Here is a 68,784-nt window from a genome sequence, read left to right as displayed (position 1 = left end):
CCACAAAAAATATGTTCACAGAAGTTCATCCTAAAGACTCAATCCTCATAGTTTCTCAGAACCTTCAATATCCTTCTTCTCTGGTTTCTTCAGTCTTTCTTCCCTTTTCTCATATATATCCTACTTATCCCTCCTTATGTTCATCTGTGCTCCAAACCAGAGATATAGGGGGGCAAAAGAACTTAATAATGAAATCTCCAAAATAAATAAATAAATAAATAAACAAAATTATGCCAAGCACCTCCAGGCCAGGATGAAGAAAGGCACAAGAGAGACTCCTTTATCGCACCCTTAGGAGCATGAGAATCTTAATAAACAATGGTAATAGAAAACTGACCTATACAAAGAACTGGCCCTTCTTTGCCCTGAGCTGCTCAGGGGTCAAAAATGAAAATACCAAACAGGAAAGACTTAGGAGAGTTGTGGATGGAGGGAATATATAATTAAGTGCAAGCTACTATCTTCAGAAAAGCTCCAGAGAAGAGGGTGGGCTGGCAACAGCAGCAGAAGCCTCTGAAGAACCCTCTGGAATACTGGCATTCCCTTTGCTAGAGAGACACAGGGCACTACATGTCCCACTTGCTCCTTTTCTCTGACTGGAGTGCCTTCCCCCTTCTCTGACTGGTGAGTTTCCAAGGAGTCTTCAAAATCCAATCCAAACTACACCCATTTGATGATGACTTCCTTAGCAGAAGCTTTCCCTGGGCAGAGTACACTCCTTTGTTGTCTGAGCTCTCACAACTCTAAGAGCAAGCGAAGAGAGGGATGAGATAAGTGGCCCTACTGCTAAGTCCACCCACAAGTCTACCTGCTGGTCAGGAGCTCTCCAATCTCTGTGTCCTTGTGCCTCATTTAGTGCCTGGCACATAGTAGGGGATTGATCACTATGTGCGAGAAGGGAGAAGAGAAAAGAAAGAAGGAAGAAAAGGAAAGAAAAGAAAAAAGGAAAGGAAGAAAGAGCACGGTGGAGGAAGGGAGAAAGGAAGCATCTGACTTAACTCTGCCTGGCCAAAAAAAGGGAAATGAATCTTAAAAACTCTAGAGGAAAGAGAAAGAAAGGGGGGAAACCACTTTTCTGAGTCCTCTTTGTCTCTCACTTTTCCTCTCTTCCACCTCCTCTCACAACTTAGGACCTCATACCGCAACTGTCCTGTTGTCACTCCTGATCCCTGAACTCACCCCGAGGGAAAGAAAGAAGCCAGTCAGCCTTCTGACTTTTTCCATCACACCCCTCAAACCTCATCCCATCCCTTTCCCACTATGGACACCTGGCTCCTTTGCCTGGGCCTCCTCCTCTTCCCCACACGCAGCACTCCCGCCTCCTCTCCTGGGCAACTCAGGCCCCCGTGCAGCACCAGGTCGCCAGGTAGGGACAAGGACTTCTGCCAAGAGGCTCTTAGGGGCAGCCTGCAGGGTTGGGCTGAGCAAATACTGGACTGAGCCTGCAAGTTACCTGAGAAACAATATTGCCAAGAGGGCTTAGGTGTCCCGGGGATTGGAGAGTAGAAAGGAGCAAGTCCTGAAAAAAGGGAAGAGCATGACAATTACAGTCCTTTTCCCCACACTCCTCATACTCTTTCAGGGGTGGCCTTTCCACGTTTTTCATTTTGATCCATGGGTCAGAATCAGCATTTTGCTGACTGTCCTCTCGTGGCCCCTAAACACTGACTACTGGAACTTCTTAACTGTCTTCCCCGCTAGATACGCTTGCCCCACCCACAATCGTGTCAGGGTCCCTAAAGCTTGTAGAGCTGCTCCTGGGCCTCCTCACCTTATCCAGGCATTCCGCTGCCTCCCCCTCTCCAACAGCCTTTTTCCAGGAGTTCTGGAGCTACCTTTTGCTCAACGGAGATCATATATACAAAAGCGGTTTGTGAGTTATGAAACACTGTGCTAGAATAAAATGCTATCATGAATAAAGCCTTCTCCTTCTCCCCCATCATCTGTGTCCTTCTCTCATGATATTTCTGATCCCTTCCTCCACCTCCTCAGCCCCTGCTGCTCCCCACTCACCCAGCAGGTTTGGTTTGGTGCCGCGTGGGAACCAAAGTTATGTGCTGCACAGTGGGCAGCTCCAGGATGCAGGCCGGCATCTCAGCCCGAGGCCTCGGCAGAGTTCCCAGGCAGAGCCAGCGGCCCAGGCCAGGGCAGTAAGCATGGATAAGGTGGGAGAGGGCATAAGTACGGTGGCTGTAGCCCCCCAGCACCAGGAGCTCCCCCTGCAGAGCTGCACCTGCAGCCCCCACATGGGGGGAGGGCAAAGGTGCCAGATGAGTCCAGCTATCAGTCCTTGGCTCATAGGCCTCAAAGCTCAGTAGGTCCCCCGTCTTGCCTAGCCCACCTGCTACATACAGCCGGCCCCCTAGAGCGGCCATGACATGGCCAGCCCGAGGTATGCCCATAGGGCTCAGAAGTGTCCCTGGCTGCTCCAACTTGGGGTCATAGTGCAGCAAGGAGGACAGGTATTGGCCAGCACGGCCGCAGCCACCGCTCACGTACAGTCGGCCCTCCAAAACAGCAGCTGCGTGGGCAAAGCATGGTGCTGGCAGGGCAGGAGCTGGCCTGAAGGAGAACAGGGCACCTGATCAGGCAAAAATCCTCTTCGGCTTCCCTTCCAAACCCCCTAGTCTCTCCCTGAAGTCTAGAAACAGCCCCTTCCCTGCTCACCTCCAGACATTGAGCTCGGGGTTATACGCCTCCACAGAGTCAAGAGCAACATCACCGTTCCGGCCGCCCAGGGCATAGAGTAGTCCATCCAGTGCCACCAGGGGAAAAAAGCTCCGAGCCTGGCACAAAGGCGCCATCTCCTCCCAGTCCTCTTGACTGGGGTCCCACCTGGACACAGTGGAATGAGAGGTGAGAGTAGTGACCCCAGGACTCTGCAGTTGGCTGGGCCAACAACTTCCCTCAGCTGCCCACCCTGAGGACTGCTCTTCAATGGGGCCCATACCTGAGAGTCGAAGCCAGGGTGTTGGCGTGACTGTAGAAATCCTGTCCCCCACACACATAGAGTTCACTTCCTGCCAGGCTCGCAGCCCCGTGCCGGAAACGCCCCGGGGCAGGCAGGGCAGGGAGCCGTCCCCACTCCACAGTTCGAACCAGTCCTGTACCGCAGCAGAAGGCCCGGGCCCACCACACTCCTCGGGATGGCTGTCTTCTGGCCATGTCTGATCGGAGCCCATCCCCGCCAATCACTACCAGGGCCTGGTCAGGCTCCCTCCGCCTCACTTGACCCGGAACTGCAGCCTCCACCAGGAGCTGATGCAGCAAGTCAGGGGGCAGGGCTGGAGGCAGCCCAGCTGCCCGTACCCTCCGCAGCTCCCTGGTGGACATGCGGCCAAAGCGAACACATCGAAGCAGGGCCTTGGCCTCTGACTCCTGGGTCTCAGGGTTGGCAGCTAACCAATGCCACGCGGCCATGAAGGCCTCAAACTCCTCTTGCACATGTAGTTCATCGCTATCCAGGAGCTCGGCCAGGCAGGCAGACGATAAAGAAGGGAAAGTGGGGCACAAAGCCACAGCAGGCAGGTGGGTGAGGAGGTAGTGACGGGCTTTGCTCCAGAGCCTCTCTAATCCAGGGGCTTCAGCTATGGGGAACAGGGCCAGGCAGCGTGCGGGGCTGAGGCCCCGGGCCAAGGCTCTCTGGCACAGAGCAAGGCAAGAAGAGCTCTGGTACTGCAGAGCAGCCTGGGCAGCTCTCAGTAGTCCTGGCCACCTTGCCCGCACGGCACCAGAGTAGGCGAAAGAGACGAGGAGTCTCAGGTCCTGGGCAGAGATGGTATGCAGAGACACCTCTGTGCCCTGGGATTCCCTCATCCCACTCAGGAGCATGGCGCCAAAGAACTCACTGCCACAGGCCAGGGCTGCTCGGTGCACTGCAAGAAGAAGCAGAGGGGAATCCAGAGTGTTGCAAATTGCCAGGCATGATCCCAGCTTCACACCCCCAAGTTGGGCCCACCACCCAAGGCCACAGGCCAAACTGTGGTGCAAAAGAATACCATGGGGTGCTTGTTAAAATGCAGGATTCAGGGACCCACCGCCAAAGATTCCGACTCAGTAGGTCTTGATGGAGACCCTAGAAATTTGTATCTTTACATTTTCAAGCACCCTGCATGATTCTCGTGTTAGTGGCCTAAAGACACTGTGATTAACATTGCTTTAGTTTTTTGTTTTCTTTTTTAATCTAGGTCAATTAGAAAAAGAGCCTTGATGGATCAAGTTGAGCAGATGCTATAGACAGCATTTGCTAAAAGGGGGCAAAAAACAAACTGCAAAGACCAATGTGTAATTTATATAAGTTTGTATTGTGAACAAAATAAAGTTTTTTCCTTTGCCGTCGTAAAAGCCACTAGCTTCAGTCATTCTGTTAGTCCAGTTTTAATTAGAAAAAGGTACCACACTCAGGAATGGCTGTGACCTAACCTCCTCTAACTGCCATCTCCTACTTAAGGTTTCCCAGGTACAGCTTTTCTCTGCACACCTCCCGCCCATGTCAGTACAATTCATGGAATCATGACATTTTAAACTGGAAGGCTTCGAAATCATCCAGTTCAGTTGCTCCTTTTAAGAGAAGGAAACTGAGTCCTACAGAAAGGAAGTGACTTATTTTCTATCCCACAGATAAGAAGATCTGAGCTAATCTCACCACCCAATGGCAATGGTGTCAGGCTGCAAGGAGCGTACTCGGGTATCCATATCCGTCCTGTCTGCATGGCCCCCATAACACCGAAACGATCCGGTTAACCAAAGCTACTAAATCATTAAACTCATATGCTTCCTAATGCAACTCAATTTAAGATATTTGGCATTCGGCATGGAGTATTCTGACCAAAATATTTAACCTAAATCTAATCAAAGCTCTAGCTCTCAATTCAAATTTATAGGAAATTAAGAGACTAAGGGAACAAGCTAAAACCATGATGAAAAACACATACACATCTAGAAAATGGAGCATTCTATAAGCTAACTAATCTTGTTTTTTCAACCAAGTCAAGTCATCACAAAAGTAAAGGAAGCATAAGAGATGTGTATCTGAACACAGTATAATCCTCAAGTGGGTCCTAGGTTGAATGAACCAGCTCTAAAAGACATTTTTTGGACCAGTGGGAAAATTTCAACGTGGACTAGATAATACTAAGGAATTATTGTTCACTTCATTAGACACAAGGAAGGTATTATGGTAATGTCCTCTTTTAAAGAGACACAGACCCAAGTATTTATCAGAAAAATGTCAGATTTACTTTAAACTTCAGTGATAAATAAAGAGATGAAACAAATATCATAAAAATGTTAACTGTTAAGGGGCATCTGGGTGGCTCAGTGGGTTAAAGCCTCTGCCTTCAGCTCAGGTCATGATCCCGGGGTCCTAGGATCGAGTCCCGCAGAGGGCTCTCTGCTCAGCAGGGAGCCTGCTTCCCTCTCTCTCTCTCTGCCTGCCTCTATGCCTACTTGTGATCTCTGTCTGTCAAATAAATAAATAAAATCTTTTTAGAAAAATGTTAACTATTAAGTCTGGGAGACGGGTGTTCAAGTGTTCATATTAATATTTTCTTAATTTGCTATGTGTTTGAAATGCTTCATAAGAAAAAAGAGGGAAATGCTATTGGAAGTCCTCTCAGGCAGGTAACAGGGCCGAACTCCCAGGAAAGCTTACAAACCTCCAGCTGCTCTGACCAACTGTGACACATTGGCCTCTCTCAAAGGACAGGTGATGTTGATGTGGCTTTCCACTATCTTTTAAGCAGTCACTAGTGCCTCAGTGCTTCCTGAGAAGTGATTATCAGTGACAGCTTTCAAATACATATTGCCTGAGAAAATCTGCATTCCTCAAGGCAGGTAAGCCTTTTCAGTTCCCATATAGTCAACCAACCTGTAGCTCAGGGCCACAGGGAAAGGGTCATGGCCACTTGTATTCTCCCTCCTATTCATCATTATTCCCTAGAATTTTAAATGACAGGTTTCCACCATTAAGTTGGAATGTTTCTTAGGGAAATGAAGGCAGGGATAGAAGTATGTTTAAATTCCAAACCCTAGAGAAAACTTTATAACTATGAAATTATAAATCCCCCCTCCAGTTACTACTATCAGAAATGATAACAAGCACACAGAGACCTCCTGTGGATTGAATCTCCCCCCATCCAAATCATATGTTGAAGCCATAGGCCCCAGTGTGGTGATATTTGTAGGTGGGGCCTTTGGCAGGTAATTAGGTATGGGAGTGGAACCCTCATGAGTGGGATTACTACCCTTATAAGAATAGACATTATCGAGATAACCTCTCCCTCCACCAGGTGGGGATACAGTGAGAAGGTGGCCCTCTGCAAACCTGGAAGAGAGCCCTAACCAGAATGTGACCATAAGGGCACCCTGATCTTGGACTTCCAGGCTCCAGAACTGTAAGAAATAAAGTTCTGTTGTCAAGCCACCCAGTCTATGGTATTCTTTTTTTTTTAAGATTTTTTTATTTATTATGTATTTGACAGACAGAGGTCACAAGTAGGCAGAGAGGCAGGCAGAGAGAGAGAGGAGGAAGCAGGTTCCCTGCAGAGCAGAGAGCCCAAAGTGGGGCTCGATCCCAGGACCCTGGGATCATGACCTGAGCCAAAGGCAGTGGCTTTAACCCACTGAGCCACCCAGGTGCCCCCTATGGTATTCTTGTTAAAGCAGTCCAAGCTAAAACCGGATGGTTTTTCCTCTGGGAGTCACAGAAGCACTTTGGGTTCCAGTCATTCCAGTGAGCAGTAACTTTGTGATTTTGGACCTGTCTTGAAGTCTGGTCTCTTTATCAGTAAGGTATAAAAGCTAAACTAGATAATCTCTGAATCAATACCTTTTAATTTTAAATTTGTATGTGCCTGCATTCTAACTCCCATTTGTCAGATCCTATGTGTCTTTGGTTTGGTTGCACAGGAGGGAATGCGTGGCCTAGTGAAAGCAGACTGGGCTATTGAATATCAGCTAATATCCTTGTTCTCACCAGTTATCATCTCTTAGTTTACCACTTTCCCCCTGCACCTAGGGATAATGATACCTACTTCACTAGTTTAAAGCAAGAATGAAAAGAGAAGATGTGTGTAAAAATTCCTGGACCCCTGTAGAATCTGAATAATACTCAATTTATTTAACCGTCCTTAGCTTTCCTTGTGATGAACACAGTTAACTTCAAAGTGCCATGTCCTGGTAGTCTTAAGATTGTGGAAAAACAAAACCAGATCTTGTTGTTAGCTGTAGGACTCCTATCTACCATGGTGTCAAGCACACTTAGGTGAGAGGACACACAGTGAGTTTTCCCACCATATTCCTCTGGCTTTCCTGTGTCCAAAATAGAAGATGTCAAGAAGGGCCTTTGGTTAATCCCTGTTTGAGTCAATCACTTTCTGCTTGTTCTCCTGGCTTAGACTATACTCCTAATACCAGCCAGCTGGCTGGAAATCCCTTGTTACTGGGCACAGGGAAAGCCACACATTGAAGGGTCATCTTAAATCTGTCAGTGCTCCCAGGAAAACAACTCAGCTGCGCATGCCTCACTCTCAGTGGGTCAGGAAAGGCACCAAAGGCCACCCCCAGGGAAATTCTGACTGCAGCAGGGATCAAAACCACTGTGGTAGGGATCAAACCACCCACAGCTTGCACACACATATTTGCACCTGCAGTAATATAATGCCACCCAGGTCCTCACCTCGCAGCCGACAGCCACCCGCCTCCAGCTCCAGGTCACACCCGACACCTTCTTTGTATAGGAGCTCAATACTGCGCAGGTTCTCCCTCAGCTCCTCCACCCGGCTGGGCGGCTTTCCGTCTTCCCTGGCGCTTCCAGCCCCTTCGCATCTCCACTGGGCCGAGGTCTTCACCCGGGGTGCTCCCAGAGCCTCCGCCACGACCAGCACATCCTCCCCCGGGGCAGGGCCCAGGAACCCCTCATAGGCAAAGGTCAGCACGGCCTCCCAGGCCCTGGCGGTCACGTCGAGGCTGAGGGGCGGTTGTGGACCTCTGCCGCCCAGCAGCCTGTCCCGGAAGAGGCTGCTAATCGCAGCCAAGATTACCCGATGCACCCCGTATACTCGCCCCTCAACGGACACCTCTTCGTCCAGCAACAACCTCTGCTCCCGAAGCCGCTGTGCCTCCGCGAAAAACTGGCTCGGGTGTTCCTCGCTGCGCAGTCCCTCCGGCTCCGCCGAGTCGTCTTCGTCTTCAGTCTCTTCCTCCTCTTCTTCCTCTAGGGACAAGGCTGGAGATGGAAGGTTCCCCGGGGCCAAAGGCCTGGGGACCGTCTCTTCCAGAGGAAAGGGGGGCAAACCGGGATCCTCATCCGGGGAAGGAGGCCAGGAAGAGGTTTTCCGGTCGGGTAAAGGGAGGCCGAGGAGGTCCTTCTGGGCGGGAAGAGAGACGCTCCCGGGGTCGGAGGGATGATGTGCGGAGTCCGAGACGCTCATGGTTCGGTTGCTGTTTTGCCGCAGGTGAACGGAGGGAAGAGAGGAGAGGTTCAGAGCTGGATCCAGAGAGGCCGGAGGAACCCCTGCCTCCGGCCCGGCAACATGACAGTCCCTCTCCCTACTTCAAACCCCACTCCCCACCCCCAATCCCAAGGCTCGAGCCCCTAGGCTATGCTGCCCAACTCTGGGATTCACCAAGCGCAGCGAAGCATGCAAGGAGCCTGTGTACGGATTCAGTACCCGCAGCGTATCCCACCCGGCTTGCCCCCAGCCCATCCCAATAGTCACCCTCCCGAGAAACCAGCGTTCCTCCTGCCTCTCACTTGAACCTTCTTAGCTTCGGACCGTGTGGCAAAGGGAACTTGCCCCGCAACCGGGTCAATGGCCCCACCCGACTAATTATAGCCCGTGCTGGCGGGCTTGGGGACTGGGCTCCCGGCGCCCGAACTCTGACATCCAATCCCCTGGGGCTCGTCCCGAGATGACCTCCTCCCTTCCACCTGGAGGTCACGTCCTTGCGCTGAGAGAGGCAAATTCAGAAGCCAAGGATGATGCGGGGATGGGGGAGTGAGCCAGGCTATAAAGACTGCGTTCACCGGACGGGTCCGGGGCGGGGAGGGGGAGGTCTGCGCAGACCCGCGAGAGCATGGGACCAGAAAATCGAAGGACGTGTTTGGGGTCAGTTCTAGGGTTTGGCTGTTGGTTTTCCTGTGCACGATAAAGCTGAGATTCTGGAGGGAACAGTACGGACGTGAAATGCACACAAAACCAGGCTGGATCCACCCAGGGCAGAGGCGAAGGGGAGGGAGTCAGGGATACCTACCACCGGTGATCCACCCCGCAGCTTGGGATTTCCTCCCTGTCCAGAAGTGGGGTCAGTGGTGAGAAAGAGAAGCCCAACCCTGTGTGTTCAGAGAGTCAGGGTGAGTCTAATCCTCACCTAGATCCCTGGGATGAGGACCCAACAGTGGAAGGTGGGGTGATCTCTGCTGCTGGGGGGGAACCAATGTTCTGGGGGGCCATGAGCATTTTCACTGGGGTGGGACACCAACAGCTGCTCCCTCTATCCTGGATAACACCTCTTTCTTACTCTGAGACCCCATAAATCTGGGGGTTTGCCACAGTTCTAGGTATCTTTATGGGAAAGAAATTTAGGGAATAGGACAGCAATGCCTCTTCTCTCCCCTCTCCCTGGAAGATAGGATGGGGGTTTGGGGCGTGGCTGCTGGGGTGGATTTGCTGACCAATAAAAAGATTGGTCCAGGTTGACTCAGCCAGGGAGCAAAGCATGATTGTTCCTCACACTGCTGTGACAGGGTGGCTTTCACATCAGGGAGGGGTGAGACCAGACTTGTTCCTCTTTCCTCTCCTCTCTGGTGGCACTATTTCCTATTTCAAGAACCCTGGGTCCAGCACTTGGCGGTTCCATCTGGATCACCTTCGCTTTGGCTAACAAGTCATGGCTATGAACAAGGCAGTTTTCACAGAGATCTTTTCAAACCTGCTCCAGGTAATGTTCATCCCCTTCTTTGATATGCCCTTTTCCCAAATCTGCTGACCACCAGCCTGCACTTTTTGTGACTCCAGCCTGAATCAGGTGGAGGCATCAAATCAGTCAATAAAGTCTCTGCCCTTCTGGGAGCATGGGTGTAGCTACCTAACACAGATCTGGAAAATGAGTTAGTGTTGGTGGGCCTGGTGACCCTGACGGTCCTTCTGTGCTTGGCAATGAGCAGTGTGGAGTGGAGGTCTAAGGCAGTGGCCAGGGAGTCAAGGTGAGGGTAAGAGTAACTGAGGGGATGACTGTAAGAGCTGGACAGATCGGGAAAGGGCCAAATGTGGGGAGATGTGGAAGTGTGTGTGTGTGTGTGTGTGTGTGTGTGTGAGAGAGAGAGAGAGAGAGAGAGAGAGCGTGTAGCTGGCAGAGCAGATTCTCAGGGACCCAACCTGAAACTGGGCAGATTTGCTGGAACAGACTCCATATGCCAACTCTTTCAGGGAAAAATAAGGATATATTCTAGGGATCTGCTAGGATGAGCACTAGACAAGACTACCAGATGAGAAATGCCATTTCCAGCTCCCAGATAGTCACAATCTTGAGATCCACCCTTCTAGTAAGGGAAGGGACACTTTGCGATTTGAGGCAAGAAGGAAAAGGACACCCATTTAGCCAGACTCCTTTATGGGAAGAGGCCGATGGGAAACGGAACTTAAGAGGATGGGAGAAGAGAGTGAGGAGGTGAGAGTTCTTCCTTCCCTTCCACTCACTTCTCCTTTTTTTTTTTTTTTTAAACACCCATGGTATTCCTCCAAACAATCTTCCTGATCCCCCTCTCTTTTAAAAAAATATTTATTTATTTGACATTGAAAGAAAGCACAAGCAGGGGCTATGGGAGGATAGACTCCCCTGCTGGAAGTCAGAGGAGCAGACTCCCCTGCTGGTCCCAGGACCCTGGGTTAAGTAGACGCATAATCAACTGAGCCACCTAGGCCCCCCAGCCCCCCACCCAAATCCTCTCTTTCATCAACTATCTGCTAGAGCATTCCTCCCCACAAACCCCACCTGACCAGCCACTTTCTTCTTTGGGTGCCCAGGTGAGACGACAGGAAGCTGGCTGAGAAATGTATTAAAGGGAATGCACGCCTCAAAATGTCACCTCCCCTCAGAGCAGGGCACCTCATTAGCCCACATCTCCCCAGAAAAGACTCCATGAGTTCTGATGCTGTGTGTCATTTGCAAGTTGGCCATCAGAATACTAAGTCCTATAGGTCCCTGGGCTGACTAATTTACAATCTTGCCTTATTTGTCCCAGCCTAAGTCACTGACAGTAAACTGGATACAGGTGTTATCTTGACTGAATGAAGGGAAGCCGGGAGTTGCCCCCTCCAAAACCCAGTTTTTCTCTGTTCTTTTACATAAATAGCATTTTCTTAGAAAATATGGTTCCACAGTGGTGAGGTCCAGAGGGCAGTTTCTTTGGCATGTTCTCTGTCTTTTTCTCTTTGGCCACTGGGGTACTCTCCAGCATCTCTGGAGACCTCAAGGTGAGAACCACACCAAGGTATGGAGCATACTCACCATCTACCCCTTCTCTCACCACTGTTGTTTCCAGGACCCTGTGACAGCTATCTTTGCCATCATGTGGACACACTTTCCTACCTGGGGATCTCTGCCACAAGCAGTAAGGCCCTCCGCTCCAGCCTTCTGGACAGAATGACCTGGAGCCCTGCTTTCTGCCTCTGAGGGCTGAGGGTATAAGTGATGAAATGAGCAAGAGACTTCATGAATCACATTAAAAGTAGTTTATGTGCAGGTAGCCCCTCACTTTCCTTCACCATTTCTTCCCATCCCTCATTTCACTAAAAAATTGTGTAGTGGTCTTTGATTATCAAATTTGGTATTCCCGGGGCATCTGGGTAGCTCAGTCGGTTGATTGTCTGCCTTCAGCTTGGGTCTTGATCCCAGGCTTCTGGGATCAAGCCCTTTGTGGGACTCCCTGCTCAGCGGAGAGCCTGCTTCTCCCTCTACCCACCCCCCTCCTTGTATGCTCTCTCCCTCTCTCTCAAATAAATATATAAAAAAAAATTTTTTTTTAAAGAAAATAAAATTTGGTATTCTCCCCACCCCAGCACCTTCAAATAAACTTCCACTCCCCCTTTTGGCACTGATGATACCTAGATAGTCCTACTGCTCTGTGATGTGGTTCTCTCCCCACAAAGGAATGTCTGTTCCCAGGCTCATTTCCAGGCTCCTGTATGACTGGAGAAGCTCCAGGAAATAGGACCGATGTGGGTGTGCGGATGGGAGCTGCCTGGGGCCAGAATACCAGTATGGCTAGGATTTCCAGTTAGGCAGAGCAAGGGTCCTGCCTGTATGCGCTCTCTAATCACCACCAGGTGAGTGAACCTAAGGAGAAGATGAGAGAGAGAAACTTTATTTAGTCCATTGCCTGCCAGAGTAGATGCTCAAAAACCAAGAATGACCTAAGGGGATTTATGTGAGCGGGGTAAAACCTTCAAAGATAGTATAAAATTTAGTATGTCCAGCAACTTCTGGGAAAGCTAGGTGAAGATATGAAGGGAATGCACTGCATTTGCAATGCACTGATTTCTGCCTCTGCCTGCCCTTCTCCTCAGGCATGAGCATGGATGGTGTCTGTCTCTGTCCCCCTCATGACTGCACATAATCTTCAATGCTCTTCTGTCCTCTGCCCTGTCCTGCTTTGTTTCAACCCCTGAAGTCTTCCAGGTTAGTTGTTATCTTACCAAGAATCTTGGCGGAAAAAGGAGAAAATGTAGGTAGAGTCTAGGGCCATCCTAAGAGCATAATTTTTGGAGGATGAGGAGTACAAGAGGGCTCCATCTCAGCAACCAGTAGTTAGATGACAGTGTAGGGAGGTGGAGATGATTGTGGTTGGCCGGTGTTTAAGAGATGTCCAAGCTCGTATAGAAAAATTCAATGTCTGTATATCAAGGCAAAGTTTAGGGAGAATAACTCTCTTCCATCTGCTTCCCATCTTCCCATCCCTCATTTACCAGGTGTCTCACTGCACTCTAATCCCATCCTTTCTTCCCCTTAAGACCCCTAAGCTCCCTCAACTCTTTCTTCTTTGCTCACTCCCTCCTACCTCTCGAGAGAAGGGAGCAATCATTCTCCCTCTTCCTGGGACTGTTCCCCAGTGATTGCCGTGCCCTCTTAGAGTAGCTCTGCCAGAATAAACTATACCCAATCATCAGCTTTTTGGGAAAGGCTAGGGCAGGACCCATGAACTATGTGAGGCATCTGTTCACATTCCTTATTGCTGTATTTATTCTTATTGGTGAGTACTCCTCCCCCACCCCCACCCGGGCCTTCATTAATCACCTTTCCTGGGGCACCTGGGTGGCTCAGTGGGTTAAAGCCTCTGCCTTCAGCTCAGGTCATGATCCCAGGGTCCTGGGATTGAGCCCCACATCAGGCTCTCTGCTTAGCAGAGAGCCTGCTTCCTCCCCTCTCTCTCTCTGCCTGCCTCTCTGCCTACTTGTGATCTCTATCTCTCTGTCAAATAAATAAATAAATAAATTCTTTTAAAAAATAAATCACCTTTCCCCTCCTGCCCCTCACTGCCCTACCTCTGACTTTTAGGGCTTGGCCCTGACACGCCTCTTTTCTTTATCTCTAGTCCTGAAAGTGGAAAAAAGCATCTGCTAACTCGGTGGTGGTGTGCATGGAAGTTGGGGTGACAAGTAGGGAACAGAGTGTGAGGGAAGGAAGCCAGAATTTGCTGTCCTTGTCTCTCTAAACCTCAAATCCATGATTCATTTGCAGACTGACCTCCTGACCTTTCATCTCTCCCAAAACCGATCTGAACATCACCCTCATCATCTCCAACTTTTCTTCTGCTCCTATGTCCTTGTCAACTTTGTCTCCACGCCTCCCTTAGGTGGTTGCCTGGTTAGTATGGGCACTTGTTATCACAGGGTCAGGCCCTGGGTTAGGAGGACCCGGGAGAGTTGGAGGAGCATCCCTGGGGTACAAGAGTGGGTGGCACTGAGGTTTGGACAAAGGATAGGTGGCATTTACTCTCCCCTGAAATCTGGTGCCCTTCCATCCCTGGCTCTCCCTCCTGGGTTCTGCTTCGCCTGCTCATGTTCCTTCTCACTTGGTGGGCAGTACTCATTGCTATGTTGCTTATCCTTCTGCTCCTGCTCTATACATTCTACAAGAAACCTGGTAAGTCAGCAGGCTGGTAAGGGGATGAGGAAGTGAGATACAGCAAAAGGTTGACACCCATAAGAAATCCAGAACTACCAACAGTAACTCATTTCCTCTCCTGCCTGAGAAACGAGGCCCCACCTCTAGTCATTCTGCAACACATCTTCCTCAGCAGATGTGAACTGAAGCTCTTCGATCCAGGTGGGCACCTATCACATGGCTCTGTCCTATTCAGTAAGCTTGAACAGGGTGCAGGACCATGTCAAGAACTTCTGGTGAGCGAGTCTCTAGACCAGGGGTTGAACACTGGTGGCCTCTGGACTGAAGCTTACCTGTACAAGTTTAGTTCAGATCATACAGAATTTACAATTTTTAAAACTAATTGCCAATATTTAACATGCATCCGGTAGTTTGGGGCCTCCATCCCATGGGACACACTCAGCTGGAGCCAAGTAGTTGCTGCCCAAAGGACAGGGCAGGTATTCCTATGTTTGTCACAGTTCTCACCTGGTCCACTTTAGTCTTTGCTATTATATGTCTGAATCTTACAGGCTTTTGAGTTTCCAATTGCTGCTCTAGCCATAAAAGGAAACCAGCTTTCCCAAATCCAGGAGGGGCAGGGTAGACAGAGTAGGCCTCCTTGAGGAAGGATGCTCCCTGGCAAAGCAAACACCACAGGAATCAGGGTTCCCAGCTTCCTTCATTGCGCTGTGAGATGGAGAAGCCTAATATTTTTGGTTTCTCCCTAAAATCCTTTCTAAAATCCCCCAGTGGGTGGGGAGGAGCTGATCTCTGTTCCTTGCTGAATCTGGGGTTTCTTTTTTCTGCAGCTGAAAACCTTTTGAAGACATCGTGGCCTTATACCAGAGAAGCAGAAGCAGAAGAACCACGATGGGGGAATCCTGAAACGTACTTCTTTCAATATTCCTGTTCTTTCAGGCCACACCTCTGAGCAGGACTTACAGGTGAATCAGAGTAGGTATACAGCAACAGGGCCAGCAAGTAGGGAAACCGTCTGAGAGTAGGAACTGACCACGGTGCTCACCTGTCCTCTGCTTTCTTCCTAATTGTGTAGTCTGAGTGGCATGTATCTTCAGGAAGTCCTACAATAGTCCCAGGATGCAGCCCTCATAGTCATGAGTTTGGCGAAATTCCAAACCACAGAACAAAGACCCCCAGGGGTAGAGTTAGTCTCAAGGCTGGGTGAGCTGAGGAACAGGTTCCCTTTCTCACACTGCCTTCTATAACAGGAGCCTACCTCTGATCCTTTAGTCAGCCTGCCCTGGGGCCCTATATATGGCTCAGTTTGATGCTGTCCAGGGGCCTGACAATCCCCCAGTGTCTTCACTTGTGGAAATCAGCAGCACACACTGACCCTGTACTGCCAGTAAGAGACTCGGGAGAGACTGAGCTAGGAGAAGTCCACAATTTGGGACTCAAGGAGCCATGATTTTAGTCTCTTGGTTTTACAAACTGTGAGGCTATCTTAAGAAGCCTCAGCCAAGAGCCCAAGCTCCCTAAAGAAGTCTCCTACTAAGCAGAACCAGCTGGGTCAATAGGGCTAAAAAAGGTCCCCCTCTGAGATCTATTCCATCCCACAATATTAATAAAAACTTACAATACCCGAGGCTAATATGCATGATTCCCATTTACCAAATTAACTCCCCACACCTAGAGAGACAGAGATCATTCTTGTTCTCAAATATATTCATGGAGAGGAATTTACCTTTCTACCTGTATCCCAAACACTCTGTCTTCCACCTCAAAATTTCTGATTATAAATGTCCATGTCTCAGTGTATTTTCAACCCATTTATGGGTCGCTCCTTGTCAATGAAAAAAAGTGTTTATCAGCACTTTCTACTTAGTATGTAACCAGAAACTTACTCTTTTCCCAAGTGCATATAATCCCAATTTGTTTTATCTTTTGGCCCAAGTCTTACTTGATAGTCTTTGATTATCTCTGGTTTACCTCCACATCAACTTACTCATTCATTCAGTAAATGCTAACTGAATGCCCCCCTATTCTAAGTACTGGGAGATTACACGGCAATGAATAAAACAAGATAAAAATCCCTTCATCTCATGGAGTTCCTATCCTAATGGGAAGAGTCAAACAACAAACACAGATAAAACTATTAGATTAGGGGCGCCTGGGAGGCTCAATGGGTTAAGCCTCTGCCTTTAGCTCAGGCCATGGTCTCAGGGTGCTGGGATTGAGCCCCGCATGGGCTCTCTGCTCAGCGGGGAGCCTGCTTCCCTCTCTCTCTCTGCCTGCCTCTCTGCCTACTTGTGATGTCTGTCAAATAAATAAATAAAATCTTTAAAAAAAACCTATTAGACTAGAAGGTGATAAGTGCTATGAAGAGAAATAAAACAGGGAAGAGGGCTAAAAAGTGCTGGAGGAGTTAATTTTAAGTAGGATTGTCAGAAAGTCCTCACTAAAGAAAGAAAAAACATAGAGCAAAGACATAAAGATTTTGAGACTAATGGAACAAGCTCTAGCTTAGGAAGAGCTCTCGAGCAGAGGGAGCAACAAGAATGAAGACCCTGAGGGCACGTGCACCTGAACATTTATAGCAGCCATGTCCACAATAGCCAAACTATGGAAAAAACCTAGATGTCCATCAACAGATGAATGGATAAAGAAGATGTGATATATATACACAATGGAATACTATGCAGCCATCAAAAGAAATGAACTCTTAGCATTTGCAACAATGTGGATGAACTAGAGGGTATTATGCTGAGTGAAATAAGTCAATCAGAGAAAGACAATTATTTTTTTTAACAACTTTTATTTTTAAGATTTTATTTATTTATTTGACAGACAGAGATCACAAGTAGGCAGAGAGGCAGGCAGAGGAGGAGGAAGCAGGCTCCCTGCTGAGCAGAGAGCCCAATTTGGGGCTCAATCCCAGGACCCTGGGATCATGACCTGAGCCGAAGGCAGAGGCTTTAACCCACTGAGCCACCCAGGCGCCCCGAGAAAGACAATTATCTTATGATCTCCCTGATATGAGGAATTTGCGAGGCAAAGTGGGGGGTTTAGGGGTAGAGAAGGAAAAAATGAAACAAGATGGGATCAGGAGGGAGACAAACCATGAGACTCACAAAACAAACTGAGGGTTTGCAGGGTGGGTGGGGAGGGTGGTATGGAGAGGGTGGTTGGGTTATGGACACTGGGGAGGGTATGTGCCATGGTGAGTGCTGTGAGTGAAATGTGTAAGCCTGACGATTCACAGACCTGTACCCCTGGGGCAAATAATACAGTATATGTTAATTTAAAAAAAAAATGAAGACCCTTGAGGGGCTGGCAGATCTTCAGTGTTTAAGGAAAAACAAAAAGGCCACTGTTGCTGGAACAGAATGAACAAGGTGAATAGCAGGAAATGAGGTCAAAGTAGTAAGTGGAGAGATGCAGGGCAGATCATGGAAGGTCTCACAGACCTTTGAAGGACTCTAGCTTTTACTGCAGTACAGGAAGACACAGGGGGTTTTGAGCAGCAGAGTAACAGAATCTGGCTTCTATGCTAATACCATTCACTGTGGCTGCTGTGTTGAAAATGGGAGTTTAAGTGGACAGTGGTAGAAGCAGATACACCAGCTACTGCCATATCGGAGACAGAGAATTCTGGCTTGGTCTTGGGTGGGAGCAGTGGAAGTAAGAAGAAACAGGATTCTGGATATATTCAGAAGGTAAAGTCAGTGTGATTTGATGAATTGGAGGAGATGAAAAACAGGTGCCAAATAACACCAGGGCACTTTGACATGAACTAGAAGGATGGGGGTGTCAAAGTCAGCAGCATGAAGATGAGAAGGAAAAAAGTTCGGTTTTGTGTATGTTAAATTTGAGGTATCTATCAGGCATCCAAGTTGAAATGCCAATTGGCAGCTAAATATTCAGAACAGAAGTTCAGGTTGGGGCTAAAAAACTGGGAGTCACCCACATTGAAACGGTTTTAATGTAGAAGACTGGACAAAATCACCGAAGGTATGTGTGTACAGAAGCAGTCCAAGGACTGAACCCTAGAGTTACTAGCTTGTGAAAATGAGGAGAAACCATCAAAGGAGACAAAGAAAGAACAGTCAGTAAACTAGGAGGCAAACCAGAGAATGTGTCCTAAAGCCAAGTAAAGAAAATGTTTCAAAGAGGGAGTGTCAAAAGCTGCTGATAGCCTACATGGGATGAAGCTGAATATGCCATTAAAGTTAGCTCTGTGAAGTCACTGGTGACCATAAGAACAGCCATCGGTGGGGACGCCTGGGTGGCTCAGATCATGATCTCTGGTTCCTGGGATCAAGCCCCTGCTCAGCAGGGAGTCTGCTTCTCCTTCTCCCTCTGCCCCTCCCCCTACTCAAGTACACACGTGTGCTCGCTCGCTCTCTCTCCCTCCCTCGCAAATAAATACAATCTTATAAAAAAACAAAAACAAAAGACGGCCTTGGTGGAGTGGGCTTCTTCATAGGGAGTTGGTTGTGAGGAACTGGAAACAACTCTTTTTAAGATGTTTTGCTATAAAATGGAGCAGAAAAATGGGAAGCAACTGAAAGGGGAAAATGGGTGCAAGAGGCAATCATGTGTTTTCAGATGAGGAAAATGAAAGCATAACTGTGTGCTGAGAGGAAGTTCTAGGAAAGAAAGGGAAATACGGACTCTACAGAAAAAGAGAGAGAACTAAGAGATGTCCTGAAAGGCTAGAGGATGGGATGGACCATCGAAGTAGTTGGACAGAAGCATGGACAGTTCATTTCAGCATGGATTCTCAACCTTGACACCAATGACATTTTAGCCTAGGGAATTCTTTGTGTGAGGAGCTGTTCTGTACATTGCAGGGTATTTTGCACCATCCCTGGTCTCTACCCAGTAGCCCTGTCTCCCAGTTGTGACAACCAAGGTCCTCTGGGGAGCAAAATCAATCCCAACTGAGTATATAGTAACAAGTATTTTTTTTTTTTAAGATTTTATTTATTTATTTGACAGACAGAGATCACAAGTAGGCAGAGGCAGGCAGAGAAAGAGGGGGGAAGCAGGCTCACCGCCGAGCAGGGAGCCCGATGCGGGGTTCGATCCCAGGACCCTGGGATCGTGACTTTAGCCAAAAGCAGAGGCTTTAACCCACTGAGCCACCCAGGCATCCCTATAGTAACAGGTATTAACAATATACTGTTAATACAGAAACAGAAGGGAAAGCAGAGTACATTGGAATAAATACTGGAAGGTGGTTGGATGTAGTGGTGGGAGCTCATGAATGTTGATTGTTTCTATCTTCTCACTAAAATAGGAGCCAAAGAGTGAAAATCAGGGGAGACACAGATTTGAGGGGCCAGAAGGTATAAAATGGTTACTGGAAAGGAGGCAAGTGAAAGGACTAGGGCATACTGTGAGGTGGCCTAAGTTTCAGGATGATGCATTTAAAGCAAGACAAGTTAGCCTGGCTGTTTTTCACTAGCCCTTTCAGCTGCATGGCTCTAGGAATCTAGTATGTGAAGAGTTGAAGTGTGACAAAAGCAAGAAAGGCAAGAGAGGCGAGGCATTTGTAGTGAAGTGCTCATAACTGGAGTTCAGCGGGAGGGGAATGAAGACACGTAGGGGATGAGGTCAGTGGAAAGGAAAAATCAAAAGATTGCAGGGCCTGGTAAAGAGATGAATTGTTAGAATCAGTGCACTAAAGGAAATGAGCTGAGAAGACAGGAGGGATGTCTGAGATTGAGATATGGTGGGGCTATAGGTCTAGACTAGGACCAAGGGAATGAGTGGTTATAGGAGGGGCAGGGGGACAAGATCACGGGAGGAGTACAGAGCTGAGACCAGAGCATTAGAAGGATGATCCACGCAGGTACTAAAATCGAGATCTGGGTTTGTTTGTTTGTTTGTTTTTTGAAAGATTTTATGTATTTATTTGAGAGAGAGGGAGAGCACGAGTGAGGGGGAGGGACAGAAGAAGAGGGAGAAGCAAACTTCCCACTGAGCAGGGAGCCCAGCTCGGGACTCCATCCCAGGACCCTGGGATCATAACCTGAGCTGAAGGCACATGCTTAACCAACTGAGCCACCCAGGCACACCTAAAATCAAGATTTAACAGGAGCAGCTGTGGCATGGTATAGTCTAATAAATGACATGTGTTTCAAAGCTAAGGTGTGGTAGGGATGAGAGGGAACAGACAACACAGAATGAGGAAAAATGAGGACACCCCCACCCCCACCTCCAGGGCCAGTGGTATAAAGGATGTGAGGGAGAGAAAACAGCACCACTAGAGGCGGTAGGAGAAGCAGAGTCCTCAGGAGAAACCAGGGCTCTGAGCAGGAATGTAAAGAGAACGTTCAGAAGAGAGCTTGAGGATATAGGCAATTTTACGAATAACCAGCTATTAGTTCCAAAGAGCACAAAAGAATTTCAGGAGAAACAAAAAAAGGGGTAGAGAGTAATGGTTATTAGAGTGCAGAGCTGGAGGTGCCTTGGTAGTCTGGGACTTCTCATGGTGACTAACAAACAAGATAAAGCCCCCGATGACATTAGTTCTGGCAGCTGGGGCGGGGAGGGAGGGATCCAGGGCACCTCTACAGGCCTGCCCCTGGAAGTGTATGGAGGAGTTATGCAGAAGTAAGTGGACAAAGGAGAAACAGTTTTGCTCTTTAGTTACAAATTAGTACAAAATGAGACCTGGCCCCTGGCTATTTTGAGGCAAGTCCTGAGAACCTACCTCAAAGAATTTATACGAGATGACAAACACAAAGCAGTCGGCATGAAGCAGGACACTAAAATAGTATTAGTAATGATAATATTATTATTAAGAGGATGTTAGAAGAGCACCTAAGATGGCTCTCCATCTTAACTTCAAAGCAGCAGCCCTGAACAGTTGGCCAAGGCTCTGCTCTGACCCTTACCTCCTTACCCACTCACCCCACCAACAAGAATTTATCCAGTGCCAACCCTGTGTCATTCTTGATTAACACAAGCCAATTACCAACATACAAAACCAAAAATAGTTTATTGCTGAGTCAACCTGAGGTTCAAATGATGGGAGACAGGAGCCCATAGCCTTGCCAGGACACTCAGGTCAGGACAGAGATTAAGGCCCAAGTTCCCGTAGGCTCCACTTAGGGAACTACCTACTCTGATCCTGTTAACCTTGTTAGTCCCTCCAGGTCACTTCTACTTCATCTGTCCGATACCTGTGGAAAAAAAAACACACACACAGAAAACCTGGTGGACGGATATCCCTTAGAAGTTTCCATTCCTCTCTACCCTCATGATTCTGGACCCTCTTCCCTGCTGATTTTTGCCTACCTCCCATATAACCCTATTTACCCCTGCCAGGAGGATACACACCTCTGTGTGATCCCAGAATCACTAAGGGGGGTCCTGTGTCCTGCCCGAAACATCTCCCAGCCAGCCTGGGCTATCATGGCTCCATTGTCAATGCAGAATCTGGGAAGAAAAAAGATATGAAATTCGGGATTCAAGGGTGAAGAATCATAGTAATTGGAGAAAAAAAGAAAAAGTCAAGAAAGGGAAAGGGCCTTTACCTCTCATCTGTGGCAAAAAGCCGGGCTCCACGTTCCTGGCACATAGTCTCCATCATTTCCTGTAGCCTCAAATTACCTATGAGGAGGTAGGGGGTAGGTAGCCCTTTCTGCATGGTCCAGCTGTACACTTCATGTGTGTTTACTTACAATTATGAAGTAGAGGTTTGGGGGCAAGCTAGGAAGCAGAAACTTCTAATTTTCCCAAACCCTTAAGAGATTTAGACTAGCAGGAGGAAGACACCAATGTCCAAGAACAGGAAAGAGGCGCACAGTTCAATGATACATACACCCCACACCTCCCACGATGAGGGCCTCCTGGGAGCCACAATGTGCCATGGCTCGCTCTGTGATCTCTACCAGCATTGCAAACACGGTTTCCTGTGGGGAACAGATAAGGTGAGAACACCAGAGGGGATCCCGGTTCTGTTCTACTACGTAAAAGCTCCTCCAGACCCAACTGGGTCTCTCCCAGCATTTTACCCATTACCTGCAGAGAGAAACATAAATCCTCAGGAGTACACTCGCCTGTGGCCAGCATCCGCTGGGCTACATCCTATAATTAAAGAAGAAAATAAATAAATAAATAAATGAAGTATGGTTTGGGGATGACATGAGAGCAAAAATTAATGCGCCTGGAGGATCACTGTGTCTCACTACAATTCCACTTACCAGCATGTCTACACCACACTTTGCCTTTCACTGGCACTGAGCTATGGAACGGGCAGCATTTATTCGGGATTCAATAATCACAAATGTCTGCCCTGGCACCCCCAGCCCTCCCAATCCCTTACTCGGCTTAACTTTCTCCCTAATGCTTATCATTATCTGACCCTTTTTATTGTGTTATTATCTCCCGCCCCCACTTGTTTCTTTGTCACTACCACCCCCCAATAGAATGTTTAAGTGCCAAGTAGAAAGAGATTTTTATTTTGCTCTATGCTATACTGCTATTGCCTGGAACAGTGCCTGGCACACAGAGGTTTAATAAATATTTGCTTAATGAATTTAGTCAGCATCATTAATACAGACCAGAACTACGCTACAGACAGGAAATACAATGGTGAGCAAAACAGATATGCCTCATTAAAAAGCATGGCAGTGCTCTCTCCTCACCTGTCCCACACTCACCTCAATGAAAGACAGTATTCCCGAGAATGAAACGTCCATCCCCTTCACAGTATATGGCAGCTCAACTAGCTTCTTGCCTCTGTGTAGGAGTGAGTGTATGAGGCACGAAGCCTTTAGTCAGCTGGCTGCTCACCCTCCAAAGTGCTCCCAAACCTCGTTACTGTATGTACAGGGAAATCCCGGAAGACCCACCAGTCAGCCTTCTCCCTGTATGTACCCTTACCGCTTTGCCATCTGTTCAATATTGTAGCCTGGACTTGGGTCATTGGAAATCTAGCAGAAGGAAAAAGAGGATGGAATCGGATATTCAGAAAGCATAAGAAACTAATTCACTATTTCCTACTTCCATTTCCATGGCTCCCCAGAAATTTATCCATACCTTATGTTTTCTCTAGCCCCAGTGGCTTACCTTCAGCACTCGAGCAAAACGATCCAGACAATTACCCACAGCAATATCGATGGTTTCCCCAAAGATGCGGTAACGACGTTCTGAATATGCAATCACCTAAGGGTGATGAGGATGTCCATGAAACCTCAAGTCTGTAAAGAGGAGTATTTGGCTTTGGGGAAGAACATAGAAGAGGATCAACATGGCTGCTGCAGCTTCCAATAAAAAATGGAACAAAAGAACTCACCCAAACCCTGAATAGGTACTTTCTCATAGCTCTTATCTCAGAAGTTTATATGTACCCTGAGGATTCCCAGAGCAGATTCCTAACCTACAGAAGGCAGCCTAGGTCAGGGTAGAAACAATTCTCATTTCAAATACATTTTTCTAGCTTGGAGGTTCCTAATACATCCTTTAAATGCAGTCTTGACACTATGAACTAAACAGGCTTTCCGGCTTGGAGGCATGGAACCAGAGTCCTTCTAGACTATTCTACCAGGGCAGTATTATTTGGAAACAACACAAGAGGCAGAGTTGAAAACCTCCAAAAATCCTATATTGGATCACACTAATAACACACCCAACTCAGCATGGCAATCAACTTATGTTCATTCTTCACATATGACTAGCTTCTACCAGAGAATATTTACCACCCACTGACACATATACTTCTGACATTCAGTGTTTCCTTAAGACCATAAGAAGTCCTTTTCCCTTTCTGGTGCTGCTGAGGATTTCCTTCCATTCTGATATAGACTGTAAGCCGCTGTTAAAAGGCTGGGCACAAAAGGGAAAGGGAAAAAAAAAAATCCTGCCTTTCTACTTCTGCTGTCTACTTCTCTACCCAATCATCTTCCCTGTTTTCCCACCTTAACAGGTTTCAAGGGGAAGAAGAGAAAATCATCACTGCTTCTCTTCAGTAACTCTTGCAAGCTTCCGTTGCTACTGTGCATACCCCAAGTCACTAATTCTGTATGCCATCCTTCGGGCCCCTGTCAGTTATACGTCCTCTACCTATAAAAGTTCCCACATCATTTTTATAGGAATATGTGCTTCATCCTAAATAACTATGTCACAAAATGAAGTTTTAAGCCTTTCATTAGCTGGGGACGATGACTTTTTCTGAAAATAACCCTGTCAGGTGTTCCGTGGGAAAGAAAGACTAGAGTTCTCCAATCACAACCAAAAAAGGTCTTGTATGGTACTCCAAACAACTCTGGCTTCACCTATGAACTTAAAATGCCTTCTACCACTTATAAAATGTTTTTTAAATTATTTCTATTTTCACACTCTTAGATTAATAACTTCTATTTACTACCAGTAATGTAAAACAAAACATGAAATTATTGTGAAGAAACAAATCACATAGTGCCCCTTAGTTTTAATTGCTAAGATACAGAGAAAAAATAAGCTTCAGATTAACAAAAGAAAGAACCCTTTCATTATTTTGAAGGCTTCAATCTTTACTATTCTTTTTTTTCTAAATTGGGAATTTCTTATCTTTATAACCACATATATAAAAACCATATAAGGGGCGCCTGGGTGTCTCAGTCACTAAAGCTTCCGCTTTCCACTCAGGTCATGATCCCAAGGTCCATGGATCAAGCCCCGCACTGAGCTCCCTGTTCAGGGGGAAGTCATCGGCTTCTCCCTCTCCCCTGCTCATGCTCTCTCTCTCCGTCTCTCTAATAAATGAGTACAATCTTTTAAATAAATACATACATACATAAATAAATGCCATCCAATATCTTGATCATCCTGCCCAAATCTGCAATACTGCAAACTTTCTTGTGGGTTTTCTAGGGCATAACATTTTAGATTCAGATGAGCCCAGCTTTGTTCTCGCAGGTGCCACACTGAGTACATGAAAGTTGCTGGTACAGTGCCTTAGAAATTACGAGGGAACGATGGAGTACTCCAAATACCTGTGTGTTTCCTCCACTGACATACAGCACAGTTGGGCTGGTGGCTCCGGTGATAAGGCGGCCCATCTCAATGTGGCCTATACAGTGGTTCACGCCCAGCAATGGCTTATTCCACAGCTGGGCCACAGTGCGGGCCACAACAGCCACAGAAACCAGTGGGGCACCCATGCCAGGGCCTAGGGGGACAGAAATGGGAGTCAGAATCCTATGGACACTGGGGAAAACAGAGCTGGGGAAAGTAAGGGATGCAAGAGGTGAGGTAGGGGTAGTGGTGATAGGAAAGGAGAGCAGCGGGCTATTCTAACCTAGCCAGGCTCCAGGTATATTCTTCCATTGTCAACCACTATCCCAGCTATACCTTTGGTGTAGGCAATGCAATCAATATCCTGGGAGGTTAATCCAGCCTCTGTCAGTGCCTCCTGTAGCAGGTCCAGGATAACAGCTCGGTGATGCCTAGCAGTATCACCCGGAAGGAATCCTAGGAGATGGACACAGGTCAGAGATCACAGGGTTTTTCTAGAGCAAAGGCAGGTAGACTTGCCTATGGTTTTGCCATAGATTCCCTGATCCAAATTGCAATTCTCTACAATTCCTGAATAAACCCATTTTACTGGCAGAGAAATTGACTGGTTTTTTTTGTTTTGTTTTGCTTTGTTTTTAACATTTACACAGTGCAGGAAGAGTCCCTTTCACTCTCCTCAAGCATCTTGTCTTCCAGGTTTTCAGATACACTCTTTCTAGCCTGTTCAGCAAGGCTGACCAGCTCTCCAGAAATGCCCTTCTTCATACCCAACTCCTACCCAGCCTTCAGGACTCAATTCAAGTGAAAGCTACCTTTCACTTCACCCTTTGGTGATCTTCTCTGTGACCCTACAAACCCCATGCACGATCACATCTTTATACTCTACACACCACATATAACAATTAGAGCATTATAATTATTTGTAGTTTCCCCAGTTTAACCATGAGCATCATAAAGCACTGGCTATTTATCTTTGTAAGCCTGGTGCCAAAATGCCTAAAGGAGTGACTACTAAACACAAGATATATATTTTCTAACAAGTAACCCATCACAACATCACCATTTCAGGGAGGCTTTGCAGGTATATGCAAGTCAATTGCCTTCTCCTTTATATGCAGAAGTTTTAAGGGATGGTGGATAAAATACAATGTAAGAGGGGCGCCTGGGTGGCTTCAGGCAACTGCTCAGGTCATGGCTCAGGTCATGATCCTGAGTCCCGGAATGAGTCCCACATAGGGCTCCCAGCTCTGCGGGGAGTCTGTTTCTCACTCTGACCTTCTCTCCTCTCATGCTCTCTCTCACTTTCTCTCTCTCACATAAATAAATAAAATCTTAAAAAAAATACAACATAATAACTTAGAAATAACATTTGTTAGGTGAGTTGTAATACGTTTAGTAATTTCACTTATTTCTCAATATCTGCAATAATGCAGACATTATTATTTCCATTTAAAGAGTCAGGAACATAAGCCCCAAACCAAATACTGAACACAAATATTACTGTTCCTGTCTAACACCCAAGGTGGAAGTCTCTACACTCCTTCTCATTCTAGATAATTCTGATTGCATCTGTTACACTGTTCATCATACTGTAAAGTTTTGTTCTTACGTCCGACTCCATAGCGGTTCCTAATATCTACTCTTATATCCAGCACCCAGCTGACGATTAGTATATAAAAAGCACTCAATAAACGCAAAGGAAACCCAGAAAATACAGGTCCAAGTGCCTGTGACTCTTCTAACTATCAGCCTGTCATGTTCATACTGTCACATAGTCTCAGAGATTCGGAGCAAAAACCTCTACAAGCGGACAATGCGCCCCACGCCCTACTTTGCTAGCTAGTGCTTAGACAGATGGAAGGTGCTGCGGTGCCGAGGAGCGCGCGGCGAACTCCAGTTCCCCACACACGCACCTGTGCCCGGAGGCGTGACGTAAGTCCGCCGCGGGTTCGCCAGCACCACGCCATCCCGGACCACTCCCACGCCAATCTTGTTTGCGCTGCCTTCAAACCCCAGCACCGCCGGCATGGCGGAGACTGAGAGAAAACGCCGGCAGGGCTGGCTACCCCAGCAGCCGCAGAACCCTCACCAGGCCGCGCCGGGCCGCGGATTCCGGAGCGCGCAGGAAGACTCAAACGCCAGGTGCCAGGCAGAGGCGCGCACCGAGACAGGCGCCAAAGGGCTCCACGGCTCGCACGCCCGCGCCAGCCCCACCCGCTTCGTCCCGGCGACCCATCAAGGCCCCTTCAAGGACCTGTCCTCCTAACTGCCAGAGACGCTGAGCCGGCATCTGCTCCTTACATTCCTAGCCATTCCTTTACTTCTCTCCCGTGGTCCAGCCCAGACACCTCCACTGATTTTTTTTCCCCCTCTTGCCCAGCACTGGGAGTCTTCGGTCGGGGTGGTAAAACGAGTCGTGCATCTGGCACACTATAAACAGCCCAAGAATGAAAGGCTGGGGCCTTCAGTCCCTTGGAGACTTGGAGGCGGGGAGCGGGAAAGGCCGAGCCTCTGTGTCACATGGTCCCAGACGACCAGTCACACGCATTCCTCTGCCTGAGGCGGTGCACCCCAGGTCACGTGACCACTCCCCTTACCCACGTGGGGGCACAGCGTGCAAGACTCTTTGTGCTCGGCTAAGGAGGAGCCAGGCTGGGATCGGAGCAGGTCAGATACTGGGTTGCTCTTGTTTGCCCAGCAGAGGGGCTTCCTGGACGTCTGATCCGCAAGCCTAAGCCAGAACCCTGAATTAAGGCCCTCGATTGGCCGGAGGGCGGATCTCGCGAGGACGGCACAAGGCACCCTGAAATGATCTAGCCTTGTGGGTGAGGGGCTGAAGGGCCTGTGGTGCATGGAGGCGGGGAAAGGATTCAGAGATAAAATGGTTTGAGAGGCGGTACTTAGTGCGGGGGCGCCCGAGGGAGGAGTCTTTTCCCAAGCCTTAGCTGACTTCACGATCTCTTCTTGTCTGCAGGGAACACGGTAAAAATACTGCTTCGGTGGGCGACGTGGTACTGGTTCAGAAAAGCTTTCGTTACAGTGATGCCGAAGCGTGGGAAAAAAGGAGCCGTGGTAGAAGACGGGGAAGAACCCAAGATTGGTAAGAAAACGAAATGAGCCCCTATCCCTAGAGGCTGCCGTGGGGGTTTCTGATTCCTTCAGTGAACGGAAGTGGGAACGTACTCGGTGTGTTCTTGCAGATTGTAAAGAAGTCGTAACAGCTCTCCTTGGGTCTATAGTAAAGCGGATCAAAGTTGCTTTTTGTCAACTTTTTATCATTGTGTATTACTTATTTTGTAGAGCCAGAAGCCAAGAAGAGTAAGGCGGGAACAAAGAAAAACGAAAAAGAGGCAGGAGAGGGGCCAGTCCTGTATGAGGACCCCCCAGATCAGAAAACCTCGCCCAATGGTAAATCGGCCACCCTCAAGATCTGCTCCTGGAATGTGGATGGGCTTCGAGCCTGGATTAAGAAGAAAGGTTTAGATGTGAGTGGAATTCAGGGAGGGGGAAGGAACATTCTTTCGTATTGAACGATCTTGGGATTTAATCACCTTAACATTTTAGTCCCAACGTGTAGGTTTTATTTTCCCTTTGTGTGTAGATTTTTTTTGGTGAGTTAAAAGGAGGAGCTTCACCAAGTTATAGAACTACTGTATTTCTGAGAAATGTCCAATTTTTCAACTCCATTGCTATTGTTTAATGTATGGCTTCATCTCTTCACCATGCACCTTGTTTTTGGACTTGCTTCATTTCATCTCCAGTAGGTCTTCCATTTAAATTATTTAAATTATGGTTCATTTGGGGTGTCGTGAATTGGAGCCCCACCTGTGGCCTGGAGTTTACATTTTAAAAATAACTGCTTAAAAATCTTAACGTGGCTATCCACTGCCTGTGAAAGAAATAGTCTCTTCAGCATTGCATGTAATACTCATTTTTTCTGTTAGTTGCCAGTTACAGAGTTTAGCTGTTATGCTTACTAGAGTTTTTCTTTAAATATTTTATTAGAGAGAGTGCACAAAGGGTGGGGGGGCAAATGGAGAGGGAGAAGCAGACTCCCCACTGAGCAAGGAGCCCAACCCTGGGCTCATCCCAGGACCCTGAAATCATGACCTGAGCTGAAGGCAGATGTTTAACTGAGCCACCTAGGTGCCATGTGCTTATTAGGCTCTTAAGCATAGTGACTGTGTATAAGCAGTGTAGTTCTAGTACTTGGCACAGAGTCTTCAGTGAATGTCTGAATTGATAGTACTTTTTCTACTTTTCATTTCACTCACAGTGGGTAAAGGAAGAAGCCCCAGATATCCTCTGCCTCCAAGAGACCAAATGTTCAGAGAACAAACTACCAGTTGAACTTCAAGAGTTACCTGGACTATCCCATCAGTACTGGTCAGCTCCTTCAGACAAGGAGGGGTACAGTGGTGTGGGCCTGCTTTCCCGCCAGTGCCCACTGAAAGTCTCCTATGGCATTGGTGAGGCCCTGTTCATTCCTAATCCCTGAGCTCTTCCAATCCAACTGCTAATACCCTACCCCAGCCCCTAATGTGAATTATTTTCTTTGCTTTTCCTTTTCTTACTTTTTTAAAGATTTTGTTTATTTGACCGCAATAGAGGGAACACAAGCAGGGCGAGTGAGAGAGGGAGAAGCAGGCTTCCCGCTGAGCAGGCTCCCCTGACATGGGGCTCAATCCCAGGATGCTGAGATCATGACCTGAGCCGAAAGTGGATGCTTAACAACTGAGCTACCCAGAGGCCCCTTCTTACACTTTTTTATACTGATTTTGTTTCATCATTTCTGTAGGTGAAGAGGAACATGATCAGGAAGGCCGAGTGATCGTGGCTGAATTTGATGCATTTGTGCTGGTAACAGCCTATGTACCTAATGCAGGCCGAGGTCTGGTACGCTTGGAGTACCGGCAGCGCTGGGATGAAGCCTTCCGCAAATTCCTGAAGGGTTTGGCTTCCCGCAAGCCCCTTGTGCTATGTGGGGACCTCAATGTGGCTCATGAAGAAATCGACCTTCGCAACCCCAAGGGAAACAAAAAGAATGCTGGCTTCACTCCACAAGAGCGTCAAGGCTTTGGGGAATTACTACAGGCTGTGCCACTGGCTGACAGCTTCCGGCACCTCTACCCCAACACGGCCTATGCCTATACCTTTTGGACCTATATGATGAACGCTCGATCCAAGAATGTCGGTTGGCGCCTTGATTACTTTTTGTTGTCTCACTCTCTGTTACCTGCATTGTGTGACAGCAAGATCCGTTCCAAGGCCCTGGGTAGTGACCACTGTCCTATCACCCTATACTTAGCACTGTGACAGCATCCCTAAATTACTTTAAACCTGGGAAATAAGCCCCCCAGTTTAGCTTTAAAACTTAACCTCCCCAAAACATCCTTAAAAACTGCTCTCTAGAAATATGTGCACTGTTATTTCCCTTCTAACAATACAAATCCTTCAACCAGCCTACTACTGATGCTTTTCTTTAAACCCAATTTTTTTTTACATTAAAAAAAGCTACTGATGACTTCCTTTGAACTGTCCACATGAAAATAAAGAGCCATAGTTTCAGCCTTGCTGTCTTTGTATTCTACCCCTTCGTGGGGCTACAAATTCCCTCGTTTTTTACATATAAAGATAAACAACTAGAAAAGGATAGTCATGACCGTATTTATTTACAAGCACAGGATGAATCCCTAGCCTCCCCCAAGACAGCAACCCTACCCAGCCCAGTTAAATACTCCAACTAGGGGGTAAGGTTGGAAGGAGGAATTAAGGGAAATACAGGACTAGGGGAACATACCCCACATTAAATAGTTATATACACATCAGTTCCTGTGGTTCTGTACAGAGCAGCGGCTGACCCCACCCCCCCAGGACACGGAATGGGGGGAGAGGAGACTGAGGGTACTGAGGCCAGAGCCAGCCCCTGGTGAAGTGCAATAGCAGCAGCAAGGTCCTAATGGTGCACAAGAGGGAGGGAACCCCCAGGGCTACCCACCCCCACCCTGCCCTGGAATGTTTAAGGGACAGGAATGGCTCTCAGGGAGCATATTAGGAAGGACAAGGCTAGAACCCTCTTAAGGACCCAGGTTTAGGGGCAACATTCTGTCTATTTCACCCTAAACACAGCAGCCCTTGGAGGAAAGCAGATGGCCAGCAGTGGTCTTCTCTACCCCTCCAAACCTAGGTGAGGGCCTGGTTCCTTCCTACCTCTCCCCAGGGAAAAGGAAGGCAGCTGCTTGGCTCCCTTTACAGAAGCCGAGGGAGCCTTTTACCACGGTTCCCTTTGTAGTGTCACTGTCCCCACCAGGGAGGGGCCAGGCACAGTCTGTGGGTTGTCATGAAGCTCAGGAGAAGTTCTGGACAGGGTGGCTGACCTTCATACAGGCCCAATAGAGGGCCCGGCCCAAACACAGCACAGCCAACAGGATGACAAATGCCCAGGCTGCATAGATGCCTCCATATCGCCGTGCATGCTTCCATGTGCCAAACTGATGAAGAAGGAAGATGGGGTTACTGTTGATCTCTTAACATTTTCTAACATTTTCTAGAAATTGTAGTAATAGACTGGGAGCTTCAATCCCTGGTTCCCTATCCATGTGTATCCATCTTCAGGGACCTTCTTAGCCAGTTGTTCCGCTCCCTTCCCCTATGCAGGTACGTAAATTATACAATCCCAGACATCTGTCAGTTTTTCTGTCTGACAGGTGAGCCAGGTTTCCTTAAAACAACTCTTTAATTTAACCCATTTCTCCACTGTCCTATCTTCTGCATAAAGAAGATGGCTGCTTTTTACTCCTACAGTAACAATGAAGATTATCAGTTACCTTCAAGTTCAGTTCACCTACACATTAAAACAAAACCCCCTCAGTTAATCTTTCACTGTTTTTAAGGTAGACATTTCCAAAATCTTAGGCTATGGAGATGAAGCTGAAGAATGAGAGGGGCTGGATCAAGATTACTCACAGCAAGGCCAGTGGCAGTGACGGCCAAGAGTAAGCCAAGCAAGAAGCAGCAGATACATCTCTTTCGTGGATATCTGCGCCCAATAGATGACCTGTGGGGAGGCAAACAAATGGATGTTTGCAAAGGCCCTGCAGATTTTCCCACACATGTCAACAATTACTCACTCAACAATGCCACTCTCCAATCACTTACACTTTCCTGCAGTGAGGGCAACGGGCCAAGGTTCGGTCTGTGAATTCTGTCCACTATGGAGAACAAAAAGGGGAGAACCAATTAATAGAAGCAGGGCCATGTCCGATGAAGGCCTTGGGGCAGGGGAGGGTAGGAAATGAACAGAGGGGAAATTAAAACAAGCCTTTTTAGGATTATTTATCATAACTCAGAAATACATTCATGATTACTTCTGTTTCACCCCTCCTTCCCAAGACTTCCCAATATTCCTCCTCACCAGGAAAGTATTCTTGCAATGTCCACAGATGACCCTGACACCCATAGGTTGTGGTTCCGGACTCAGAGGTCCTGGATGCACAGGCCCCAGGTTGATGATTCTTTTGCTGTAAAAGAGAAAATGACTATGTTTAAATAACTTTTAATCCTAAAGGTCCCCACACTATCCCTCCTCCACTCCCTGCCAAAGTTCCTCTACTTCTCTGTATGTGTACTATACCCCACATCACCCCAACCCCATCCCCAGGGAATTGAGGAATAACACAGTTTAAACTTCAGATCTCTAATTTCTCTTTTATCTCACGATAATTCACCCAGACCCCTAGACTCTCTATTTCCTATAAGACACCATTTCACCCCAATCTTTTTATCGTCAGATATGAAAAATGGCTTTAACATTCTAAAAGATACAATAGTCTGCAGTATTTTCCTCCTTCTAAATAAACACGAGGCTCTTTCAACTTAAGGTTCTCTGCAAACATTCATCCTTTTTTTTTTTTAAGATTTTATTTATTTATTTGACAGAGATCACAAGTAGGCAGAGAGGCAGGCAGAGAGAAAGAGGGGGAAGCAAGCTCACCGCTGAGCAGAGAGCCCGATGTGGGGCTTGATCCCGGAACCCTGGGATCATGACCTGAGCTGGAGGCAGAGGCTTTAACCCACTGAACCACCCAGGCACCCAACATTCATCCTTTTTACGGCTTTCCAAATTTTCACTGATGCTCTTCTCCACCTTATGTCTCTTACCAGTAGGGCCGAGGGCAGGCAATCCGCTGGGAAGTCACTTTGCAGATAAGGAGACAGTTACAGGGGCAACGAACATATTTTTTCCCTGGAGGTGCATTCTTGATTGGCTAGAGAATAATGAGGACATCGGTAAGCAAACCTCTAATTCCAATCCCTTCAATTTCCTCCAAAAACACCTTCTGAGGAGAGATCAGAGAAATAAGATCTTAGCCAGGACAGACAGATGAAATTATAACATGAGATTCACAAATAAAAACTAGGCTTAAGTATCCAGGGCAGGTATGAAGGTGCAGGATGGTAAACATTATCTTCAGTGAGTGGCTTCTGGGGAAATGACAGTGTGAGACTCCTGGAACTGAAACTGGGGTTTCATGACTAGCACTTGGCTAACACCTGAAGGTCAGGGTCTAGAATCGAGGGATCAGAAAGAGGATCTAGGAAACAGGGCCCATTTCATAGATTTGTATAACTCACAGTGGCTTCATTGCAGACGCCACATTTGACTACATGCTGATGCATCTTGCCTTCCACGTTGATGAGAGACTGGCAGACTCGGCAGGTGATCATAGGGGCACTCCCACTGTCCGGGCTGGTCAGAGGGGAGTAGGGGGGCGGGTCCTCCCCAGGCAACACGGCGGGGTGTCCCTCAGGGAACGGGGGAAATGCTGAAGAGGAAAGTAAAAAGGAGGGTGGCATCACTTGCAGACACTTCACTGACGCTCCAAAGGGTCAGGGAACTCTTTTTCGTCCTCAACCCTTCTGACCTAGCTCGGCGGGCTTCTTATAATCCGTGCTTCAATCAGCTTCCCTGGAAGCCCCTTCCTTTCCCAAGCTCCGTGGCAATTGCGAAAGAAAGAGAGCTTCACCCAGTCACAGGTGCAACTGCTCCGCACCTGGCGCTGGGGCCCCGCCTCCGCCCCAGGCCCCGCCCCCTCCCGCTGCTCAAGAGTACCCCCGGGAACACCTCGGACCCACCCCGGCTTACCCTGGGGCGGGGCATGTTTACCGGCTCCGTACGGTGGTGCGGAAGGGGTCAGGCCTCCCCCGGGCCCAGCCCCACTCCCGCCCGGCCCCACTAATCCGTTGCCGCCGGCGCCACCGTCGATGGGCTCGGAGAGCAGCGGGGATCGCTCTCCGTCTGCCGCCATGGCCGCCGCCGCCACCGCCTCCTGCTTCGGCCAAGGATCCGGCTCTCTCCGCCGCTGCCGTCTCCGCAGCCACCGCCGCCGCCGCTACCGGGTCCCCAGGGCGCCTGCGCGCCTCGCGCCCAGCTCGCCCCGCAACCAGTGGCCCACCCCGCCCGATTCCGTCCCGCAAGCACGTGATAGGCTATCCCCGCCCCGGCCGTGCTGTTATTCGTGGCCACAAATCAATTCTTGGTCCTGCCAAGGCAGCTCTTTTTTTCCATTGGGGAGCGCCGCGGCAACGTCAACTGTCACATGACCTCCCGGAGGCCGCTGGGCCTGCAAAAACTGCACGTGACGAGAGGTTCTGCGAGCCATTGGAAGCGTGGCCATCGCGTTACCTCCAGACCAGGAGGTGGGGCTAGGCGGCTTCAGCTGGCTGGTCACGTGTTTCAGGAAGCCGCGCGTCCTCTGTTACGCGCCCACAGTGGGCGCGGAATCGTTGCTCCTCATTGGCCCAAGGATGCCACTAAAAGACATCTCCTCTTTGCGGTTACAGTTGGTCTCCAATTGGCTGGCCTCTCTGGTCCTGTGACCCGTGGGGTGCAACTGTATTGGTCCGAACTTTGGTCCAGAAGCCGGGGGCGTGGTTGAAGGAGCGGACAGTGAAAGTGTCAGAGCTGGGGCGGAGCTGCGAAAGGAGGGAGGTCGGTGGTGCTTAGGCAGGCTGCAAAGACACCTGTAAAAAGTTGGAGTAAAGGTGTACCAGTACGAAATGGATTGAAACGTTAAGGTTACCCAGCCTTTCTCGCTGGAGTCACTTCTGGAACCAAACCCAAGCCTGGCTTCTCCAGGCACCTGCCCTGCAGACTCCACCTTCCCACTCCCCACCCCTGGTTATGAAATTGCCTCTTTAATGAGTCTGGATCTACCACTACAAGGATATCTCATGTTTCACTCAATTTCTTGACCCTACTAAGTATAGGGATATTTTAATTACTTTGACAAGATGAGACCGTTTTTAGACTAGTCACAACTTTGCCCCAACCAGGATACTGCTAATGGAGGTTATTCTGACAAGTACTGGAAAAGCTCATGAGCAGCTCGGGCGTTTCGACATAGAGCCAATCCTACTCACTCTCCGGTTCATCCGTATTCCTCCATACTCAACTTGCATAGCTGATAAGACTACAGGTTCCCCCCAAACACCCGTATCCGAAAGGAAAAGTCTTATGAAATCTTTCCTAAGCAGAAGTGAATAAAGGGAAGAAACAATTACCATTAATTATTATGGAAATTTTTTGAGTTGTCCCAAACCCCCCAAATAATCTCTCTTAGGCTTTTCTGATACCGTAAGACACATCTTGCTAAGAGATGAACAAAATACATGGAGGAAAAAAGCACAGAGTTTCAAAGACACAATTCAAATCTATGGCGGCTTCATGATGAATGTAGTTCCCAGGGAAGGAGCTGGGTGGTGCCACTTTCCCTTCTAGGCGTGCTGACTCCACTGGAGTCAGCGGCGGAACAGTGAAAGCTATTTTCCTTTTTTTTTTTTTTTTTTTGTAAAAGCGAAAAGGCTCTTCCGATTTCTTACGCTTAGGGAAAACATTTACAGGCATACCTCGTTTTAGTGAGCTTGGCTTTATTGCTCGTCGCAGGTATTGCGGTTTTTTACAAATTGAAGGTTGTGGCAATCCGGTGTCAAGCAAATTTATCAGCGCCATTTTTCCAACAGCATTTGTTCAGTTCGTGTCTGAGTCACCTTTTGGTAATTATACAATATTGCAAATTTATCCATTATTATTATATTGGTTGTGGTGATCTGTAATCAGTGATTACAACTTGCTGAAAGCTCAGATGATTGGTTAGCCTTTTTCTTACTAGGTGGGAAATTTTATTTCTTAATTGGATGCCTCATGAAATCCATCCTTCCAAAAGCAACAGTAATAAATTATGACATTATGAAATTTTCAAAAATATGAGTTACTTATTAACAAATGATTAAGCCTTATTACTGAAATATCTTGGGTCAGTATACCAAGGGCTTTTGCCTTCTCAGTTACTTGTTAGGTGGAAACAGATCCTGGGAACATTAAATTATTTCTTTATGCTCCTTCTTGAATGCACATTTGAGTTGGCTTTACCTCCTTTGGATTATACCTTTCTATCTCCAACTACGCCATGTTGTTCCAAAAATATATTACATTTAAATTTTTATGTCCATCTGTATTTTCTTTTGTAGATTTTGATGACAAGGTATATATATCTTTGGTTTTAGTTTTTTAATTAATGGTTAGCATTTTTAGCAGTATTTAATCAAGGTAAGTACTTTTTCAGATATACTATTGCACACTTAATAGATAATTACACAATAATATTGTGTAAACATAACTTTTATACACGTTGGGAAACCAAAAAACTTACTTGAATCACTCTGTTGTGGTATTATCATTGTTCCAATGGTCTGGAACTGAACCTGCAATATTTCTGAGGTATACCTGTACTAATGTAGGTGTTTCATAAACCAAAGTGGCATAACTTGAACTTGCAAAAAGTAGGGGACACCTGCAATTTTCAAGCCTACCAAAGTGCTCTACCAAATGGGTACCTAGACAGCAGGACCCCCCCACTTCAGGAACTGTATTCTTTCAACTTTATTGGGTGTTTCAGGTTGGGCAGGTTCAGAAGTCAAGGTGAGTGGTCCCTTGTTATGTAAAGAATAGTTTAGGAGGATTTCTTTAATTATCTAAGTGTAGGATGAGCTGACTATTATTCTGGGATTAATGATGGATGATAGAATAAAAGTCTTTGTTTTAGGTGTTACTGAAGTAATTTCCTCTAATTAAGCAAGTACAGATGGGAAGGACCCCATTGTCATAGGAGAAGGAAATACTGGGAGACAAAGATACAAGGTGGTACCAGCTCATGGTCATGGTAAATATCTGATTGAGACAGATGGGCCATTTTAGCTCAGATCTATTAAATGTAGAGGATCCTTGACTGAAAATCATGCTGGAATGGCTGCCTTTTCCTGAAGAACCCTTCAGACAAGGGTTCTACCTCACTCCCTTCCCAGAACCAAAGGAGAACTCTGTTGTCTACTAATAACCAGCGAACCCAACTTTTGCAGACAGTGTACCCACCAGCCTCCTTCTCCAACCTTGTGTGGTGTCTATGGGAGCATAAACCACACTGAGTTTCCCCAGGTCATAGCTCAAATGGTAACTGCCTTACATCTGGGAAGCGACAGGGAATTGAAAAGACAACTCCAAGGACCATGGCCAGTTTAGCCAGAAGCCTCTCCACTGAGCCTAACATTGAAGGAAGTACAACCCACCCCAAATACATGATGATAAAGGAATAGCTGCTGTTCTAGCACTTGTGGCTACTGCAGGAGCTGGAGACTTCACCTGGGTTCTGATCGTTAGACAACTTTCCCAGGGCAGGTTCTACTTAGATGCTGGTATCCTCCTACCACCTAGGTCCCACATACACCTAATGAACTAAGGAACATCTGGATTCAAATGGGGAAGGGACTGAAGCTCTACAGGGGGACAGGCCAGTCTGCTGCCCTTTCTGGTGTTTCTGGCACACAAACCCAAGTGTTCACTCTACAGTGTAACAGTATTCATTATTTGTATGTTAGTTATACTTACATTCCAAAACCTGTCCTTTTATGACTCTCTCCACCTTCACCAAAGCCATATTTGGTGTCTATTTATTTTTTTATTATATTCAGTTAACCAACATATATTAGTTTTTGATGTAGTGTTCAGCTATTCATTAGTTGCATATAACAGCAACTGCTCATCACAACACGTACCTTCCTTAATACCCATCACCCAGTTACCCCATCCCCCCACCCCCTTCCTTTCTGTAACCCTCAGTTTGTTTCCTGGAGTCCAGAGTCTCTCATGGTTTGTCTGCCTCTCTAATTTCTTCCCATTCAGTTCTCCCCCCCTTCCCTTGTGCTCTTCCATGTTATTCCTTATGTTCCACATATGAGTGAAACCATATGATAATTGTCTTTCTCTGTTTGACTTATTTTGCTTAGCATAATCCCCTCCAGTTCTATCCATGTCGATGCAAATGGTGAGTATTCATCCTTTCTGATGGCTGAGTAAAATTCCATTGTGTATATGAACTACATCTTTTTTTTTAAGATTTTATGTATAGATTTTATTTATTTATTTATTTATTTATTTGTCAGAGAGAGAGAGAGAGTGAGAGAGAGCACACACAAGCAGGCAGAGTGGCAAGCAGAGGCAGAGAGAGAAGCAGGTTCCCTGCGAACAAGGAGCCCGATGTAGGACTCGATCCCAGGACCCTGGGATCATGACCTGAGCTGAAAGCAGCGGCTTAACCAACTGAGCCACCCAGGCATCCCATTTAAAAATTTTATTTATTTATTTGACAGAGATCACAAGTAGGCGGAAAGGCACGCAGAGAGAGAGAGAGGAGGAAGCTGACTCCCGGCTGAGCAGAGAGCCCGATGCAGGGCTGGATCCCAGGATCCTGGGATCATGACCTGAGCCGAAGACAGAGGCTTTAACCAATTGAGCCACCCAGGCATCCCATGAGGAAACGTAAATGTTAACCAGTAAGAAGCATGTTCTGTTGGACAGAATGTGAGGCTCTGATGGGAGGTCTGATGGAATAATCCCTGAATATGTCCTGTTTAGATCCCTTTCAATGCCGGATTCACCTCCATCCATATATGTGTGGAACAGAACTAAGGAAGGACAGTGGTTCTCTAAGTGCTCTCACAATGAAAACTGCCTTATAATAAATTCCTTTGGGACTTGAATTCCAAGGAGCCATTACTTAATCTGCAAATGGACTCATCATCTACTACCTACAGTTCTGAGTATAGTCCTGTAGGAGAAATCTAAGGCCAATAAATTGTTCCGCCCTCAGTGACATTACAATCTGGTAGTGGTCGGAAGATTCATACCCATAAAGCAAGGCAGTAATTTGTGAGAAGGGCCATAAAAGAGGTGGGAAAAATCCCTGCCGGCATGGAGGAGAGGAATACTTCTTGTCTTTAGCTGTCTATTGCAAATAATGAACAACCCCCAAACAAAGTGATATGTGTTTTCTCCTTGAGATTTTGCATATTGGCTGCATGGTTCTTTCACTGGTCTCACCTGGGCTCATTCATGAATACGTAATGGATGACTGGAAATAACTGAATGGTCCAAGATGGCCTTACTCACATGTCTAGCAACTGTATGTGCTGGCTTGCTGGGGCTTTTTTTAAAAAAAGATTTTATTTATTTATATGAGAGAGAGAGATAGCAAGAGACAACATGAGCAAGGGGTAGAGGGAGAAGCAGACTCCTTGCCCAGCAGGACTTGATCTCAAGACCCTGGGATCGTGACCTGAGCTGAAGGCAGACACTTAACAAACTGAGCCACCCAGACATCCCATCAATTTGTTTTATAAAACATATAAGAGGGGTGCCTGGGTGGCTCAGTGGGTAGGGCCTCTGCCTTCGGCTCAGGTCATGATCTCAGGGTCCTGGGATTGAGCCCCATGTCAGGCTCTCTGCTTGGCAGGGGGCCTGCTTCCCCCTCTCTCTCTGCCTGCCTGCTTGTGATCTCTTTCTCTCTGTCAAATAAATAAATAAAATCTTTAAAAAAAAAACCACAACAAAACCCACCCAGACTGATTTAACAATAAAAAGAATGTTTATTCACACACACACACACGTGTGTGTGTGTGTGTGTGTGTGTGTATGCAATATTCACCAAACAGAGGTAATACATATTTGAAGTCTGGTGAGTTCCAATATTAACTGAGTTCTAATAGAAAGGGAAGCATAGGTGGAAGAAAATACAAAAGAGAGGAATAATTTTATGTGTCAGGAGGAGTAAATTCAGCATTTTGAAAGATTTTTACAAAAGGAGCATTCTAGATAGAGAAGACTTTGAAGATTTCAGTTGCTCAACATAAGCCAATGAGATACCATGTGGCTACTAATGTGATCTTTGGTCATTCCATGCGTTGTGCTGAGATAGTGTTGAAATTATGGGAGTCTGAATTATTCTGTAGCCTTCATGGTTCAAGGCATACGTGGAGATTTGAGAATGACGGAATATCCTTTTCACATCATACTAGGAGGTTACCCAAATACATTTTTTGTTTGCCTTGCAAGTTCATTGCAAATTTTGTTTGACATTACATGGTGTCAGAAGTGGGCCTGCGGAGTGTCTCGCCTCCCTCCTCTGGCTCTACCGTGGATTCAAATAAGGTACTTACAGAGTCCATCTTGCTCCCTTAACTCCCCAGTGGTCCCAGTCAGAGTCTGCTGAGTCTCTTGTAATCTGAACTTCCCAGTTTGAGGTTTGGCTTTATTGGAGTGTCCTCTGTGGCCCGCTGTTGTTCTCAGTTTCTCTTGAAAATGGGAAGTTTGCTTTCTGAAGCAAGGTTGCTGGGCACCCTTCTGGAAATAGTGCTGGTTTTAAGTATAAGAATTATGGGCCCTCATCCTGCAAATTCCTATCTGTCTGGACAATGATTACCTGGGATGATTTAAAATTTAATTGGCCAACTTGGGGCTCCTTCGGGATTCCTAAGTTAGTTTATCTGTGCAATCAATTAGAGAAAGGATATAAGGCTAAACAACAACCCGAATGGGAAGTTAATTTTAACTAGCATTTCGAGGCCTCAAAACATGTTAATGACTCAAAAATTCCTTCTTTCTGGGGTACTAGTTCTAAACTAAGGCAAATTCTGAATTATCTTGGAGATTTACTAAACTCGAAGAATCCTCTGCTGCCCCATCCCTCCCTCCCTTGGCTCCACCCCTGCTTACCTATCCACTCTTCCTGTCCCTTTGCTTGCTGAACTTCCTTTCTGTAATGATTATCTGGAGGCTCCTCAGGAGGGAACCCCCCCTTTTTCTTTTTAAGATTTTACTTATTTGTCAGCGAGAGAGAGAGAGAGCGCAAGCAGAGGGAGCTGTCGGCAGAGGGAGGAGCAGGCTTCCTCCTGAGCAGGGTGCTCGAGGCCGGACTCCTTCCAGGATCATGACCTGAGCCCAAGGCAGACGCTTACCCAACTGAGCCACAGAGGCGTCCCATGATGTACAGGCCTGCCATGATGTACCCCTTTTAAAGTTAAGCCAGGAGATGACATCTTAGGGCCCCAGGTCTCTCATTCTCCTAGGACTAAAGCTGAACTCTGAGCTATTACCAAGCAGTTCCCCAACCCTAAAGAAAACCCTATTGGGTTTGCTAGAGAATTCTTGATTGTAGTCCAAATTTATAAGCCAGGATTCTCTTTTTCTTTTTTTTAAGATTTCATTTATTTATTTGACATAGAGAGAGATCACAAGAAGGCAGAGAGGCAGGCGGGGGGCGGCGGGGAGCGGCGGGGAGCAGATCATGACCTGAGCCAAAGGCAGAGGTTTAACCCACTGAGCCACCCAGGTGCTCTTATTAGCTCTTTCACGTGTTAGTAGATGAAAGACTTGGCAGAGAATGGATGCAAAAAGATTCTTTATTGGACTTCCCCACAAAAAGGCCTTAGGCATGAAGGAAGCCTCAAAATTAGCTAAAGAATCCACAGAAAGCTTCCTAGTGGTTTCTCCCATACTACTGACTGGAAAAAAAAATCCAAAAATGTGTCCAAAGATCTAATGAATAGTTTGTTTGTTTAAAGATTTGAGAAATCTTTTAAACCACTACATGGCACTGAAAAAGTTGACCATCATTCTTCCACCCCATTAAATTCTGCTTATATTGAAGGTTTGTAAGAGGAACTTGCAACTCAAATAAAAAACTGGAACTTAACTGTGCTGCTATGCAACCGACCTCATGACCGAGTTAATTATTGCCAGGCAGCTCTGGTGGGCTATTCAAAATGATACCAAAAGGAAACCCACACAAGCCCTAAATACTCAAATATAAGCAACCCAGGTTACCAGCCTGCAATTACAGCAATTGACTAAACTTTCTTACCAAACCCTCCAGGCAAATCACCCCTTAAGGGATTGCCAGTACTGCAAAAAGTCTCGACATTGGATGAACTGCTTCAAACTTGAGAGGCTATGACAAGATCGTTAGCCCTAAAATTTCACGGCATCTTTCCCAGGAAAACAAGCCAAATTTCAACATTAGGGCTGCTCAGGGGCCCCACAGGGTTTTTGTTTATTTGTTCTTCCACCCTCCAGATCAATCCTTTGGAGGAGATAGATTTCGCTGTGGGAGATGAGGTGACCAAAGCTTGTGGACACTGGGAAACGCTGTCTGTCCTTAACCCCATCCACCTCCTCAGAGTCCTGGAACTACTCAAGTGCTGAGAGTTTCTAATATACCTATAACTGTTTTAAAATCATTACCAGTCCCTTTTCAGACGGGTTTCATCCAAGGGACTCGCCAATTCATTTTAGTACCTCAGCAGCTATTCATCCTTTAGGATGAGATGTCCTTGAGGCCCATGAGGCACACATATCTTTCCCCAAAAGAGGGAACTATTTCCACATTTGAGCCTGATGAAAAACCTCAAGAGGATTTCCTGCCATTCTTTCTCTGCCAGGTGATGAAAACTCTCATGCCCGTTTAACACAGAGGAACCAACTTTTAACCCCTTGAATTGATAAACAGGAAGTGCCTCTCAAGAGTGCTGAATTAGGGGCGCTTGGGCTCGGTTGGTGAAGTGTCTGACTCTTGATTTCAGTTCAGGGCGTGATCTTGAGGTGTGAAATTGAGCCCCGAATAGACTCTGCACTCAGTACCAAGTCTGCTTGTCCCTCTCCCTCTGCTCCTCCCCTGCTCATTCTCTCTCTCTCTCTCTCAAATAAATAAATAAATAAATAAATAAATAAATAAAATCTTTAAAAAGAAAAAAAAGAATGCTGAATTAATCTGGTTTACTGATAGATCCTACTTAAAGGATGAAACCAGTCACTACTGAGCCAGTGATGCCATAATATCCTTAACTGAAACCACTGAGGCTAAACCCATACCAGAGGCCAGTTCTGCTCAGCAGGCAGAACTCTCTGGCAATATCTACTGCCTATTTTCTAGGTAAAAATAAGACTGCTAATATCTATATCAATAGTAGATAGGCATCTGGTGTTGCTTGTGGTTTTTGTATGCTCATGGTTCTGGTATCTGGAAATAAAGTGGGTTTCTTGACTTCTGAACAGAAAATGAAAAAAAATTTTTTTAAGATATATTTGATCTTTTAAATGCTATCCAACTGCCCAGTACTACCCCAGCTGCTTTAAGTCAGCCCCTACCCTATCACTTACCTGCAACGTCCGTGTCTCCTGAATTTGCTGACAAATTTGTTTGGCAAACTAGAAAGAAATGAACAGAATAAATTGTAAATTTGACCCCAGATGAAATCTATGGATAGGTTCTAACAATTTTCCCTGATTGCCTATAGAGATATGTCCTGCAGTATGTACATGATTTGAAACATTAGAAAACCGATTAGATGGTCTCATGGGGTAAACAATACAACTTGAAGTCATCACCAAAAATTATCAGGGGTCCCTGGGTGGGTCAGTCGTTAAACGTCTGCCTCTGGCTCAGGTCATGATGCCTGGGTCCTGGGATCAAGCCACATGTCTGGCTCTCTGCTCAGTGGGGAGCCTGCTTCTCCCTCCCTCTCTCTGCCTGCCTCTCTGCCTACTTGTGATCTCTCTCTGTCAAATAAACAAGTAAAATCTTAAAAAAAAAAAAAAAAAAAGGCTATTCCTACCTGGGGAGTCCCTGCTGAACTTCATAGTGGTTGGGGATCTCGTTTTACTGGCCTAACAATAAACTCACCCTCTAACCCTGTTCTAAATTTCATAACGAATTACCTGCCACCCCTTTGCAAAAGAGTCTTTCAACTAAGCTCTGCTGTTAAAAGAAGCAGCCATCTGGCTGCTTGAACAAAAACAGACCCCTGGCGGCGCCTGGGTGGCTCCGTGGGTTAAGCCTCTGCCTTCGGCTCAGGTCATGATCTCAGGGTCTTGGGATCGAGCCCCGCATCGGGCTCTCTGCTCGGCGGGGAGCCTGCTTCCCCCTCTCTCTCTGCCTGCCTCTCTGCCTGCTTGTGACCTCTCTCTGTCAAACAAATAAAATCCTTAAAAAAAAAAAAAATTATCCACTCACTCTTTAAAAAAAAAAAAAAAAAACAGACCCCTGGTTTTCTCCTGTCTTACGCTCCATACCTACAGATGAGTCTATAGATAATCAGACTTGGAAAGAAATATTTTGTGCTCCCCATATCCTGTGGGATATATGTAGGCATTTGTCCATGCCTACAAGTGGCAACCTTGGACATTTTACTGCCTAGATGATGTAGTCTTTGAATATTATTGAAATCTGGAGCCAATGGCCAGGAAACAATTCTTGAGATGTCTTTGGTGCAAACAAGTGATTTTATGAAAGCACAGGGACAGGACCTGTGGGCAGAAAGAGCTGTTGCACTGGGGTTGTGAGGAATGGTTGATCATATACTTGGGAGTTGGGGGAGGCAAGGAAAAAGGGAGGTGTCCAAAAGGACTTTGATATGCTATAGAAGACTCTCGGAATGCTAGAGGCCTTGCTACTGTCAAGCTAGGGTTGTTTTTTCTTCTAGTAAGTCATCAACCTTAAGACAGTTGGGAATTTCCTGGATTAATGTCATACTCTACCCATCTCAGGTCCTTGTCAATGGGCTGCAGGTCAAAAAGAACCTTAATTTTGTTTACTTTCCTTTCTGCCTTGGTTTCCCACATCACTCAAGGAAGGGAGGGTGATGTTAGGGCTCCAGGAAACTGAGTTATGGGTCTCTGGGAGGTAGGCTATTGATAAGAATGCTCTTTTTCTTTTAAATCACTAAGACATTGGTAAACTGATGGAGACTCATGTCTTGCAAGACGGTGATCTCTATTAAAACCATTTGTTTTTTCCTTCCCTTAGTTTTAGGGCAGTCAGGAACCAGGAGTGCCTGAGGAACACAGATCCCACTGGGGGAGAGGTACATTGTGGGGTGTCAGCCTATGCTTTGTCCTCAGCTTGCCTTCTTCTCCCTCATCATAGTCAGAGAATGACAGAACAGTGTCTCCTAGAATATCTAGTTTCTCCCTTCACTGTATTTCAGTTGGTCACAGGGATCTCTCCTGCCCTAAAGACACTCACCATAGAAACAAGAGAGCTCTTTCCATTAAATGATGTCCATTAAATGACCTCCCAGATGATGACTCCTACAAATAGGAAGATCATCACTCTGGACAATCGCTATGGACATCTTGTATTATAGGATACAATCCTAACGAAGGTATGGATTTCCTTAGAATTTCGTGATCCTTTTTTTCTGGCAGGACCTGCCACAAATGAGGTCATGATTAGGAATCTGTCCTGGATGGTTAATAGAATAGCCAGATCCACTGTGAGTGTCGCGGCCGGCGCGACAACACGACCAGGGTCGAGAGGGTAAGAGGATGGTGAAGTGAAGACGAGACGCAAAGAGACGGGGACAGGAGGGGCAAGGTGGATGATGTCCAAGCAATGCCAGTTTATTCAGAAGAGTGCTCTGATATAAATATCATACAGAGACAATCACAAGGAAGCAGTGATCCATTGCATTCTTAGAATAGTTTCCACAGGTTCCCCTTAGAAGGTTTCTTAAGGCTCATGTGCAAACATCCTGACGCCAAGAGGGCTGCTTAAAGATGAGTTCCCTATAGGTTAAGTAGACAGAGAAGGGCCAAAGGGCATCCGGTGCGGTTTATGGCCCCTGCGGGAACAGCAAGTCAAGTCGCTGATTCACGGCTTTAGGCCTGCATGTCCTGGTCCAGATAAGCCCCAGAGGGTGGTCGCGTGGGAGAGCGTGAGACCCATGGCACAGGCCCATTCTCAAGCACCTCAACTTATTAACCACAGGATTGCTTTAACCCTTAGGTTTCAAGGAGGCGTGAGTCAGGGCCTGGTTTGGTTCTCTCTCAAGCTACTGCGCGGCCTCCCACATGTGAGGACCATTGGAGCACAGGGGTCTCTAGATTCCCTTGCTTGAGTTGTACCAGATGACAGAAGAGCTTTGGATTACTTGCTGGCTGCTCAAGGAGTCTGTGCCATCCCCATGACTTCCTGCTTCACCTAGATTAACACCTCACAAACAGGCTCAGTTGAAAACCACCAAAATACTTAAACTTTTCACCATTAAAAGAAGTTTTTTCAGTCCTCTAAGTCGGTTTAAAGTTTTGTTTCAGTCCACTTTTCAGTGGACTCCCCACAGGACTTGGAGCCCTTCTAAGATCTGGATTACAAATAATCATATTTATTATTGTACTTACATGCTCCTTTTTAATTATAATTAAATCAATGATGCTTTGTATTTCTCACTGTTGTTTAGCCATTCAAGATGTCAAAATTATGGTCACACAGAGGTTTAAAATGATCAACCTACAGCTAACCATTGGCAATCCCTGAAAACAAATCAACTCCACGGACTTTTAAGATGAGGACAATTTCTAAGACTTGCTTCTTAAAAACCTCTTTGTTGCTGTGACTATATGCTCTCCATGACATTCATCATCTATAACATTTCATTTTCCCTCCTCTTTGGGGCATGCATGACCTTTTAGGAATGAACCTTCTGAGCTAGGTGGATAACAAATGACCCAATGGTTGATCATCAGTGCTTTCCAAGGAAAGATGTTGGTCAAAAGGGAAAAAATATGAAGTGGATAACCTGGAATGGAATCACTACTGTCAGGAAAAGTGGAACCAGGAAGCTATTAGGGAAGTGGGGCTTATGTAGGTCCATTTCTGCACAGAGCATAAACTTTAAATACAGATCGTTGCCAAACTGCAACATCTTGGCTTCTTGCAGTCCCGGAAAGCAAACTGGAAATTCAACGGAAATTAGACTCTCTTAGACAATCTTAATTTGGCAAAACAATTTATGTAAATCTTCTTGGAATTCCCCGCCCCCCCCTTTTTTTAACATTTTCCCTTCAGCGGAGCACAATTTGGTTTACCTCCCAAATCCAAGTCTCCAAATTGCAATTCCTAAGACCCCCAATAAATTTGTGTTTGCCTTGCATCCTCGTTGCAAATTTTGACACAACTCAGATACAGGCTCACTTAATTTTATTCTGCAGTTGCAAGATATAAGGTTTAAATTGTCTTTTCAAATCTCTCGCGGTTCGCTCTAGACACAACCGGGAAAGGGGTTACAGATAAAGGGTTTCGGGCACTCTAGCTTGTAACCCTCTTCTCGAAGAGGCTTGCTTGAGGGAAACTTCGGCCTTGCAAACGGAAGTGGGGGCTGGAATGCAGTGCTAGAAGCCTCCAGGGGGTGGGGTGGAGCGAGGTCAGGTTCCGCGCTGGGAGAACTCAGATTAAGTAGTTAGCCCAGCCTCCGGCGATTGAATCTGGGTGTGTCACCATGGAGATGGGGGGCTGGCTTGCGTGTTCGGCTGCCATTGGCTGGGGACTCCGGGCTGGGCTAAGAGCCAGCTGCGAGTAACTGCATTGACTGGGCACACCGCTCCCGGCCAGTACAGCTCAGCGCTACGCGGAGCGGCTCAGCGGACCGGATCCAAGAGGCCAAGGGCGGTCTCTTACACAGGGCGGCGGCGGCGCCATGGAGAAGCGGTGAGACGGGCACCAGGCCCGGGGAACCTGGGAGGGGGAACTGCTGTCACCGAGATGGGGAAGCCCGGTACCGGGGCCCCGAAGGGGCCAAAAGGGGGAATGAGTGCCCTGGAAATGCAGAGAGGCCTGGCGGGGAGCCAGGTGTCGCGGCCGCGCGGCGCAGCACTGGGGTGGCAGGAATCGAGCAGGGCTGGCGTCACCGGAGCATGAAGGGGACCCATGTAGTATAAGTACTGTGTAGTCTACTCAGGAAAGGAGCCTGTGTGTTTGTGTGGGTGTGCGCGCGCGCCCTGAGATCCAAGTGTCAGGGGTGCATACGCCCTGTCCCCCAGCCACCCTGACACGCGTACCGGGAAGAGGTCTTCCCACCCCGTGTGCTTTTCACAGATGTGCGTTGTAGAGTCTAGGTAAAGCTGCGAGGTTTTTTTGGTGACTCAGAGGAGAGATCCTGAAGTCCCACACAGCGCCTCCCTTCCCTTCAAATTGGAGATCCAATTAAAATAACTTCGAGTCCGGCGCCTGACTGGCTCAGTCCGTAGAGAGTCTGTGACTCTTGATCTCAAGAGTCCTGAGTTCAAGCCCCACCTTGGGCGTGGAGCCTACTTAAATTAAAAAAAAAAAAAAAAAAGTTTAAGACTTCTAAAATTTGAGAGAAAGAATGCGCTCAGGAGCAGAGGGGAGGGGTAGAGGAACTGGGAGAAGCTGAGTAGGGAGCCCTCGGGGAGACTCGATTAGAGGACCCTCACATCATGGCCTGAGCCTCATGATCCGAAGTGAGACCCTTAACCGACTGAGCCACCCAGGCGCCCACCCCACCTCCTTTTTTTTTTTTTTTAAAGTAAGTTGGGGATGGAGTTTCCAAGGAGAGAAGGAAATCCTTACTTATTGAACTGAGCAAAAGATTGCCCATTCTCTCCCACCTCCCACCTTGGAAAACTCTGCTTTGGTCCCAGAAATTGCATTCCAAGTCACCAGCATTGGGGATCACAGAAGCTCTTGGATGCACCGGGATCCAGGGTGTTCTTGGGGGACTGATGGCCCGTGAAGAAATTGTATAAACTGTTGCTAGATATGCTAGGTGTCCAGGGCTTCTCACTTTCATTTCTTTTGCACCTCTTGAGGATTCTATTTGATGAACCGTTTCATTGCTTCTTTGCATCATCCTGTGGCCCCAGCTCCATTATCCCTCCCCCTCCCCCATCCTTTATCCATTTACTACCCTGAGAGTAACCTGTTCTATTGTAGAGTCATCTGGTTTCAAAGCCTCTGCTTTTAAAGAAAAGATTTCCTTTGAAGGTTTGGTTAGCTGTCTTCAGCTCTGTCACATCTCAGTCCCACTCACGGCCCTCCCTCCCCTACCGCCCCATCTTTGGTTTTTTCCCAGTTGGGTGTTTGAGAATTGGATTGGAATTGTGAGAAGAATTCTCAGTTGGTTCGTGGGTATGCATGGGTTCTGATTAAGTGTCTATGGTTAGGTCTTTGAAGAGCAGAGAACCTTGGTGAAGAGAAGGGTGATGGGAGAGAGCAGGGTGGAGAACACAGATGGGGGAAGTGGGAGAAAGGTTAAAGTGCTGTGGACGTGAACCTTGATTTATGGAGTGTAAGGCCTTTGGAGCTTACTGATAAGTTTCTAAATCATTTTCAAACTGCACCTGTAAGACAGGTGGGGCTGATAATGTTCCTTTGCTTTATACTTGAGGAAAGACTTTGAAACACAGGTTATTTGCTTAAACAGACAAAATTGAGACTAGAATCCAGGTTGAGTTCTGCATTACTCTACACCAGAAATTCTTAAACCTGGTTTTTGAATCAGAATTACCTAAGATACTTCTGTAAAAATACAGATTCTCGGAACTCTCCCCAGAATTATGGATCTCTAGGGGTGGGCTTACAGAATTTGTAACCAGCTGCTGTTGAGAAACATGAGGCAGTCAGTTCTGTTGGAGCTGTTGACAACCAAAGCTGCTTTTTTGTGCTTAATCTGGTTGCTGGTGGCAAATTACCCTTTGCAATTCCATTGAACAGGGTCTGTGTTGGTCTGAGTATCCCAGCAGTATGGATGTGGGGGAACTAACTGGCACATAGATTTTTACTAGGAGTGTTTCCATTGCCTTTTATCCCTTCCCACAGGGTAGTCTTAATTACATTTTGAGTATCCTCAGTGATAGATAGGGTAGAAGGATTGTATTGGGCTGTCACTGCCCTAAAGAAGTCTTAATCCTGAGACCCAGCCATTTTAGCCACCTTGATTTGATTATTTTACTGTACTTCTCTGTAGACTCTATGGGCCCTTCCTCTCTAAATCTTTGCCGTAGAGAGAGATACTAAACCTGCCAATGGTAGCAAAACTGAATTTGGGGCTTGGGGTCGGGGTGGAAACATAGGTATCATTAACTTTTGCCAGGCTCTGGAATGAGGAAGGAGTTTCCAGCCAGACTTTTTCTCTGTGGGTCTGATTCAGAAAGAGGAGTGGGTGGGTACTTAGTGTGGTATTTCCTGAGAGCAAGGATCCTCCCTCTGGGGCTGTTCTTTGTCTAGCTTCTGCGTCCCCTACCACCCTGGCACACCTCCCAGCCTTTTTGCACTGAAAGTCCTTAGTCTGTGATGGGTTGGGAGAGAAACTTACCTTGATTTTCCTTTTCTCCTAGATTTACGTATGATGATTATCAGAAAACGAGTAAATGGCTTCTGTGCCAAACCAAGCACCGACCTCAAGTGGCGATTATCTGTGGCTCTGGGCTAGGGAATCTGGCCAATAAATTAACGGACACCCAAAGCTTTGACTACAGCGAGATTCCAAACTTTCCCCAAAGTACAGGTGCTGGCAAGGGGGGGTGAGGAATTGGACCAAGGGATACTGATGAGAAGGCGTGCTTCTTTCATGCCTGCACCTGCTTGGCCTCCACAGCATTTGACTAAGGACAGCTTGTTTAAGAGGCGGTGGGGGGGGGGGGGGGGAGGAACACCTGGGTGGCTCAGTTGGTTAAGCATCTGCCTTTGGTTCAGGTCATAATCCCAGGGTCCTGGGATCGAGTCTTGCATCAGGCTCCTTGCTCAGTGGGGAGCCTGCTTCTCCCTCTGCTTGCTGCTCCCCCTGCTTGTGTGCACGTTCTCTCTCAATCTCTCTGTCTTTAAAAAAAAGGGGGATGGTGGTGGAAAGAGACCACCATGAATCAGAGTGACTTTAGAAGGAAATCCACCCAAAAGAAATTTTGTAATAGACAGGGCAGGTGTGTGGCAATGGTACCACATGATGACATATTTCCAGTGGTGTAATGATTCTGAATTTCATAAAGCTTTGCAGCATCTCACTCCCATGCTCCTTACCCCCACACACTATGTAGTCACCGCATCTGCACAGCCCCTCTCATTTCTTTCAGTCTGCAGATTAAATGGAAAGAGTAGTGCTCGTAACCCCTAGGGACAGTCAGGGAAGCCCTGTCCTATGTCTTCCTACCATTCCCAATCTCCCCAGCTCTAGCTCCTATCCCAGGATAAGGCGCACACTGGTGCCCAATAATAAATGAACACACAGACTGCCATGTTCTTCTAGACAAAATACACAGATAATGCATGGATACGCAAGACCTGATTGACACTCACCCTTTGGAAGGGGAAAGGAGCTGATGTCCCCTATGCACATGGAGCTCTGTGGAATCTGAGGATGGCATATCCAGCATCTTAATAGCAGCTAGAAAACTCTAAGCCTACCCCTCGGAAAAGAGGCAGGTAGGGAGTACGTGTTGGGCTCATGGGTAGAGTATGCAATTCTTGGTCTCAGGGTTAGGACTTCCAATCCCCTGTTGGGGAAAAGTTTACTTAAAAAGGGGGGAAGCCATGCCTTCAGTTTATGAGTAAGGAAAATAACAATTCGGGGTGACACCCAAATCCTTACTGCTAACGTGGGATGGATTTTTGAGTGGGTAAAGATTGCACCTAAGGTGACGCGCCTACTTTACAAGATGCCTGGGAGTCACGATCTGCTCCTGCTCGTCCCCTTTCACACTGAGAGTAGGCTCGTATGAAAGTAATAAATGAGGCTGGGAAGTGCCTATTACTTGTAAGTAATAAACTGGATTAACCTGGGTTTATGCCCCCCCCCCCCCCCGCCCAACTGTGGGCAACTCCTGGAATGGCCACACACTTCCCTTCGCTACTCTCCCATGTTGGCTGAATCTCTGAATTTACCGACATTTTTCCATTTACTACCTATGAAACTCTGTTTTCACCTGTGGTTCATGAACTTTAGGTTAGTGACCTTAGCCGGTTCTCTGGGGAAAAAAAGAGGGGAGGGCGGATAGACCAGGTAAAATAAGGGCAAGAGTGGTTTATTTGGTTTACTTATTAATTCTCAAATAACTAATATCCATTGATTTGTTTACTCATGTTTTATTTTATTTTATTATTATTATTTTTTAAAGATTTTATTTGTTTGACAGAGATCACAAGTAGGCAGAGAGGCAGTTAGAGAGAGAGGGGGAAGCAGGCTCTCTGCTGAGGAGAGAGCCCGATGCGGAGCTCAATCCCAGGACCCTGGGATCATGACCTGAGCAGAAGGTGGAGGCTTTAACCCATTGAGTCACCCAGGAGCCCCTTACTCGTGTTTTAAGTTCCTGTCTTCCTTCCCCTTTTCTCTAGGAGTTAAGACTTCGCACAGGTATTTTTCAAACCCTATGAAGCAAGATTGGGAGACCAGAGCAGGGAGGTGGGAATGGGGGGTTGGGGAAAGAAAGATTAAAAAGAGGGGGAGGGTAGGCCATCTGGATGGCTCAGAGCCATGGACTCTGACTCCTGGTTTCAGCTCAGGTCTGATCTCAGAGTTGTGAGATGGAGCCCAGAATCCTGCTGGCTTTCAATGGGGGGTTCTGCTTAAGATTCTCTCCCTCTGACCCTCCCCCTGTGCACCCTCTCTCTCAAATAAATAAATCCTTAAAAAAAGAGAGAGAGGGAAGGCAAAGGGCAAAGTTTTCTAAGGGAGATGGCAGTGACATTGGCTCCACCTGCCCTTCCCCCCACCCCAAGAAGGGTGCTATACTAAGTGATAACTGGATTAATTTTTCTTTATCAACCCATTTTTTTATACTTTCGTTTTCCTAGCTCTGTTATCTCTGCTCTATTACTGGCAGGTTTTTTTACTTTTTTATAAGCTCTTCTGTCTCTGACCATCCATCAACTTTTCCTCTTGATTTTGGTCCCTCTCTCACACCACCCATTCCCTCTGGGTTAGGTGGTCCAGTCCATTAGGGGAGAAATGCCAGAGAAGGGAAATGGTAATAGTGGTTCTTATGTCTGTGTGGGAAGTTATTTGGCACTCCCACATCCCTGCAGGCCCCATTAGGGCCTGTATTCCTACACGATGGTTTTGTGGGTCATAATGGAGGTGACTTAGATGGGTCCAAACTCAGCCCATTTGCCTGCTGGTCAGTAGCCTCTTTAGGAAGCTAGAATATACCATGAGCTCCCTTTCAAGAGTCAATTAAACCATGGTTTAGTTAGGGTAAGAAATAAGAAGAGGGGTACTTGGGTGTCGCATTCAGTTAAGCATCTGCCTTCAGCTCAGGTCATGATCCCAGGATCCTGGGATTGAGCCCCACGTCAGGCTTCTTGCCCCACGTCAGGCTTCTTGCTCAGTGGGGAGCCTGCTTCTCCCTCTCCCTCTGCCTGCCGATGCCCCCTGCTTGTGCTGTCTCTCTCTCTCTGTCAAATGAATAAATCTTTTTTTTTTTAAGATTTTATTTATTTATTTGACACAGAGAGAGAGGTCACAAGTAGGCAGAGCAGCAGGCAGAGATAGAGAGGGAAGCAGGCTCCCTGCTGAGTAGAGAGCCCAATGTGGGGCTCGATCCCAGGACCCTGAGATCACGACCTGAGCCGAAGGCAGAGGCTTAACCCACTGAGCCACCCAGGCGCCCCATGAATAAATAAAATCTTAAAAAAAAAAAAAAAAAGAATATACATTTTGAGAATTTTAAAATTTTTGGAAAAGTAATGTGTAATGACTACATTTACTGCAATCATTATTTCCCACTTACTCTTATTTTTTACTCACTTTCATTCTCTTGTGGTATGGCCTTCTTATCCTTTTGAAGTTTCTTTAAAAAAAACCTCTCCTTCTTTCCCTTGCTGCATGGTTCACATTGAACATCCTTACTTCCATAGCCCCAATCTCAAGATGTATTTATATACTTATTTGTAGGCTTATGATAATTTATTTCTGTCTCTGCCAGACTTCAGCTTTCTGAAAGCAGAAAGAATGTTTTCTTCGGCTTAATTACATCCTCACATGTTGGGCGCAATGAGTTGGCTGGTAGTGGGTGCTCAGTGGATATGTATCCTATGAAGGCATCACCCCATTCTTTCTCCTCTCTGTTTTGCATGCAGTGCCAGGTCACGCTGGTCGACTGGTGTTTGGGTTCCTGAATGGCAAGGCCTGTGTGGTGATGCAGGGCAGATTCCACATGTACGAAGGCTACTCGATCTGGAAGGTAAGTCAGGTCAAAGCCTGGATGGATCTGGAAGGAGGGGGAGAGAGTTCTTAATCCTATTTTATTACCTAGATCCCTGGGCTAGATAGGTTTTAGGCCTTTCCTTTCTCTTCTTTCCTGATCTATATCTTGCCTATCGGTGTGAATGGGTTGGTGACATTGTTAAGAACACTTTATGATCTTTTGTCTTGTGCTTGTAAGGTGACATTCCCAGTGAGGGTCTTCTACCTTATGGGTGTGGACACCCTAGTGGTCACCAATGCAGCTGGAGGACTCAACCCTGAGTTTGAGGTCGGAGATATCATGCTGATCCGTGATCACATCAACTTACCTGGCTTCAGTGGTGTGAACCCTCTTATGGGGCCCAATGATGAAAGGTGTGTATCTTGCTTTGTAATTTTTTTTATAGCTGGGTAGGGTTTAAGGATTTGTCTGGAAATCAGGAGAGGGCTCATGTGGTTCCAGGAATCTGAGATTCTAACCTGTGCTCTAGGTTTGGACTTCGTTTCCCTGCCATGTCCGATGCCTATGACCGGGATATGAGGCAGAGGGCTCACAGCGCCTGGAAACAGATGGGGGAGCAGAGAGAGCTAAAGGAAGGCACCTATGTGATGCTGGCAGGCCCCTCCTTTGAGACTGTGGCAGAGTGTTGGCTGTTGCAGAAGCTGGGGGCAGATGCTGTTGGTGAGCAGGGGAACTTTGGCTGGAGGCTCGAAGAGGGAGGGGCGTGCTAAAAATAGGGGTAGAAAATGAGTAAAAAGGGGTAAAAAAAAGGGGTAAAAAATGATAGACCTCAATGGTAAATTGGGAGAGGATCTAACTTAAGGGAAGATTGAGTTAAACGGATTTGAAAGGTGTTGAGATTTGGTGTCTTATCAGCATTAAACCTCCCCACCCAGCACCTAGGGCTTTAACAGCCATAATGCTAATGACCCATCCATGATTCCATGACTATTTCTAAGGATTATTCTAAAAAAATAGTATTATAGACCACTTTGTGTACCTCTGGCTGGAAGATGGAACCGTATCCTTAGAATTGACTTCAGAATAACCAGAAACAGATAGAGAAGTAATCATAGTGTTTATAAGTGATGTGTAAGGCCCTCTGAGGCCCCACTCATTGAAGCAATACAGAGCAACCTAAGCCAGACAGGAAATTAGCTGCTTCTCTGGATGATTTTTTGAGATACTAAATTGTCAGTGAGGTAACAAATGGAGATGAGGCCAGAGGGCGAGGAAAATAGTCCTTTGAGGATCCTGACAGTTGATTTCCTCTCTCTCCTCATCAGGCATGAGCACAGTACCAGAAGTTATAGTTGCAAGGCACTGTGGACTTCGAGTCTTTGGCTTCTCCCTTATCACTAACAAAGTCGTCTTGGATTATGAAACCAAGGAGAAGGCCAATCATGAGGAAGTACTGGAGGCTGGAAGACAAGCTGCAGAAAAATTGGAACAGTTTGTCTCTGTTCTTATGGCCAGTATCCCACCACCTGCCAAAGCCTGCTGAGCTGGAGTGATCTGGCCTTTCCCTAATGGGATCCAAGTAGCTGCTGTCTACTTTGGTCCCTTGCTGGGGTCACGTGCCTCTGCCCTTCAGTAGTAGGAGAAAGGAGAGGAAGATCCCTGTCCTTCACCTTTGCCATTTCTCCCACCAGACCATTCTGCGCAGGCTTTTTTTACTCATTATCTCAAATCAGTTATCACTTCCCCCCCTTCTTTAAGAGCTAGAGCCCGGCCCCTGCTGTGTCTGTGGCGGGGGTGTGACTTGGGCTGTTGAACTTGGCACAGTAGCGACTGCTGTCCTTCTGATGTAATGCTTTCACATTCCTGGGAACTTACTTCTGACTCCTCCAAAGCAGGAGAGCCCCCAAAAGGGCCAGCCCAGTCCAGTACCCCTGGGACTTTTGTATTCCCATATTTTGAGAATAAAAAGAAAGATGAAATAATTCCTTCATTTTTGTGTGGTTTGGGATGAGGGTAGGGGCACAGGCCGAGTTTGGCATCAAAGGTTGAGATCCCATGTCTCATGTGACTATCGGCTTCTGAGACAAGTGGTGAAGAACTGAGTTGGGTGGTGTGTGACTGCATGGAAGGATGAAGGAAAGCCAAGACTGAAAGATATAGATGGTTAGAAGGTAAAGAAGGAAGGGTTAACATCTGGCACAAGACGGCCCCTTTCTTCAGACCAGTCTTGCCTCTGTCTTTTGCCTTCTGATTGCTTCATGCCCTGTCTACACTCTCATGAATATCTGAATTGCTTCACTGGCCTCAGCTGTTCCACAGTTGGCTATTTTCTTCTTATGCCCTGATGATATTTCTTGTTGGTTTCTTTCTCTCCCTTACCCTAACTTCTGCCATAATTAATGGCAACCCTACGTTCCTTCTCTGCATTCTGGCAGTGCTGTGGCAAATACCTCTTTCTCTGCTACCAGTCATCCCGCTGCAGGTTCGAGTCCTGCCAGCGCCAGGCAGACCTGTGAAGTTAGCTCATACTTCACTTTGAGCACCTCCTTCTCTCCTGTTGCTTCCTTCCTGGGTTCTAATCTTTCTCTTCACTTTTGCTTGCTCAGAACACAAGTGACCCAGCATCCAGGCATTTGGTGGTTCATTGCACTATTCTGTGCACTCACCAGTTTGCATTCAGCTGGCCGGTGAGTTGCAAAACCACACTTTGCCTTTTGAGGAAAGGTGGAGTTGGATGAGCCACTAATAGTAGTGATATGTCAGTTGTCCATTGAAAACTTTTAAAGCCTCTCAAATCATCCTTTGTTTGGTAACTGACCTACCTACCTGAACCCAGCACAAAGAAAAAGTATCCTGGAATGGCCCTGTCCCCACTCTTATCTTGTCTATTTTTTGTACATCCACTGGCTCTAAAACCCTACCTGGACCTTCAGGCACTCTGCTGGTGTGTGCCACGTGCCTGTGAGAGAGCTGGTTTAGAGGGAAGTACTGTGTGTCCTTCAGATACATAGGCTACTGTAACTTGTTCATTTAATGAGATGGTTCATAAACATTTTTTATCAAGTTATTGAATGATCTCATAACACCCTCAGCCAAGAAAATATTAAATTAAAAATATAAGAGTGGTCCTCTTAACTGCCCTTCAATCTTAAGAGAGATGCATTTGTGAAACCATTAACTGTTAATACAAGATGATGTAAAATGTGTACAAGTTACATAGAATGGGAGCCCAAAGGATAGACAAGTTGTATACTCTGGACCTTAAGGATTGGGTTGATTCATGAACACTTTGAGTTTAGCCCTGAAGGATGGAAGGGAGGAAAAGGGTTTCATACCAGGTGAGCCGAAGCACAGAGCTATAAAAAGTACTAGACATGTTCATGGGTCATTGTCACAACAAGTGTAATGAGGACAGAGGACATGAGGGTTCTAATGAAACACGGGCAAACATACTTGGAGGTTAGAAAGGGAAAGCATTTGTTGCTTGGCTTTCCTACCCCTGATCTGCCTCATGGTGAGACGGCTCAGGAATGAGAATGGTGCCATCTAAAAAATAGGTCCCAGAGAAATTCAAATGGAATCGTTAGACACACCTTTAGCCTTTTAGATGTAGTAGATGGGTTTGCCCATTTACCCTGTAAAGGGTGTCATGTGTTTAATGATAAAATACTAGATTCAAGGGCTTCTGGGTGGCTCAGTCGATAAAGTGTCTGCCTTCCGGCTCAGGTTGTGATCCCAGGGTCCCGGGATCCACCCAACCCAAATCAGGCTCCCTGCTCATGGGGGAGCCTGCTTCTCCCTCCCTCTGTGCTCCCCCCCCCCCAGATAAATAAAATCCTTTTTTTTTTTTTAAAGATTTAATTCATTTATTTGACAGAGATCACAAGCAGTCAGAGAGGCAGGCAGAGAGAGAGGAGAAAGCAGGCTCCCTGCTGAACAGAGAGCCCAACATGGGGCTCAATCCCAGGATCCTGAGATCAGAACCCAAGCCAAAGGCAGAGGCTTAACCCACTGAGCCACCCAGGCACCCAGATAAGTAAAATTTTAAAAGAAGAATAAAAGCAGCTTTATTAAGTTAATTTACATATAATAACATTCATCCATTTAAAGTAAATAATTCATTGGCGTTTAGTATTTTCACAGGTCAGTGTAATCATCCCCACAGTAAATTTAAGAATATTTTAAGCAACTCAGAAGGAAACCTTGTACTTTTTAGTTACTATGCCCTCAACACTCCCTAGCCCAAGCAACCATTAGTCTAGTTTCTGCTCTATAGATAGAATTATCTTGGACCTTTATATGAAGGGAATTGTATATAGAATCATGTGGACTTTGTATCTGGCTTCTTTCGCTTAGCATGTTTTCAAGGTTCTTCTGGGTTACAGCCTCTATCAATACCTCGTTTCTTTTTATAACCAAGGAATAGTCCATTGCATGGGTACACTGCATTTTACCAAGTATCTTCAAAGTGCCAACCAACTCAACCCAAACTGAATGGATCAGTTTAGGTGAGCAAGAGAATAAAGCAAAAGTCAAGGAAGATAGGTCTGGGAAGAGAACCCAGAGAAGGGTAGTTCTCGAAAACAGTCTGTGATGAGACTATTGCTCTCTAGACGTGTCTGCAAAATAGATTTAAAAGAAAAAGATTTTATTTATTTGAGAGACAGAGCACAAGCAAGGGAAAGCTGAGGGGCAAAGGGAGAAACAGACACGGGGCTCAATCCCAGGGTCCTGAGATCATGACCTGAATGGAAGGCAGATGCTTAACTCACTGAGCCACCTAGGCGCCCCCCAAAATTGATTTTCTTTGATCTCAGGATAGGTGTCAAAACACACATTTCAAGGCAGGCTTTTCTGCCCTGACCATATCATAGTCACCTTTATCAACACCAATAATGTTTATTAATTGTGTACTTTGTACAGAACATGGTCCTACAAACCATGAAATAAATTGGTAAAAGGTCAAAGGGCTTCCAATCTAAATGGGATATTGGATATGTGGGTTAAAGAAAAGCTGAATCAGTTGTGCCCTCTACACCTACTTTTAGTCTTTTCCTATGATGTCACCATTTGGAAAATTTTTGAAAAAGGAATAATGTGTGAAAAGTAGCCTGTGCTAAGTGCCAATGATAAAATGTGCTACAGGGATTCAAAGAGAACCAGCATGGGATGAGGAGTGGGAAGGGGCAGTGAGACTTGAGTTAGGCCCTACAGGAAAAAAGGTGAAGAGGGTATGGCAGAAGGCCCTCCATGAAGGCAGATTGAGGAATGTTTGATCACTGAACAGAACAAAATGGCAAAATCGAAGAAACCTTGAGTGGGAACAGTGGGAGATAAGTGAACAAGGCTAGATTGTTCAGGGGTCTAATCCCAGGCTAAGGAGTGAGAATCTTCATTTAGGCAAAAAAAAAAAAAAAAAAAAAAGGCTTTTTAAGTAGGGACTGATGGGTGAAAATCATGCTACTGTTCTGATGGACAGAAGCCAAATTGGAAGCAGAAAGGGCTGTTTTGATGGTAGAAAGAACTTCCACCCCAAACTTGCTGAATACAATAGCATCACCAGTGGCATTAAGTATATTTAACCAGGTTGGTCTTTTGTAGTGCTTAAAAGACTACACTGTTATAAAATAAAATGTAAAGGCAAAAGTGCAAGCAATTTAGCAATGAAAATATACCCTTACGTCAAATTAGTGGTTTTCATTTTTTTTTAGATTAAAACTTTGAGCACACAGTTAAAAACTTAAGCAATTTAAGATGCATAGAGTGAGGGGTGCCTGGGTGGCTCTGTCATTAAGCATCTGCCTTTGGCTCAGGTCATAATCCAAGGCTCCTGGAAGCAGGGAGCCTGCTTCTACCTCTACCGCTCCCTCTGCTTGTGTTCCCTCTCACTGTCTCTCTCTCTCTCTCTCTCTGTCAAATAAATAAATAAAAATCTGAAAAAAAAAAAGTTGCCTACAATGAAGTTTCACTTCCATCCTGTCCTCCATCTGCCTTTCTTTCACCACCCCACTGGTAACCACTTAATATTTCTTCGTGCATTCTTCCAGGATTTATAAAAATATAAACAAATGTAAATATATGTTCTCATTTTTACCTCTTTTTATCCAAGGAAGTTAATTGGTTATATATATTGTCCTGCATCTTGCTATTTTCTTTCTTCATTTTCTTTTAAGATTTTATTTATTTGTCAGAGAGAGATTGCTGTTTTCTTTTATGTCTTGGAGATGTTTTGCATGTACCATACACGTATCAGTGTGCTTTTTTGATGACTTAGGTCAGCGCTGTCAAGGATACATGTCTGTCACCTCAAGTTTTTTTAGAAGCAAAGGAAGAATATATGGCCTTGATGTTTTTTAGCCACTGTCCAGGCCATTTGTTGATTGCCAATAGGAATAGAGACCCAGATAATACCACCCGCCATCCCTTTAAAACAAGAAGGTGGGGGAGAACAGAATTGTTCTTTCTGTGTTGTGCCCTCTGTCTAGATCTGATTTGGCTTAGATTTGCATTTTTTTCTTTGTAAACAGGCATCTGCTCTTCCTAACTACTTTGTGTTTCTAAAGGATATCGTTTGAACAAACACTGGCTCTCTGCCTGGTGTTTCTGTTATTGTAAACTTGGACTCTAATGAAAATGGAACATTTCCAGTCCTTAGCCTTTTTGCCAGGTTTTTAGTTTTGGACTCCATTAGACTTGACATTGTTTGGAATGAATCCTTATTCCCCAGTATTTAGGTCGAAGACCTCCCCCGCCCCTTCCATTTGGTTTTCATATTCAATTCACTTCCATTCTGAGTTTTTTCACTGTGGGAAGCTTACTATCTCAACAGCCAATCTCTCTTTTTTTCTTGCTTTCTATCTCTTTGTTACTCATTTTTTAATGCCGTTTTGTTTGTTGGCTATTTAATTTTGGCCTTAGCCCTCCTTTTTCTTATTTTATTTTGAAGAGTCCGAGAGATGCCTTACACAACAAACCCCATCCCGCAGTGGTATTGTGTATTGTGTAACCCTTAGACACATGAGGTGTCTCCATCCAAGGAGGGGCTCTTGGCAGTCACACTTGTTTATGAGACAACTAGGGTGGACATAGTCTAATGTGACCCTCACTTGGGAGTTTTCGGTAACAGTGCACTCTTCTGGTAAAGGCATTGGAGTCAGGATGTTTGTAGTCCCATCTGAGTTGGAAAATGTGTTCATTTCTCTGATTGAGCTATTTTGTGCCCTTTGGATAAATAATCCTGCTTGGTTTTTATTCAAAGGATGTCTGGGTCAGTTCTTGTCATTAGTCTGCACCTAGTAGGGCATTCAGATAACCAGAACTTTGACCTGATGATCCTGCATTGCATTTGTTTGTCCATTTTTTCTCCATTTATTTTGAACTTTGTCCTTTTATAATGAGATTATTAAGCCAGAAATGCTGGTGTGTGTGTGGGGGGGTGTGCACATGTGTGCATATATGCATATGTGCAAAAACCAAAATTATCAACTTATAAACTCTTGTCTGCCCATAGAAACTTGAAGAAACTTGAAGCTTCCCAATGTCTCAGACAGGGCACTCTTCAAATATGTGTTTCTGGGCTGCACGGCAGGGAAAAAGATGAACACACGAGGAAGGTATGTTTATTCACTTATGTTCCAGAGATTAAGGAACAGAGAAGAGCAAGACAATGTGCCTGTCTTTGTGGAGTTTACATTAAATTGGGGGAGTCAATTTACAAATAAATATAAACGTAAAGAAATCTAAGGAAATGGTAAGGGTTAAGAAAAAATAAAGTGAAGGAATGGATAGTAATAGAGGAAGGAAAGGCAAGTTAAAACTATAGTGAGATACTGTTTCACACTCAGCAGAATGTCTACAATAAGGCAGACGTTAACCAACGTTGGCAAGGAGACAGAAACAGGAACCGTCATGCATCGCTCGCTGGTGGGAAGGTAACAGGGTGTTGCCAGAAAACAGTTTGGCAGTTTCTCAAGAAGTTAAGCACAAAACTGCCATATGACCCAGCAATTTCACTACTAGGTATCTACTGAAGAGAAATAAAAACATAACCACCCAGGGGTGCCTGGAAGGCTCAGTTGAAAAAAAAAAAAAAACTTAAAGAAAAAAAACTATATCCATTAAAGACTTACACACAAATGTTCACAGCAACATTAGTCGTAATAAAAAATGAAATAATTGGTGAACAAAAAAATATATATCCATACAATGTAATACTACTCAGTTATAAAAAGAAACAAACTACCCATACTGTTCTTGTCATGGATGAACCTCAAGAACCTGCTGAGTAAAATAATTAGATACAAAAGAACATGTATTCTATGATTCTGTTTATATGAAATGTCCAGAAAAGACAGACTTGTGGAGACAGAAAGTAGATAGTGGTTTCCGGGGGTTCCGGGTGGAAATGGAAATGAAACAGACATAAGGGATCTTAGAGGATGAGAACAGAACAAATGGGTGCATCACTAGTAAAGCTACTAAAAGTCACTGAATTAGGGCGTCTGGGTGGCTCAGTGGGTTAAACCTCTTACTTCAGCTCAGGTCACGATCCCCGGGTCCTGGAATCAAGCCCCACATCGAGCCCACATCAGGCTCTCTGCTCAGCAGGGAGCCTGCTTCCTCCTCTTTTCTCTCTCTCTGTGATCTCTGTCTGTCAAATAAATAAATTTTAAAAATCTTTAAAAAAAAAGTCACTGAATTGTACACTTGAAATGGGTGAATTTTATGATATGTAACATATACCTCAGTTAAGTTTTTTCATTTTCTTTTTTGTTTGTTTGTTTTTTAAAGAAAGTAATAAAGGGGCAAGAGATTTCAAGTGGGTTAGTTCGGGGAAAGCCTTCCTGAGGAGCTGGCATTTGACCAGAGGCCTGGGTAAATGAGGGAGTGAGCAATGCGATGATTAGGGAAGAGTGTAGAAGCACAAGGTACAGCTAACATAAAGGTCCAAGGAGACTTAGCAACTTAGGAACATCAAGAAGGCCACAGTATTAGAGTGGAGTGAACTACAGAAATTGCGGAAAGTAAAGTCGAAGATGTAGGCAAGGTGTAGGGCATGGTAAGAAGTTTGGGTTTTATTTTGAGCATGAAGGCTACTGAATGGATTTTTAACTGTTTACCTTAAAAAACAAAAACAAAACCCTCACTGCCTGCTTTGTAGAAAATCAGTGACCATTAAGGGGCCCTCTGGGTGGCTCTGTTGTTTAAGATCTGCCTTCAGGCTGGGCTCCCTTCTCAGTGAGGAGTCTGCTTCTCCCTCTCCCATCCCCTCCTCTCAGCTCATGCTCTCTCTCTCTCTCTCAAATAAATAAATGAAATCTTTTAAAAAAAAATCAATGGAAATAGGGAGATCAGAGAGGGGACTAACTGCAGTAGATAAGGCTAAAAGTTTGTTTGGACTTGTACCAGTGGTAGTGATGAAAGTGGTAAGACAAGGTCAGATTCTGGAGATATTTTGGAGATGGAGTAGATAAGACTTCCTAGTTTATTGGAAATTGTGTATGATAAAAAGAGAAGAATCAAGCATTGCTCACAAATTTTTGCCTGATATATTAGGTGAATGGAATTGTCCTTTACTGCGATGAGACCCTTGAGAGTGGAGCAGTTTGGGTGAGTCGTCAAGAATTTATTTTTACAGCTGTGAAGTTTGAAAAGTCTAGACCTCCAGGATACATGAGGTGCATGCAGTTGGATAAATGGGTCTGGAATCAAAGAAAGATGTAAGCTGGACATATAAATTTTGAAGTCATTAGCATATAGATGGCATTAAAGCAGCTGAGAATGACCATTAGTGAGGCAGTAGGAAAATCAGAAGTAGGATGTCTTGGAGGGCAAGTGAAGAGGGTGGCCAAGGTCACTGCTTGACAGGTAGTCTCAGTGCAGCAATAAGGATGACATCTTGGTTGGAGGGGAAATCAGAAAGAATGAGAGATGAGGAAGCAGAGACAACATGTACGACCCCTTTGAGCAATTTTGCTATGTAGGGAAATGGTTGGCTGGGCAAGGGATGTGGGCCAAGGAAAGGGGCTTAAGACACTCCAGCTCTGGCTAACCTTGAATGTGAATAACCACAGCATGTAGCATGGACACAGGGCCTTCCAGCCCACAAAAGATTTCACATTCAGACCAATATCCTTGATGAACACAGATGCGAAAATTCTCACCAAAATACTGGCCTATAGGATCCAACAGTACATTAAAAGGATTATTCAGCACAACCAAGTGGAATTTATTCCAGGGCTGCAAGGTTGGTTCAACATCCGCAAATCCATCAATGTGATACAATACATTAATAAAAGAAAGAGTAAGAACCATATGATACTCTCAATAGATGCTGAAAAAACATTTGACAAAGTGCAGCATCCCTTCCTGATTAAAACTCTTCAAAGTGTAGAGATAGAAGGCACATACCTCAATATTATCAAAGCCATCTATGAAAAACCCACCGCAAATATCATTCTCAATGGAGAAAAACTGAAAGCTTTTCCGCTAAGGTCAGGAACACGGCAGGGATATCCGTTATCACCACTGCTGTTCAACATAGTACTAGAAGTCCTAGCCTCAGCAATCAGACAACAAAAAGAAATCAAAGGCATCCAAATTGGCAAAGAAGAAGTCAAACTATCACTCTTTGCAGATGATATGATACTATATGTGGAAAACCCAAAAGGCTCCACTCCAAAACTGCTAGAACTTGTACAGGAATTCAGTAAAGTGTCAGGATATAAAGTCAATGCACAGAAATCAGTTGCATTTCTTTACACTAACAACAAGACAGAAGAAAGAGAAATTGAGGAGTCAGTCCCATTTACAATCGCACCCAAAACCATAAGATACCTAGGAATAAATCTAACCAAAGAGGCAAAGAATCTATACTCAGAAAACTATAAAGTACTCATGAAAGAAATTGAGGAAGACACAAAGAAATGGAAAAATACTCCATGCTCATGGATTGGAAGAACAAATATTGTGAAAATGTCTATTCTACCTAAAGCCATCTACACATTTAATGCAATCCCTATCAAAATCCCATCCATTTTTTTTAAAGAAATAGAACAAATAATCCTAAAATTTATATGGAACCAGAAAAGACCTTGAATAGCCAAAGGAATATTGAAAAAGAAAGCCAAAGTCGGTGGCATCACAATTCCAGACTTCAAGCTCTATGACAAAGCTGTCATCATCAAGACAGTATGGTACTGGCACAAAAACAGACATATAGACCAATGGAACAGAATAGAGAGCCCAGAAATAGATCCTCAACTCTATGGTCAACTAATCTTCGACAAAGCAGGAAAGAATATCCAATAGAAAAAAGACAGACTCTTCAACAAATGGTGCTGGGAAAATTGGACAGCCACATGCAGAAAAATGAAATTGGACTATTTCCTTACACCACTCACGAAAATAGACTCAAAATGGATGAAGGACCTCAATGTGAGAAAGGAATCTATCAAAATCCTTGAGGAGAACGCAGGCAGCAACCTCTTTGACCTCAACCGCAGCAACTTCTTCCTAGGAACATCGCCAAAGGCAACAGAAGCAAGGGCAAAAATGAACTATTGGGATTTCATCAAGATCAAAAGCTTTTGCACAGCAAACGAAACAGTTAACAAAACCAAAAGACAACTGACAGAATGGGAGAAGATATTTGCAAATGACATATCAGATAAAGGGCTAGTATCCAAAATCTATAAAGAGTTTATCAAACTCAATACCCAAAGAACAAATAATCCAGTCAAGAAATGGGCAGAGGACATGAACAGACATTTCTGCAAAGAAGACATCCAGATGGCCAACAGACACATGAAAAAATGCCCCACATCACTCGGCATCAGGGAAATACAAATCAAAACCACAATGAGATACCACCTCACACCAGTCAGAATGGCTAAAATTAACAAGTCAAGAAATGACAGATGCTGGCAAGGATATGGAGAGAGGGGAACCCTCCTACACTGCTGGTGGGAATGCAAGCTGGTGCAACCACTCTGGAAAACAGTGTGGAGGTTCCTCAAAAAACTGAAAACAGACCCAGCAATTGCACTCCTGGGTATATATCCTAAAGATACAAACGTGGTGCTCCGAAGGGGCACGTGCACCCGAATGTTTATAGCAGCAATGTCCACAATAGCCAAACTGTGGAAAGAGCCTAGATGTCCATCAACAGATGAATGGATAAAGAAGATGTGATATATATACACAATGGAATACTATGCAGCCATCAAAAGACATGAAATCTTGCCATTTGCGATGACGTGGATGGAACTAGAGGGTATCATGCTTAGCGAAATAAGTCAATCGGAGAAAGACAACTATCATATGATCTCTTTGATATGAGGAAGTGCAGATGCAATGTGGGGGGGTTGGGGGGAGGTAGGAAAAGAAAAAATGAAGAGATGGGATTGGGAGGGAGACAAACCATAAAAGACTCAATCTCAAAAAACAGACTGAGGGTTGCTGGGGGGAGGGGGGACGGGAGAGGGTGGTGGGGAAATGGACACTGGGGAGGGTATGTGCTATGATGAGTGCTGTGAAATGTGTAAACCTGGTGATTCACAGACCTGTACCCCTGGGGATAAAAATACATTATATGTTTATTAAAATAAAAAATAAAAAAGATTTCACATTCATACAGGTTCTTTTTAAAGATTTATTTATTTTAGAGAGAAAGCAGGAGCATGTCTTTTTTCCTTTCGATACTTATAGAGACCACTGAGTATCACTAATGTTATTCTCATTTCCACTTTTCAGTTGAAAAAAGAGAGGCTTGGAGAAAGGTCACCTGACTTTTCCACCATCACACAGCTAAGGAATGGCTAATCCAGGACTCAGACTCAGGACTTTCACCTCTCTATCTTTGCATTTTCAGAGAGTGACTTGTGGGCGGTTTTATTTGGAAACACATCACATGTTTAGATCGAATATGAAAGGTCTGAGGGGACTTAAGCTGATGGCAAGTTGAAGATGAAGAGGGGCAGCGAGGAGCAGTCCTCTTTGTTGATACCGATGTAGATGAATCAAATTTATTTTGTGCAACTTTGGACAGTTAATACTAGAACAGGGATAGAGACTCCACTCAGTTTGTGAAGACCTCCATGAAGAAGAAATTGTTGAGGTGCATTCTTGAAGTGTTGAATCAGGGGCAAGCAGAATATTTGACAAGTCTGTAGAGGGAAATCTTTGATCTTATAACCTCTAAAATTCTATTCAAATGAAGTCTCTGGAAACATGTAGGGCTTGTTTGCAGAAAGCTTGAGTAATAGTAGTAGGCTTTCCCCAACACTAGTTCCATGGAAGGAAGATGGGATGTTACACTGTACTTTCCTGCTGCTATAATTATACGCCAGGCTTGACCGGCTCCCAAATGGGAGCTGAGGAGTTGGGAGGCTAGTTCAGGAAGAGAAGGGAGCTGTGACTGATCCCACACTAAAGTGGAAGAAATTCGCTGCTTCATCAGGCAGGGAAGGGCAAACCTTTGTCTCAGCAATTGAGAAACCTTTGGCAGCACACCAGGAAGAATTCACCAGGGTACTGACTCAGAGAGGACAGGTTGGGGAAGGGTTATACAGGAACCTTGGGGACGGACTGGTTTATAGGTGGAAGCTTTGCACAGAGGAGCAGTCAGGGGTAAAAGAAGCCATTTGTTCCAGGAGAGCAATTTAGAGAGATTTTGTTTGTGTGGGCAGTAGTTTATGAGGCAAATGTTTGTGGGGAAGAAGCTTATGGAGCTAGTGATATGCATGGGAGCACTCGTGAGAAACATGGTTTGTAGGGAGCTTCCTTGGCTGGGTCTGGGTCCGGGATGGCAGAGCAGGGTGTTGTTGCAGTGAGAGAGACCACAGGAGCAGACGGAAGAGTCCTTGCTGTGGCCTTTAAAAAATAGACAGTTCTGGGGCACCTGGATATCTCAGTTGCTTGAGCGTGAAGCTTTTGACCTCACCTCAGTCTTGATCTTGGGGTCACGAGTTCAAGCCCTGTGTAGTAAAACAAAACAAAACAAAAAGATATACAGTTTTAAAATAAAAGTATTTTATTTTTAATCTTTATGGTATTATTAAAAATAATTTTTATAAAGATTTTATTTATTTGGGAGAGAAGGAGAGCGAGAGAAAGAAAAGGATCCCAGGGAACAACAAGCAGGCTCAATATTGAGTGTGGAGCCCATTGCAGGGCTTGATCTCAGGACCCTGAGATCATGACCTGAGCTAAAATCAAGAGTCAATCGCTCAACTGACGGAGCCACCCAGGTGCCCCGAAAAATAGATTTTAAATAAAAATAGATAAAATAAAAATCTTACATGATTACAAAAACAATACATATTAATGTAGAACAATTGGACAAT

General features: G+C 45.8%; 5 protein-coding genes across 10 annotated transcripts in view; 2 read left to right on the top strand and 3 right to left on the bottom strand.

Moving 5' to 3' along the window:
- The window catches only part of KLHL33 (kelch like family member 33), an 8,478-nt gene extending 42 nt beyond the window's left edge, over positions 1-8,436 (bottom strand). The window contains exons 1-4 of the mRNA XM_080809808.1: positions 7,679-8,436; positions 2,951-3,875; positions 2,668-2,835; positions 1-2,562 (exon numbers count right to left, since the gene is read on the bottom strand). The exon at positions 1-2,562 is cut by the window's left edge and continues 42 nt beyond it. Coding sequence (XP_080665934.1) covers positions 2,010-2,562; positions 2,668-2,835; positions 2,951-3,875; positions 7,679-8,432 — 2,400 coding nt within the window. The 5' untranslated portion in view covers positions 8,433-8,436 and the 3' untranslated portion in view covers positions 1-2,009. The remainder of the gene's footprint in view (positions 2,563-2,667; positions 2,836-2,950; positions 3,876-7,678) is intronic.
- A 12,663-nt stretch (positions 8,437-21,099) lies between these two features.
- On the bottom strand, positions 21,100-27,591 carry OSGEP (O-sialoglycoprotein endopeptidase). The gene is made up of 11 exons (XM_080809817.1): positions 27,033-27,591; positions 25,456-25,575; positions 25,098-25,273; positions 23,194-23,289; positions 23,008-23,057; positions 22,785-22,863; positions 22,144-22,209; positions 21,944-22,034; positions 21,657-21,732; positions 21,460-21,558; positions 21,100-21,302 (listed from the first exon to the last, which is right to left on the bottom strand). The coding sequence occupies exons 1-11, from the start codon at positions 27,145-27,147 to the stop codon at positions 21,263-21,265; spliced, it is 1,008 nt and encodes a 335-aa protein (XP_080665943.1). The 5' UTR covers positions 27,148-27,591; the 3' UTR covers positions 21,100-21,262.
- A 24-nt stretch (positions 27,592-27,615) lies between these two features.
- Positions 27,616-30,687, top strand: APEX1 (apurinic/apyrimidinic endodeoxyribonuclease 1). Of its 3 annotated transcripts, none has more exons than XM_080809832.1 (5): positions 27,616-27,786; positions 28,094-28,219; positions 28,420-28,604; positions 29,396-29,588; positions 29,918-30,687. In XM_080809832.1, the coding sequence occupies exons 2-5, from the start codon at positions 28,162-28,164 to the stop codon at positions 30,433-30,435; spliced, it is 954 nt and encodes a 317-aa protein (XP_080665958.1). In that variant the 5' UTR covers positions 27,616-27,786; positions 28,094-28,161; the 3' UTR covers positions 30,436-30,687. The 3 variants fall into 3 exon arrangements, with proteins under 3 accessions (XP_080665958.1, XP_080665959.1, XP_080665960.1); XM_080809833.1 differs by having other exon boundaries at positions 27,769-27,940; XM_080809834.1 differs by having other exon boundaries at positions 27,769-27,944.
- An 85-nt stretch (positions 30,688-30,772) lies between these two features.
- Positions 30,773-34,709, bottom strand: PIP4P1 (phosphatidylinositol-4,5-bisphosphate 4-phosphatase 1). Of its 4 annotated transcripts, none has more exons than XM_080809879.1 (7): positions 34,265-34,709; positions 33,754-33,944; positions 33,280-33,386; positions 32,534-32,639; positions 32,278-32,330; positions 32,086-32,176; positions 30,773-31,610 (listed from the first exon to the last, which is right to left on the bottom strand). In XM_080809879.1, the coding sequence occupies exons 1-7, from the start codon at positions 34,425-34,427 to the stop codon at positions 31,467-31,469; spliced, it is 855 nt and encodes a 284-aa protein (XP_080666005.1). In that variant the 5' UTR covers positions 34,428-34,709; the 3' UTR covers positions 30,773-31,466. The 4 variants fall into 4 exon arrangements, with proteins under 4 accessions (XP_080666005.1, XP_080666006.1, XP_080666007.1 ...); XM_080809880.1 differs by having other exon boundaries at positions 34,286-34,645; XM_080809881.1 differs by lacking the exon at positions 32,534-32,639 and having other exon boundaries at positions 34,265-34,538.
- Positions 34,710-47,534: 12,825 nt separating this feature from the next.
- PNP (purine nucleoside phosphorylase) lies at positions 47,535-56,429 on the top strand. The gene is made up of 6 exons (XM_080809878.1): positions 47,535-47,990; positions 50,639-50,808; positions 54,372-54,475; positions 54,677-54,852; positions 54,969-55,159; positions 55,765-56,429. Exons 1-6 carry the CDS (start codon positions 47,980-47,982, stop codon positions 55,980-55,982), a joined length of 870 nt encoding a protein of 289 aa, XP_080666004.1. The 5' UTR covers positions 47,535-47,979; the 3' UTR covers positions 55,983-56,429.
- Positions 56,430-68,784: the final 12,355 nt, after the last annotated feature.

Source organism: Martes martes, assembly GCF_963455335.1.
Source record: "Martes martes genome assembly, chromosome: 7".
Classification (NCBI taxonomy): Eukaryota; Metazoa; Chordata; class Mammalia; order Carnivora; family Mustelidae; genus Martes; species Martes martes.
The sequence above is the reverse complement of the archived record's forward strand: the minus strand, read 5'-3'. Positions and strand labels throughout refer to the sequence as shown.

What these genes read in the sequence shown, in the direction of transcription:
- OSGEP (XM_080809817.1), bottom strand. Translation starts at nt 27,147, where the DNA reads ATGCCGGCGGTGCTGGGGTTTGAAGGCAGCGCAAACAAGATTGGCGTG. An exon ending in TTGCATTGCCTACACCAAAG is followed by an intron (nt 25,274 to 25,455) that starts GTATAGCTGGGA and finishes CTGTCCCCCTAG; the next exon opens with GCCCTGGCATGGGTGCCCCA. An exon ending in ATTTATGTTTCTCTCTGCAG is followed by an intron (nt 22,035 to 22,143) that starts GTAATGGGTAAA and finishes TGTTCCCCACAG; the next exon opens with GAAACCGTGTTTGCAATGCT.
- APEX1 (XM_080809832.1), top strand. Translation starts at nt 28,162, where the DNA reads ATGCCGAAGCGTGGGAAAAAAGGAGCCGTGGTAGAAGACGGGGAAGAA. An exon ending in CGGGGAAGAACCCAAGATTG is followed by an intron (nt 28,220 to 28,419) that starts GTAAGAAAACGA and finishes CTTATTTTGTAG; the next exon opens with AGCCAGAAGCCAAGAAGAGT. An exon ending in GAAAGTCTCCTATGGCATTG is followed by an intron (nt 29,589 to 29,917) that starts GTGAGGCCCTGT and finishes TCATTTCTGTAG; the next exon opens with GTGAAGAGGAACATGATCAG.
- PIP4P1 (XM_080809879.1), bottom strand. Translation starts at nt 34,427, where the DNA reads ATGGCGGCAGACGGAGAGCGATCCCCGCTGCTCTCCGAGCCCATCGAC. An exon ending in TAAACATGCCCCGCCCCAGG is followed by an intron (nt 33,945 to 34,264) that starts GTAAGCCGGGGT and finishes TTTCCTCTTCAG; the next exon opens with CATTTCCCCCGTTCCCTGAG. An exon ending in TCACTGCCACTGGCCTTGCT is followed by an intron (nt 31,611 to 32,085) that starts GTGAGTAATCTT and finishes CTTCTTCATCAG; the next exon opens with TTTGGCACATGGAAGCATGC.
- PNP (XM_080809878.1), top strand. An exon ending in ATGGGGCCCAATGATGAAAG is followed by an intron (nt 54,853 to 54,968) that starts GTGTGTATCTTG and finishes CCTGTGCTCTAG; the next exon opens with GTTTGGACTTCGTTTCCCTG. An exon ending in GCTGGGGGCAGATGCTGTTG is followed by an intron (nt 55,160 to 55,764) that starts GTGAGCAGGGGA and finishes TCTCCTCATCAG; the next exon opens with GCATGAGCACAGTACCAGAA.